At 32.7% G+C, this 72,089-nt stretch overlaps 3 protein-coding genes across 6 annotated transcripts in view; all 3 read left to right on the top strand.

Moving 5' to 3' along the window:
* Positions 1-29,499: 29,499 nt before the first annotated feature.
* Positions 29,500-34,823, top strand: LOC115697885 (vacuolar cation/proton exchanger 3). The gene is made up of 12 exons (XM_030625055.2): positions 29,500-29,906; positions 30,026-30,093; positions 30,235-30,263; positions 31,208-31,404; positions 31,610-31,825; positions 33,043-33,171; positions 33,282-33,398; positions 33,497-33,550; positions 33,668-33,784; positions 33,876-33,969; positions 34,068-34,117; positions 34,247-34,823. Exons 1-11 carry the CDS (start codon positions 29,631-29,633, stop codon positions 34,112-34,114), a joined length of 1,344 nt encoding a protein of 447 aa, XP_030480915.1. The 5' UTR covers positions 29,500-29,630; the 3' UTR covers positions 34,115-34,117; positions 34,247-34,823.
* A 23,440-nt stretch (positions 34,824-58,263) lies between these two features.
* LOC115698160 (probable envelope ADP,ATP carrier protein, chloroplastic) lies at positions 58,264-62,231 on the top strand. Its single transcript, XM_030625338.2, has 10 exons — positions 58,264-58,719; positions 59,887-59,943; positions 60,047-60,109; positions 60,214-60,270; positions 60,356-60,439; positions 60,591-60,659; positions 60,745-60,857; positions 60,954-61,123; positions 61,519-61,597; positions 61,723-62,231. The coding sequence occupies exons 1-10, from the start codon at positions 58,378-58,380 to the stop codon at positions 61,895-61,897; spliced, it is 1,209 nt and encodes a 402-aa protein (XP_030481198.1). The 5' UTR covers positions 58,264-58,377; the 3' UTR covers positions 61,898-62,231.
* A 1,430-nt stretch (positions 62,232-63,661) lies between these two features.
* Positions 63,662-72,089, top strand: part of LOC115698120 (protein root UVB sensitive 5) — a 10,180-nt gene continuing 1,752 nt past the window's right edge. The window contains exons 1-16 of one of the 4 annotated variants that reach the window (XR_004008045.2): positions 63,662-64,002; positions 64,119-64,184; positions 64,327-64,478; positions 64,906-65,006; positions 66,123-66,181; positions 66,346-66,392; positions 66,494-66,572; positions 66,662-66,734; positions 66,865-66,954; positions 67,557-67,616; positions 67,730-67,843; positions 68,093-68,153; positions 68,228-68,346; positions 69,039-69,131; positions 69,220-69,523; positions 69,663-69,771. Coding sequence is in view for 2 of the 4 variants with exons in the window: in XM_030625295.2 (XP_030481155.1) it covers positions 63,776-64,002; positions 64,119-64,184; positions 64,327-64,478; positions 64,906-65,006; positions 66,123-66,181; positions 66,346-66,392; positions 66,494-66,572; positions 66,662-66,734; positions 66,865-66,954; positions 67,557-67,616; positions 67,730-67,843; positions 68,093-68,153; positions 68,228-68,346; positions 69,039-69,131; positions 69,220-69,450 (1,572 nt within the window). In the remaining 2 variants the exon portion in view is untranslated. Of the gene's footprint in view, positions 64,003-64,118; positions 64,185-64,326; positions 64,479-64,905; positions 65,007-66,122; positions 66,182-66,345; positions 66,393-66,493; positions 66,573-66,661; positions 66,735-66,864; positions 66,955-67,556; positions 67,617-67,729; positions 67,844-68,092; positions 68,154-68,227; positions 68,347-68,568; positions 68,621-69,038; positions 69,132-69,219; positions 69,772-72,089 lie in introns of those variants that run through there. The other 3 variants (XR_004008047.2, XM_030625295.2, XM_061101781.1) reach the window with 3 other exon arrangements.

Here is a 72,089-nt window from a genome sequence, read left to right on the forward strand (position 1 = left end):
AAAAAATTTAATTTATTTCATTTTCTTTTTTCAAAATTAGAAAAAAAAATACTTTTTTTTTTTTTTGCTAAATCAGCAGTAAGATTGAATTTCACCAAAACAAACACGTGTACAACCTATCGGCACCAATCGATGGCCTGGAAATGACAAAAAACTATACAAAATATAATATTTTTACAAAAATTTCCACCAAACTATATCATTCCTTTTAATTTTTTTAGGCAAAATCATACATAATCTATTTTTAACATCCTGTTGTATTCTGTATATGGTAGAATTTAAGATGGAAACTTTAGATTCCCAAAAAAACTAAGTTTCGACATCTCCAAACATGATAAACTATAGCTGCCAACACTAAAGCAAATACCTTTTTCTTGAAAGGAGAAAGTCGGTTCTGCTTCAGCCATATATATCAACAACAATTTTAGGTTAGATTCCTGAATATCCCAGCCCACCCAATCTTTGATAACTTAGAAGCATCTCTTGCTATAAAGACGTTCAAAAAATAGATACTCAATTAATTCAGTATAACATCCACAGATTACACAAACCTGATTCGTACAAACTTTGAAACGAAATAGTCTGTCTTTTGTTTACAGACGTTCCAAAACTGCCAACTAGAGGATAATTAAAATGTTCCCAGACTTGACCATACCAACTCACATCTCCTCCCTTGTACTCAACACTTCATAACCAAAACTGATAGAATATTTACATTGCAGTAGTTGGTATTCAGACATATAAAGTTTCATTTTGTTTTTCACATTCACAATTTGACACCAATTCGTGGAGGTCTAATGTAACAATGGAATTATAATATCTTTTGTTTCGATCCAATTCGTTCCAAGGGCATATTTAGGCTTCAATTGTAGGGAATAGTTTCTTACCTTGGAACTTTACAGGTTTCTATAGTCATATTGACCACAATCAGAGAAATGAATCTTGGAGACTTCTGCGCCTCATGAATGACTCTCTTGTTGGGCCTTGGATTTGTATTAGGGATTTCAATGAGATTATTTGCAATAGTGAAAAAAATAGGGAAGAGAAAGAAGTTGGGCTGCTATGAAAAACTTTAGAACTGCAATTGACTATTGCAAACTGGTGGATTTTAGCAATATCAAAGATACCTTCACTTGGAGTAATATACAACAAAATGGAAAAAAAAAAATGAGAGGCTAGACCGTGGCCTGTGCAATTTAGAGTGGCTCCAAAACTTCCCAAATGCGAAGATCTTTATCCTTGACTGTGGAACTCAAATCATAGAGCTTTAGTTGTTGATTGCCTGAGCCTTGGTATTGATACTAAGTGTGGTTTGGTGAAGAGGCAAAGTTGTTTCCACTTTGAGGAAGCCTGGTGCGAGGATTCAAAAAGTGATGTGATTGTTGGTCACTCGTGGGATTCTATTTGTGGTAATGGCACAACTTCTGATATGAAGAGAAAACTGGTTAGGTGCGACTTTAATCTCAATAGTTGGAATAAAAGGAAAAGAAAAAGAGTTAAAAATAAAAATGGAAGACTCAAAGAAGAGGCTCAAAGGCCTTTCTAAATGTTATGATCATGGTATGTGGACTTAGTTGAAGAATGGAGAAAAGAAGCTTAATTGTCTTTTGGAAAAAGATGAGAAGTATTGGAAGCAAAGAAGTTGAACGGAGTAGCTTGTTGGAAATTATTTTACCAGGATCTTAGATCTACTCACAAGTATGTTGATTAATACCCTAAATATGAACTTTCTAAAACGATGAAATAAACACATATAAAGTTTAGGAAACCTTACATTGGGTGCAGCGGAATTAAATGACTCCTTCCGTTCAGATATCTAGCCCTTGATTCCTTTCTGTAGCAGAGCATTATCAATATCTGAACCTGGATCTCTTTCTCTGATTCTTTAGTGCTAAAACTCCTTCTTGCTGAAAGTCTTTCTTCACGATCTTCCTCACTATGATTGAGGTATCACTTGATGTGTGTGGGCACTACTCTCACACTAAGAATTTTGAAATTTAAGGAAGAAGAGAGAGAGAGTGGCTTCGGCCAAAGATAGGGAGAGAGAGAGTCTTAGTTTTTTCTGAATGAAAAGTCAGAAGAAAGTGTGTGTTTCCTGAAGCCTTCACTATCTATTTATAGCATTCCACTAGGGTTAGGTTTGAATTATTTGGCATTAAAATAATAAAAATATCAGTTTAAATTCCCTACAAAAGTGGCCGGCCATGCATAGTGGATTTGGGCCTCACTTTTTGCAATTTTACAGTTTTATCTTTTCTGCATCTGATTTTCTCAAAAACGCCAATTTTCTAATTCAACCATTTAAATGCCAATTCTAACTATTTAATAACTATAAATAATTATTAAATAATATTGTCATTTATCATATTTATTAATTGAACCATACAAAGTATCATAATTAACAAATATGCTCCTAAAACTCTTTCTTTACAATTTCGCCCTTACTTAGTGAAAAATTCACAAATAGACATAGTCTAAATTGAGAATTATAATTGATTAATCAAAACCAATTACATGAGTCTTACAAGCAATATTATCTCAACTAGTGCGGGGACCATGGGTCTATATAACTAAGCTTCCAATAAGTAGATCAAGAATTTATTACTTAAATTCACTGACTTATTAATTCTTCGTTGAATCCACGCATAGAACTTAGAATTGCACTCTCAGTATATAGAATGCTCTATATGTTCCACCATATAGACACATCATTAGTTATCCATTGTTATAATCCTAATTTGATCAATGATCCTCTATATGAATGATCTACACTGTAAAGGGATTAGATTACCGTTACACCCTACAATGTATTTAATCCTTAAAACACTTAACCTCGTATAAATGATATTTCAGCTTATGTAAAATGAGATCTCCACCATTTATTTTCGTTTGGTCAAGCTCGAAGGAGATCATCCTTTACTTACTATTCGCCAAATAGAAGCTATAGATTCCATGTTTATGTTAGCGCTCCCACTCAATTGCACTACCGTGTTCCCAAAATGTACGTATCACCCTGACCTAAAAGTAGGCTTAACTAACAAATCAAAGAACACGAATAGCCTCTTGAGATTGAACCTAATCATAACAAGATTAAGATCATTTGATCTAGGATCAACTAGGCGATATTGACTTGAATAGATATTACGGTAAGTTTAATAAATCTAAGTCAAAGTTCAATATCGGTCCCTTCCGATGCATACTCCATGCATCCAACCTGAGCTTTACTTTAACCAATGCTCTGGAAAGAACATAGCATTTCTCCAAATGCAAGTAAACTCTGTTGTAGATTATCATTTCAGTAAAACCCTATGTCTGATAAATCTAGGAAACTTTATTCACATTGTCATGTTTACTTTCCAATGTGTTGACAGCACAATAAACAGGATCAAGTATGTGAAAAGGGTTTCAGATGAATTCATACATTATGTACATATAATCATGAAATAAATCATGTGAACCATGCAACATTAAATGTTATTTTTGATCTATATTAATAAGTGAATCTGATTATATTGAAATGAGTTTTATTTAGGGCATAAAACCCAACATAGCTAAGGTAAGGGGATCGTAGTTCATGCTATTTTCATCACAAAGCTTTGACTCGAAGGAAGAAAAATGAAATTAGAGGGTTAAGAGATGAGTTCGGGATTTGGCAAGATGAGCAAAATATTATGGAAAAGATCACTATAAACTACTTTTCAAAACTTTTTTCTACCTCCTCCCCTCAAAATGAAGTCATCCAGATACTAACACCATTCCTCATAAGATTACCACTGCCATGAATAATTTTCTGCTTGTAGATTTCTCTCGAGATGATATCATAAAGGCTGTGAATTATATGAATCCTACAAAAGCCCATGGGTGATGGTCTCCTGGCTTTATTCTACCAGAAATATTAGAAGACAGTTGGGAAGGATGTAACAGCTACTTGTCTGAGAATTTTGAACAATAATAGCCCCGTCAATGAGCTCAACGAGACCTTAATTGCTTTAATTCCAAAAGTTGGGAAGCCAAAAAGAATGGAAGAGTTCACACCCATAAGCCTTAGTAATGTTGCTTACAAAATTGTCTCGAAATGTTTGGCAAACAGACTTAGAACAACACTTCGTGAGGATATTTTAGAGCCGCAAAATGCTTTTGTGGAGAAAATTAACCTTTGATAATGCAATATTATTGGGTTTGAAGGCCACCATCATATGAGGAAGAATCAATTCAAAAATAGCTCGAAACTTGACCTCAAACTTGACATAACCAAGGCGTATGATAGAGTTGAATGGAGATTTATTGAAGAAATCATGTTAAAGCTTGGTTATGATGGAAGATGGGTAAGGAGTTGATTATGAAAGGTTATAGATGGAGAATTGGAGATGGTAATTCAGTAAGGGTGCTTGAAGATCCTTAGATTGCAAGACCAAAAATTTCAAGATCTTCGACAAGTTGTGCATTCCAAGACAAATATATGTGATTGATCTTAATTAAGCACGACAATAGAGAATAAGATACCGTCTTTATCAATAAAGTGTTTAACGAAGATGATGCTAATGTAATTCTATCTATTCCCTCTTCCAACGAGCACCTTAGTGATAAAGTGTTGGGGCATTACACAACTAATGGGGAATATAGTGTCAAAAATAGATACAAAGTGGCTTTCGATTCAATTGAGAAGACTAAGGCTTCAAATATGTTGGAAACTGAGTTGCTTTGGAACCAATTATGGAAGTCAAGAATTCCTTAAAATATTAAACACTTTTTATGGAAATTGAGCCACTCTTGGCTCCCTACTAACCATGTTTTGTTTTGTAGAAAATTTCAAATTAACCCCTCTTATCCTAGATGTGGTGGAAGTTCTAATGAAGATAATGTTCATGCAATATGGAGATGTTCAGCCACTATAGCTACTTAGAAGAAAAGCGACTTCTGGGAAAAAAATCAAAGACTATAATACCAATCATCCGTTGGATTTCTTGGAGCATATGAAAGGTACTTTCTCTCAAATGGAGTTTGAACTTATTGCTATCTACTTGGAATTGTAGGAATAAATGGATCCATGGTGAGCCCTCTCCAAGAACAGATGTTGTTGTCGAGTGGTGTGCTAATTTTCTTGTTGAGTTTCAATCCTCATTTGAAAGAGACCACATGTTGAGCAGGGATGATTCAATTTAGAGATGACACCCTCCTGAGTTGAACAACCTTAAAATTAATGTTGATGCAAGAGTGTTCTCCAAGGATAAATGCTACAACACTAAACCACTTGGGGCAAGTGCTCTGGAGTAAAACTGATCTTTGCAGACAAGCCCTTTCATCAATTGTTGCGGAATTCCTTGCCATAAAATCTAGCCTTCATCTGACAGCTGAGTTGAAGCTTCAAAATGTTTTCTTAGCATCTGATTGTCTGGCAGCAATTCAACTCATTAAGTCTAAGCAAATTATAGCGATCTAGACAATATTCTTGTTGACATTGATGCTCTTTGTTGTTTGTTATTTACTATCGATTTTTGTTTCGAGTGTAGAGATGGGAACCTTCTCGCTCATTGTATTGCTAAGTATGCATTAGATTTTAAAGTTTCTGCCATTTGTAATGAGGTTGTGCCTTGTGTTCCTAGTCCTACTATCATGAAGGACCCGCCTTCCTCTTTGTAATTGTTTGTTGCTGAATGAATTCCCTTTAAAAAAACCATCTTGAAAAATAATTTTGGATTACTAAACAAATAATCACAAAATCGTAACCCAAAATCATAAATGGAAGAACAAAACCTATTTTTTTTAGATTTTAGAAAATTCTCAAATTTTTTAAATATAAATCTTAAATTCTCAAAGAATCAATCAAAGATGCATGGCTTTAGTACCACTTGTTAGAATTCTATATCACTCATAAAATATGCAATAACAAGATTCAATTACATAGATAACTAAACATATTACATATTATTATAAGCATATAAACAAAAATCTAAAGAATACCTTTGTTGATTCAAAGAGAATAACTCAAATAGTGGAAGCGTATCTTAATCCATAGGTAATGATGATCTTAATCTATTTTCTATTTTTGAAGTGATTCGGATATGATCTTCTAAGAATACAAGACTTAGGATTCTCTAGTTTGCTCTCTTGATGGGGGAAGATGAAAATAGAGTTGACTCTTGTTTCTTATAGATTATACTACCAATATATTATAACCTCATAATTAGGTTATTAATTTTAAGTATTTCTAATTTAGTCCCTCAATATGTTAGAAATATTTTTTAAGGTATTTACACATTTAATACCTAATAACCCACAATTACTAAAATCATCACATTATATAGGTTAAACTTTAAATAGCAATACACCAATATATATGAGCCCATAAGAATTTTAATCTAACACGAATGTCTATCAAGCCACGGTGAATGCAACCATTTATCAAATTTTGAAATATTGTTCATACTAATGTGGACAGAGTGAAATATATGGTATACCATAGGATTATGAGCATTTTACCTTTAAATGTAAGCTTAAAAGATAAGGATTGGTATATATAGGAATTTGTGTTTGAGTTTTGGGCTGAGTTCTTTGTGGGTGTATTTGTTCATCAATGAAATTACTCATTAACCAAAATAAATAAATAAATAAAAGGTATTGACAATGTTTCAAGTTTTTTTCATTTTTGTGTCTTATTTTCATCATAACATGCTTATTATTCTTGCTTCCTTTGCTGGTTAATTTTCTTAGAACCAAATTGTAATTGATATTTTTATTCACTACCTAGGAAATTAATTGTCAGTATTTCTTGTTAGTGTCTGGTTAATAAATCCCCAATTAATTAGTTGAATTGTATGTAGCTTATTCAGCTAATGCTATCCAAAATTAAAATATATAGAAACCTAATGTCAAAAATGTAAAAAAATACAAACATATATATATATATATATATATCTAGTCCTAATTACACACACATATATATATATATACATATCATATCAAGTTTTAATTAACTAGTTCTGAATCTCTTAAAGTCTTAATTTTGTACTTACCAATAATGGAAAGAATTAAATATATAATATACATGTATATAATAAACATATTCAAATTAAGATTGTAGTGACGTTGGAGATCTCTATATAGCTACAGATGTGATGAGCTATTAAATATAAATATATGTATAGAAGGTATACTTATATATATATATGGATCAAAAAAAGGTTTCAGTTTGGATTGCACATGTGTACGTTTACGTGAGAGCGAGTTTTAACGGCCAAATTTAAGTTGGGTGCACATCATCATCATCACTACACATATATAAATATATATAATTAACCTTGCTTCTATATATATAATTTAATCATTGCCAATCTATTTGGATTAAAAGATTATAATTAATTAAGAACAATGATCATTAATTATATATATATAATTCAGAACTTTCGACGAAGCTTCCCCATCGATCTAATTACGATGCACACTCACTGTACTTGGCCGTACTTATATAAATACACGTATACAATTAAGTTACGTTGTCAAATATCAAACGTACGTAATTATATATTACATTATTATTATTTATTCTTCCCTATATATACCTTACAAGACTAGAAATGATAAACTTAATATTAATTTAATTAACATATATAATTTAATATAATAATTTTTTGAGAGTATCGTTAACTAATTGTAAGACGATACGTCAAAAAGATACTAGACACTACTTCTCCGATAATTATTGAAATTAAAATATATTTCATGCAGAAACCCTTAATATATGAATTCAAAGAGAAAGTGCCTTAAAATGAATCTCTTAGTTCGTATTAATTATTTATCGAATAAAAAGCAATATAAGTCAAACAATACATGTAGAATATGAATTATAGTGATTGATACACGTGATCAATTTTTTGCTCTCTTTTTTTGGTATGTATAATATATAACGAATTGAAAATGACACCCTTCTCCATTAATCCAAAAAAAGAGACACTTCTAATTTTATATGTTTCAATCATATTATGGCCATTCTATTTTCACCACATAATCATATTTAGATCAACACTGTAAAGTCTTTTTTTGGCAAGTTAGGTGACAAAATAATTTTTCCTTTTTATGGTAAGATTACTATGCATTCATTTTCGAAATCTTACCTCTTTTATTCGGTTATAAGTTGCCATTTTCCTTGTTTGGAAAGTTGCACTTTCAGCTGAACTTTCCTTTGTTGAAAACTTCTCAAAAGAGAAGAAATTCTCTTTTGGAAAGTTGTCCTTTTAAGGGAAACTTTGATTATTGCCTTTTCCTTTTTAATTTCGATTGTATCTTGATACAATCAGAATGTATAATCTGTTTTTGGCAGGAATCAAGCTTTGAAAGAAGATCGGACCCGATTTTAGTAAGTTTCCGTTTGGCGGATCCGCTTCGTCGACAACCGAATCTGTTGTAGCAGATCGTGTTTGTTTTTGGAAAGTTTTTGTACAGCTGCTAATTCGAACTTGTGGTTGCCTCTTTGGTTTCTATGATCTATAAATAGAGCCTAGAGAGCAACCATTCGGATTACCTCTTCCATTATTCATTTTTTGCATTTATCTTTTGTGAGAAGAGAGTGTTTCTTTGTTTTGTGAGAGCCTAGTTGTTCACCTAGGTTCTAGTTGTTCTATTTCTGTTCTTACTCTATCCTAGAGTTTGTGAAGAACTACTTGACTGAACAAGAGATTGGTCTTCGGGAGAAGACTTGATTAAGCCTTACTTCGGGAGGAAGTAAGCACTTGGTCTTCGGGAGAAGACTTGCTAAAGCCTTACTTCGGGAGGAAGTAAGCACTCACACTTCAAAGTCGAAGGGAGTTCGGGCTTGAAGGTGTTTCAAGAAGTCAGATTCATAAAGTGGATTACAAAGGATTGCGGCAATACTTTAGAGGGAGTCTAAACTTGTTTAAGTCAATTGTCTTTGTAATTTTGATACTTTATTAATTGATTTCATTCTCTGGGCGTGGCCCCGTGGAGTGTTCGTGAGAACACTGATACCACGTATAAATCTCTTGTGTCAAGTTATTTATTTTTCTGCAAAATATTTTATATTACGCACTGTTCGGTTTTCTTTGTAGAATTACTCTCTCTTTGCAAACGCTTACGCTTTTATATTTTCTTATATACAATCGACATTTGCAAAAACACCGTTTTTCAATTGGTATCAGAGCGGGACACTAAACTCTTAGTGTGGTCCTATAACGTTTTTGTTAGAATGTCATTTTTTGCAGAAGGAAGTTCTATTTCTAGACCACCATTGCTTAATGACTCTAACTATCCTTACTGGAAAGTTAGAATGAGAGCCTTCATCAAATCTCAAGATGAGAAGGCGTGGAGAATGGTTCTATCGGGTTGGTCTCCTCCAGGTTGAGACGGATTCTTCGGAGTAATACTATTATAAAATCCGAACTGGAATGGTCTATTGAAGATGATAAACTATCTGCCTACAATAGCAAAGCCTTGCATGCTATCTTTAATGGTGTAGGTGAGGGTTACATTAAACTTATATCATCTTGTGTTTCTGCTAAGGAAGCTTGGGAGATTCTTCAAACTCAGTTTGAAGGAACTTCTGATGTGAAAAGATCTAGATTTATCATGCTTCAAACTAAATTTGATGAGCTTAGAATGTCTGATAATGAAACTTTAACTGAATTCTATGAAAAATTATCTGACATTGCTAATGAATATTTTGCTCTTGGAGAAAAGCTTCGATGACTCTGTTCTTGTGAGAAAAATTGTTAGAGTTCTTCCGTAAAGGTTTGATACGAAACTTTTGGCAATGGAGGAAGCTAAAGATTTTAGCACTATGAAAGTGGAAGAATTGATGGGTTCCTTACGTACTTTTGAATTAAATCAACAGATTAAACAAAAGGACAAACCCAAATCCATGGCTGATAAAGGTAAAAGTATTGCTTTGAAAGTTGCGATAATGAAAATTCGATAGTGAATGTGATGATGAGATTGCTTTATTAACTAAGAATTTTCGAAATATATGAAAAAGATGGGAAATAAAAAGAATATTTCGAAAGGTTCAAAAGGTAATACTTTCATTAAACCTTCGTCTCTAACAAAAAGGGAATTCGGTGCGGGGAATGTGAAGGTTTTGGGCATATTCAATCCGAGTGTGCAAACACTTTGAAAAAGAATAAGAAAAGTTTCAATGTCACTTGGAGTGATGATGAAACCGAAAGTGATGAAGATATTATCTTGAAAATGTTGCCCTAACCTCTGTTATGACTAATGTGTTGTGTGATTCACGAATTGAAAGATAGATTGGTATGTACGAATAATACCACCAAACAAGAGGAATCGATTCGAGATGAGTCCGAAATCCGTGAAGAATCTCTTCTTTGAATCATACAAAGTCATGTATGAAAAATGGATTCGAGTTGCTTCGAAAATAGAGAGTTGAATAAATTGAATAAAAAATTGTCTCATCGGATTGAAATGTGTGAGTTGAAAATAAAAGAATATGAGACAAGTGTTTGTGATAAAGATGAAAAAATCTCTCTATTGAAGAAGGAACTTGAAAACTTTAAGAAAAATGTTCAAATGCTTAATCCCGGATCTTCTATTTTTGAAAAAGCTCGAATGCGGAGTCGGAGAGGTTTTGCGAGGCCTTGGTTCTAATGGAATGGAAAGTTGGAGTCACGAAGTTTGTAAAATCTAGTGTTCCAACGAATCACCATGAGGCTACAAACTCTGCCTGTAACGGTTTCACGACTGTGGCGAAGAACGACTTCGATGCCGTAAAATCTCCGGGATTTTCGAAAAGGGTAAGATCTCGGGTAAAAAGATTTGTTCCCATTTGTCATTTTTGTGGTAGAAAAGGACATATCAGACCTAAATGTTTCACATTGAACAACTCCGTTTAAAACAAATTATTTTGATAATTTGAAAAAATCTCAAAAGAAACATAAAGGTTTGAAACAAATATGGGTGAAAAAGAAGTGTCTAGCTGGTTTTTCCGATAAAGCCGCATCTCAAATGTGGTACTTTGACGGTGGTTGCTCTAGACATATGACGGTGACAAGGATTTCTTGACTAACATACGGCCTATGCAATGTGGAGAAGTCACTTTTGGTAATGGCTTATCGGGAAAAGTTGTTGGTATGGGAACTCTAAATTTTGAAGGGTTACCTAGATCGAAAAATGTGATGTTAGTTGAAGGACCGAGGGCTAATTTACTTAGCATCGGTCAAATCTGTGATCAAGGGTTTCTTGTTTCTTTTGATAGTGATCATTGTTATGTTATGAATGATGACAATGAATGTATCTTGCAAGGATTTCGATCCAATGATAAGCGTTACACTCTAACCCCCGTGTTTACTTGTCACTCGGCTATCAACAACACCACGGATACGTGGCATGCCAAGCTTGGGCATATTAATTTTAAAAACACAGAAAAAGCTGTCAAATGCAGTATTGTTCGAGGTCTTCCCAAGCTTGGTAAGGAAAGTGAAGGTAAGTGTGAACCGTGTCAACTTGGGAAGCAATTAAAAATCAACTCACAAGCCTTGTGTACGATATCAATACCTCAAAGGTATTGGAATTGCTTCACATGGATCTTATGGGTCCAATCCAAGTTGAAAGTTTGAATGGTAAACGATATATCTTTGTGTGTGTTGATGATTTCTCTCGTTTTACTTGGGTAGATTTCTTAAGAGAAAAATCGACACTTTTGATGCCTTTAAAACTACGTGTCCGAGATTAAGAGTTGAGAAAGGTTGTAATATTGGGAAAATTGTTCGAATTCGAAGTGATCATGGTAAGGAGTTTGAAAATTCGTGTATGATGATTTTTGCAAGTCTACGGAGTATAACTCATGAATTTTCGGCTCCCAAAACTCCTCAACAAAATGGAGTTGTTGAGAGGAAGAATCGAACTTTGCGGGAAATGGCAAGAGTGATGTTAAATAGCAAGAAGTTGACAAAGCGATTATGGGCTGAAGCTATTAACACGGCTTGCTACATAATAAACGAGTGTTTATTCGTCCGAAGTACCTCAAAAACATCTTATGAAATCTGGAAAGGTAAGCGCCCCAATGTAAGTCATTTTCATGTTTTTGGATGTGTGTGTTATGTCTATAGAGATCGTGAGCATGTTGGTAAATTTGATGCTAAAAGTGATGTTGGTGTGTTTATTGGATATTCCTTAAACAGTAGAGCTTATCGTGTTTATAACATGAGAACTCAAACTGTTTTGGAATCAGCTAATGTGGTTGTTGATGATTTTAGAGATTTTTCAGAGTTTTCCACGAAGCCAAGATAGATAGTCTCATGGATATTCCTCCAAAAGTTGTAACAACGGATCCCGATGCGGCGAGAACCCATTGCCGATGCCGCAAATGACGAATCTCGCTGCAACCGAAACCGGAGAACCGTAACCGTCTATCTTGACTCATCCAAACATCATCACCGACTCTATTCGTAAAGAACCAAGCACCAGAGTCAAACTGAATCATCCAAAAGATCTCATCCTTGGAAATCCTGAAGAAAGCATGGTAACTCGCAGAAGGTACATTAATTTAATCAGCTTTCTTTGCTTTGTTTCTCAATATGAACCGAAAAATGTGAAGGAAGCCATGACCTTTGAGGAATGGCTCAATGCAATGCAAGAGGAACTCAACCAATTTGTTCGCAACAAGGTATGGATTTTGGTCCGAAGACCAAAAGGTATAAATGTTATTGGAACAAAGTGGTTATTTAAAAATAAAAGTGATGAGTTCGGTACAATTGTGAGAAACAAGGCTCGTTTGGTGGCACAAGGGTACACTCAGGTAGAAGGTATTGATTTTGATGAAACTTTTGCTCATGTTGCAAGATTAGAATCAATACGTTTACTTTTATGTATTGCTTGTATTCTCAATATTAAACTGTTTCAAATGGATGTGAAATCTGCCTTCCTAAATGGTATTTTGAATGAGGAAGTTTATGTTGAGCAACCAAAAGGATTCGAAGATCCTCAATTTCCAGACCATGTATACAAACTTGAAAAAGCTTTGTATGGTGAAACAAGCTCCTCGAGCTTGGTATGAAAGGTTGACTCAATTTTTACTTTCTCATGGCTATCACGGAGGTAGTGTGGATAAAACTCTTTTCATCAAACATATAAAATCCTGATTTTATCATTGCTCAAATTTATGTTGATGATATAGTTTTTGGTTCTACATCTAACCATGAAGTGCGGTATTTGTTGATCAAATGAAAAGTGAATTTGAAATGAGCATGGTTGGTGAGCTTAATTTCTTTACGGGTCTTCAAGTGAGACAAATGGAAGGAGGTACATTTGTATCTCAAAGCAAGTATGCTAAGAACCTTGTCAAGAAATTTGGCCTTGAATCGGCTAAGCAGGTAAGTACTCCTATGAGCACCACTCTGAAATTAACAAAAGATGAGAATGGAGTAAAGGTAGACACTACACTCTATCGTAGCATGATTGGAAGTCTCTTGTATTTAACTGCTAGTCGTCCTGATATATGCTACAGTGTGGGAGTGTGTGCTAGATATCAAAGTAATCCTATGGAATCTCATGTATCAGCTGTAAAAAGGATTATTAGATATGTTAATAGCACTCCTGATTATGGAATTTGGTACTCGAAAGATACCAATTCAAATCTTGCTTGTTTTAGTGATGCAGATTGGGCAGGAAATGCTGATGATCGAAAGAGCACAAGTGGAGGGTGCTTCTTTCTTGGGAATAACCTAGTATCTTGGCATAGCAAGAAACAGAATTCCATCTCCTTATCCACTGCCGAAGCTGAGTACATAGCTGCTGGCAGTTGTTGCACTCAACTATTGTGGTTGAAACAAATGTTGATTGATTATGGGTTTGATTTGGGTGTTTTGACTATTTTTTGTGACAATACTAGTGCCATAAATATTTCCAAAAATCATGTTCAACACTCTAGAACAAAGCACATTGATATAAGACACCACTTTATTAGGGAACTTGTTGAAAATAAATCATTGCAATTAGAATATGTTGATACTGAAAAACAATTAGCTGATATTTTCACTAAGGCCCTAGATGCAAGTCGCTTTGACTCCCTCAGAAAGTCTTTGGGAGTTTGCATTGTTTAATTTTATCTGTTCATCAATCATGTACAATAGTGTTGTGTGATTCTTCTCTAGCTCTAAATCTTCTATCATTGTTTTTGACAAATCATGTGTATGCTTTTGGAATATAATTAGTTAGGATCTCTGTCTGATCATACTTTGTGATGTTGTGTTAAAAGATTCATGTTACTCTTTATTTGTGTCTGGGATTAAATAATGTTCTTATACAGAGTTGAGCAATTTTTGTTTCATGCTTGTCAGGCCCCTTCTTTGGAATAGAGCTACCCATGCGAAGTGTGAAAGCCATCGATGAGTAAGCTGGAACATTGTAATTAGCAACTATGATGAGGATGCACTACCATAGAAAAGGGCTACCTTCAGTATGGTGTGAAAGCATCCAGTTGCGGGATCAATTTGAAAAAGGCGAAAATGAAAAATCATGCCAAGGACAATGATCCTAATTTCACTGCACACACTTATGTCTGACAAGTGTGTTCAACTCTGTAAGTCTCCTCTATTAAAATTAAAATTAATAATCCTGGTTCACAATTCTCAGTAACATGCATATCTTTTTCCTCAACATCAATTAAGTATGATCATCTCATGAGATTCTAATTAGTTATTTTCCTTGAAAGCATAACATGTAATCTACTTTGTCAATTGTCAATGATATTTGATTTCTCTGCTTGATTCGAATCACATATACTCACTGTACACATTATTTTTTTAGTTTCGGTTTTATTTTAAAATAAAAAAAAAAAAAAAAAAAAAAAAAAGAGGGAGGCGTGTGACTTGCTTCATGGGTCAAGGAAAATCTTGTGCATAAATGGTAAGTATCAACATTCATTCTTTCTTTGATTTATTATGATATTTTTCCAAGTAAAGATTAATCTTTATATGGTAATGTGTCTTTATTCTTGAAAGATTGCTTTATTTTTGGAAAAATTTGTTGGCATTTCTAGTTTCCTTTTATTTTTTTTTAAAAAAAAAAAAAAGGAAAGGGGAAAGGAGTTGAGAAGTGGGCGGTTTCCTCTTTTGGTTCACGGGCTGGCGGTTTTCATTTGAATTTTCAAAATTGGTTTCCTTTTTCTTGTTTTGATTCCAAGGTTATATAAACCAAATTTTTGTCACTTATTTCACCACCTACCCGAACCTTCTTCTTGTCTCTTTGTCAGACACTATTCTCCTTCTCTTTCAGTTTCAAAATGGTGAGAACCAAGAATCTAGGGCACTCTAAAAAATTAGAAGAAACCGTTCCAACTCCTTCTAGTGCTCCTCCTGCTGCCTCAGTCCCTTCCCCTGCTGTTGCAAAGCCTGGAGATTCATCGCTTCCCCAGCGTGAATCTCAAGCCGTGAAGCCAAAACGTCCACCCAAGCAAGTTGCTCGCAAATCTGTAAGGCCCTATCACACCTGGACTTCATCGTCTGAATCCTCGAAGGAATCTCCTCCTCCATTGGTTGTTCCTCCTCCTGCTGCATCAATGGCTGGCACCACTCCAACAGGCCCTTCCACTTGAACTCGAGCCCAGCAAGCCTCGGCTGAGAAAGAACTTCAAGCCTCTCAATCTCGAGAGAAGTCTGCTCCTCCAGCCAAGAAGAAACTCAAGACCAATCCTCCCTCGGCTTCCTCGAGTTCCAGTTCAGAAGAAGAGGATCCAATGGAAGTCTCTTCAGACAAATCAGTTTCTCTGCATACTGAGAAGGACAGTGAGGACACAGCACTCGAGCCAGAGCCTCCTCGTTCAAAAGCGCTTCGCAAAGAAAGGCCTCTGCTGCTGCCAAAGGCAAGCAGCCCATGGAAGATCCTCCATCTGGTAAAATCCCTTCCTCTATCTCTGGCTGTCCAACTTTTTACTATCGAGACAATGAGCGTGACTGGAATCTTTATGCAACTCGTAAGTTTGAAAGTGAGAGGAATTATGATTTGCTTGCCCATCGTGTATATGGTATTGTAAAGTTCATTCAATTTCATCAATGGGAACACACTCTTACTGGTTTTATTGGATTCATTGCTAACATTATTAAAGAGTTTTATGCTAATCTTACTGATGATTTCCTTGATGAGAACTCTAGACTGTATAGAAGAGTGTTTGTTAGGGGTCACTGGTTCTCATTTTCTGAAAAGGACATTGCTCAGGCTCTGCAATTGCCTGAGAATGTTTCCAATGCTGTGATGTCCATGGATCGTGACTTGATGCACTCTGAACTCACTGGAGCTCGTTCAGAATTGAAACCAGGGGAGAGTCTTCGAATTACTCACCTCACTTTTGCTCATGCTTCCCTTATGCGGTTTGCACTAAGCAATTGGGTTCCAAATTCGAACAAGACCGTGGTGTCTCAAGAAGTGGCTACACTCCTATACCGCATCACCTCTGGAACTTCCATTGATCTAGCCTCTCATATTCTCAACCAGATTGTCTCCTTTCGAAGAGGTAAAAAGCCAACCTTCAAACTTGTGTTTCCAAATCTAATCTATAAGGTTTTATCCTCTCAGAAGAATGTGGCCCAAGCACATGAAACACTTGAGCCTCCCATCACTGGCCCTACATTCCAACCTTCTGAATATTTTGATGGTGTGTTCCAAAAACGGCCAAAGGCTGGTGTCGCTACGCTTCGCCGGTGCAAGTTCGGGCTCGCTGCGCAGCTCCTGGAAGTCAAGTCTGAACTTCAGAATGTGTACACTCGTCTTGAAGCAATGGCTGATGTCCAGCATGACATGTCCAGGCAACTGTCCACCTTGATTCAACTCTACAAACATTAAAGTGTTATAGTTTGTTTCTTTTTACTTAAACTTTGGTTTATTTTTGTTCTTTGTTTACTTTGGCACTCCGATAAACAAAAAGGGGGAGAGATATTTATTTTTTGGTTTGTTGCCCAACTCTGGACCCTTTTTTCAGGGGGAGTTGTGGTTGGTTAGTACTTATGAACTTAATGTTTAAAGTTAGCATGTTCTTTGTGTTTATTGTGATATTCGATTGTGTTACTCAGGGGGAGTAGTATTGTTTGCTCTTGCTAACTTTGCATTGCAGGTACTTTATGGTAAAATTTATTTTGTTCATCTAAAGTGCCAAAGGGGGAGATTGTAAAGTCTTTTTTTGGCAAGTTAGGTGACAAAATAATTTTTCCTTTTTATGGTAAGATTGCTATGCATTCATTTTCGAAATCTTACCTCTTTTATTCGGTTATAAGTTGCCATTTTCCTTGTTTGGAAAGTTGCACTTTCAGCTGAACTTTCCTTTGTTGAAAACTTCTCAAAAGAGAAGAAATTCTCTTTTGGAAAGTTGTCCTTTTAAGGGAAACTTTGATTATTGCCTTTTCCTTTTTAATTTCGATTGTATCTTGATACAATCAGAATGTATAATCTGTTTTTGGCAGGAATCAAGCTTTGAAAGAAGATCAGACCCGATTTTAGTAAGTTTCCCGTTTCTGGGCAGATCTGCTTCGTCAGCAACCGAATCTGTTGTAGCAGATCGTGTTTGTTTTTGGAAAGTTTTTGTACAGCTGCTAATTCGAACTTGTGGTTGCCTCTTTGGTTTCTATGATCTATAAATAGAGCCTAGAGAGCAACCATTCGGATTACCTCTTCCATTATTCATTTTTTGCATTTATCTTTTGTGAGAAGAGAGTGTTTCTTTGTTTTGTGAGAGCCTAGTTGTTCACCTAGGTTCTAGTTGTTCTATTTCTGTTCTTACTCTATCCTAGAGTTTGTGAAGAACTACTTGACTGAACAAGAGATTGGTCTTCGGGAGAAGACTTGATTAAGCCTTACTTCGGGAGGAAGTAAGCACTTGGTCTTCGGGAGAAGACTTGCTAAAGCCTTACTTCAGGAGGAAGTAAGCACTCACACTTCAAAGTCGAAGGGAGTTCGGGCTTGAAGGTGTTTCAAGAAGTCAGATTCATAAAGTGGATTACAAAGGATTGCGGCAATACTTTAGAGGGAGTCTAAACTTGTTTAAGTCAATTGTCTTTGTAATTTTGATACTTTATTAATTGATTTCATTCTCTGGGCGTGGCCCCGTGGACTAGGAGTGTTCGTGAGAACACTGATACCACGTATAAATCTCTTGTGTCAAGTTATTTATTTTTCTGCAAAATATTTTATATTATACTGTTCGGTTCTTTATGTGAGAATTACTCTCTATTTCTTTTAAACGCTTACAGTTTTTATATTTTCTTATATACAACTGACATTTGCAAAAACACCGTTTTTCAAACACCTATCAATCAAGTGGCTGGTGGAGATTCAAAAATTCATCCCTTTTTGAAAATTAAATTAAATTAAATTAAATTAAATTAAAACAGTTTTATTTTTTTGTTTCAATATATAAATATTGTACGGACAACTTGACATTACATAGCTAGCTATATGTATGTATAAGAACAAATTAAAATGCTTGGTGTATATATATACATAATTATCACTTATATTGGCAAAAGTTTAGTATTGTACTGGTAAAATAAAATTTACTTCTGATGTGTTGGCAAAAGGGGTAGGCACATCAAACGTTGGTATTAAAACTTTTACCAGCACAAAATGCGTAAATGCGCTGATAAAAGCTAGAATTTAACCACTGTAAATGTGCGCTGGCATGGTAAAACTTTGACTTTTTTATCAGTGCAGTTCGCGAAATGTGCTGGTAAAAGTTACTTTTCTTGTAGACATATATGGACAGACCCATATATATAGGCGAGAGAGCAGTTGTTCCTAAAAAAAAATCGAGAAAAAAAATGTGTCCTATAGTTTTTTTTAATAAATTATGTAATTTTAATAGCAGTCATCTAAAATAATAGCCTACAATTTAATCCCCTATTAGATATACGATCATTATTATTAGAATTAAAAAAACGAGTCAAATAAGCAGCGCTGAGCATGCAACTATTGTGTAAGGTATGTAACTGCACTACTAACAACCCTATCGGTCGTAGAGAATTTGTTATTTCCAACCACTAATAGTGATTTGATGATGAGTCATCGAATTAACAAAGAAGAACCAACAACAAAACAAAATAAAATTATATCACATAGACAAGACCAAAATACTCAAAACTATGTTACATAGACAAGACTAAAACATGCAAAACCATGTCATAAAGACAAAGCTAATCGCAATAGCGGAAATCGAATCGCAATAGCAAAACACAACTCCGATCAAACCACAACTATGCCCAAGGAAGGCGAGCGGGCCTGAGCGGAGAAAAAAAACAATCTTCTGTAGATATAAATTTAAAAACAAAAAATCCTAATTCTTTTAAATTAGTTCAATGTTGTGAATTTTTTTCTATTTAGGTATTCTCTAAATTTCATATTATAGTTATTTATAACATATACTAGTTGGTTAACACGTGCTTTGCACGTGTGTTAAACCTTTTAAAATTTTATTAAGTTTGTAATGTACAATTAAAATTAAAGGAGAAATTAAAGAAGAATTAATTTGATTAACAATAAAATTGTTAGAGAGAGATGTGGGTAAGATGATTTTTTTTTAATTTAAAAAAAGATTGTTTAATTTTTTAGTTTAATTATTGGGTTTATTTATTTGTTAAGTTTTAACCTTAATAGTCTATTAAGTTAATCGTAAAGATGGTTTAATTTTTTGAGTTAATTATATTGAGTGTATTTTTTGAAATTTGAATGAAGCCTAATCGTGTAAAAAAATTTCAAAAATTGGGGATATACTATTTGTTAGAGAGATATGTGGGTAAGATGATTTTTTTTTTAATTTAAAAAAGATTGTTTAATTTTTTGGGTTTAATTATTGGGTTTATTTATTTGTTAACGTTTAACGTTAACAGTCTGTTAAATTAAATAAAAAAAAAATCGTTAAAAAAAATCGTTAAACCAACAATTGTCGTTAAATAGACACTTTTTATATATAAAGATTTGTAATTAAAAATAATATTTTATTAATTAAGTGCTAGTTTTGTTTTAATGGTTTATTATAACTTAATTTATTAGAGAACAAAGATTCAAATCTTATGCATATTTCTAGGATTTGAATTTTCCTAATAAGACTTATATTTAAGTACTTTAACTATTAAAGTCAAACTTTTTATGTGGTTGTTTTTTATTCACTAATTTAAACTGTATTTAATGCTAAAAATTTAAATTTACATAAAATTTTAACATATATAATTTTAGCATACATTTTATGTAGAAAATAAAGTTCCCCCTTTAACTTAAATCTTGAATTTGTAATATATAATGAAAGGTTGTGAAAACATTGATAATATTACTATACAAGTGGTTTCCAGAATAATATAATATTCTTTTGGATATATATGTTGGTATATTATTACAATTTACAAGTTGATAATAATCCTAATTATGTAACAGCCTCTTAATTTTTTCCTAGGAAATAATAATGTGTAATAATATTAATCAATAATGTGATGTAGCTAGGTCACTTTGTATTTTTATATATCTATACTTGTCTTCATTAACTAATACACAATGAAACAAATTTTATTAATTGTAACATTTTGTAGTGTTTGTAAATAATAATATGGTGTAGTTTTTTTTGGCTAAGGTTTTTATGGTGTAGTTGTTATGTAGTGAAAATAGTCAAATAATTCTCATCGTTTGTACGGATGATATTCACGTGGGCAGTTAAAAGATTTTTTTTTTGTACTGAATGATTTTTTTTTTTTTTGTTCTTTTTAGGTTTTATTTCGAAAAAGAAAAGCACAATTTTTTTTTATGTGAAAAGAAGTTAAATTTTAAGTACAAATGATCGATATTTTCACCAAGTACGATTGAACCTATGAGTGGTGAAAAATAAAGTTTCTTTGATATGATCTCAGTTGAAACTCCATAGAAAAAAAATGATTTTGGAGTATATATATGTCGATTCGATATAACATTAATTCCGTACAATATTATGTAATATAAAAAGAAAAATCTTGACTTTGTTTTATATGGTTATTAAAGAAAGTTCTATATGGTATAAAAATAATAATTAACTAGAGCTTCGTCTGTTTTTTTTTTTTTTTTGAGTTGTAATTCTCTATATATGTATGTGTCCAAAATGAGATCACTTGTAAAGATATTTAAATAAATTTAAAGAAAAGATATTTAAATAATTTTTTCTAAAAAAGATATTTAGATTTTTTTTTTCTCTCTTAAAAAAATATGAAAATATATATATATATTTTTTTAAAAAAAAAACTTAAATAATTAAGGCCACATATAATATTGATTATGTGTTTTAAGGGTAAATGTTAATAGTATCACACTCTAAGGACAAAATCCTAGTTACTATACTTATTTGGTAAAGACACTCTTTTATGATTTCTTAGTACCAATGTTTCAAAGAAAATTATTTAATTTTTCATATAAAAAAAAAAACTTAAAACTATTACTCCCTCAAATGAAGTGTCCACATACAATAAGTGACTTTTGACCTATATCTTATTGCAATATATATGATTTATAAAGTAGCCACTAAAATATTAATTCACTCAAACACAGTAATCATCTAGACTTAATAACACTCAAAACCAAGATGTCTTCGTTCATGAGTGTTGTGGTAAATTTTCCTTCAAATAAAAAGGTCTCTGCAATTATCATTTTTAAAAAGTTGTTTCTCTCGCGGTTACCAATCCCGAAAGGAGTCTTGTGCAATGATAGTCATGTTCGGAAGGGAGTTCCCGATTGACTATCATGTCCACTCTGGGTCCAGTCTCCAAGATAGCGAATCCTTCTCTAGAAAAGAGTTCCAGCTGGCTAGTTATCCTTCTTGAAATGGTGGTGCTGGATAGTCATCTACAACAGGCCTTCATCCTATCTGGAAGCGTGTCTAGCGAAGATCCTGGCCCTTGAGTCCAGAAGCTCGTTCATGTTCGTGGAGGCCCTGGTACTTAAGCTAACGTGGAGACTACATTCAAATGAGGTGTTGGTTAAGTTAGTTGTTTCTAACTAACTTAACAACCTCGTTTCTTGCAGCCACCTGCTTTACGATCTTGATCCTAAGCCTATAAATAACACATTTGACTCAACTTTTGGATACACGATTGAGATACGAGTTAGAGAACCCTGTTCAATTGAAATTGAAAGAGAAAAGATTGAGACATAGAGAGAGGTGCAAAGGAAAGAGATAGATTGGGTTTGGGTTTAGATTTTGTAAGAAGAATCTTCTGTAGATGAAGAAGATTCTTGAGTGTAAATTGTGAGAGTTAAAACACTTTGTGAGAGCTCAATAGAGAATCTCGTCTCGATTGTATTGTACATATTCTTACTCAATCAATAAATGAGGATTACAGTGGTGTTCTAAAACTAGAGAAGAGCCATGGATCATATCTATCTATTGGTCTTAAACCAGTATATATCTTGGTATTGATTTCTTTATTTTCTGCATTTATTGTTTTCGATTTCTTGTATTAGAATATTACATTTATGAAATATTGGTGAGAGATATGAATATTTTATATTGATTGAATTTGGACAAAATTATTTACCTAATATTCTATATATGGTCAGATTTTGATATTTATTAACTGATTTGATTTCCTAATTAATTGTCAAAATATTGTGACAATTAATGTGGTGCAGATACTGATGGAGTATCTCACCTATAAATATAGGGTCTCGGTCCTCGAGCTCTTCACTCATTCTGTGCAAACATCAAAATTCTATCTAAAGAGAGTTGAGAGAGCGAGGAAGCCTAAATTCCCATACTGAAGCTATCGCAGAGATTGAAGCTCAAACATCAATAGCTTGAGGTATTTTGGTCCTTTCATTATACTATTTCAAAATATTTGTAGTTATTCTGCATTGCATATCGTTTATATATGCTTTATTTTCATATTAGATTATAGTCTAACAGTTGGTATCAGAGCAATTTTTATCTCTACCGTGATTTATATTTTCAGTTTTTATATATGTTCATACAATCGGTTTAATTTTAATTTTATGTCCGGTTGTGACTTTCTTTCATTTAATCCTTTAGTTCATGTTGTTGTTAATTGGAGCCTATATTAATATTTTATATGCATCAAATTGATTATTTTTCATATCTATACTCATATTCACGTTCATATATATATATATATTCATTTATACACATGTATATTTTACACATATATGTTTATATATATTTTACATTACTTTTTAAATTTCATTACATATAATTAATTATAATAATCCATTCTATATATATACCATGTTTGTACAGTGTAATGATTATATGAGAGTTTATATACACTGATTTTTTTTCTGGGTTGTGAAGTTCTTGCTCCAATTTTAATTTTTGTTTTTTTGGTGTTTTCAATTCATATATGCATCAATACATTTATATAGTATTAGAGATCATTTTTAAGCATGAAAAACTAATTTGAATAAAAAAATCTCAAATCTTTTGGAAAAATACCGTTCGGACCTGAGATTTTTTATGAATTTAAAGTCTTTATTTTATGTATTTTTTATGCATGAAATATATGTGAATGCCTTAATTTTTGCATTTAGTATCATTTGGAATTAATGTGGGTATTTCGGTCACCGGAATTGAAAATTTCGATCGGGTTTGGGTCGAGTCCATCGGACCCATGTGACTGAAATCGGGTCAAATTTGACCCGGATGGAGGTTGATGAAGACTCAAAATGACGTGTCGTTTCTCCCGTTTGTGGCAGCCTTCCTTGTTTAAAAACGACGTGTCATATTTTGCCTATAGCAAAAAACGACATGACGTTTCTGGCAGGATTTTTCCAAAAAAAAAAGAAGAAAAAAAATTGAATTTTTTTAAAACTTTTTATTTATTTGAAATATTATTTATTTTCCTAATTTGTGTTAATTTAGTCAATAAATTACATTGATTAAATTTTTCTATTTTTTATTTAATACATATATTAAGAATTTTTATGTTATTTAGTATAAAGTAAAAGTGGAAAAAATTTAATTTGGTAATTTATTACATGATTTATTTAGGCATGTAATAATTATGCTAATTTTAATTATGCATTTTAATATGTTACCAAATTTATGTAATTTATTCTCTAAATTAATAAATTTGAGAAATGTGTCATTAATTATATATTTATAAATTGTTAATTATCATACAATAATTGTATTAATTTGTATTTATTTGATAAATTTATTATTAGTACAATTAATAATTTAGATTTGTATGATTTAAATGGTATACATAAATTTTATATATAGTGCTAGATATTTTTAGAAAAATATTCAAACATTAAAATATGCTGAATATTTTATTTAGCACATTAATTTTCATAAAACTTCATAAAATTATTAATAAAATATTCGTAAAATATTTCTAAAATGAATAAAATATGAATAAAAAGTAAGTAATTTTGTGCTTTGACAAAACATGAACCTGGGACAATTGCTCATATCTAGAACGGTTTTTAGTGATTTTCAGACGACCACACTAGGAGCACTAATCTCGTGATTGTCTATTATGTTAATAGAAAAATTACTTTTAGGTAGAGCCCAATACCTAATGTCTAAGTGAAAATATAATTTTAAATAATTAGGGAGTAGTCACAATATCTTTAATTATATATTAATTAAAATTCACCATAATGGACATAACTTGTAATTAATTATATAGGTATAATAATTTTATTTTACCTCACAGGGATTTTATTATATTTATATAATTAATTAGGATAATACATTAAGTTAAATCCTCTTAATTTACCCCACATGGAGTTATGAAAAACTAATTTTATAGTGTTATCACAAACTTTAATTAAGATAGATTTCATTCCTCATTTTTCTAAATTAAATATTTCATTAAATCTATCACAAAGTTTATATAATTTTATTAGATTTAAAATTTAGCCTACAGACAATTTTAGATTTGGTAAAATTTTTATCTTCTTGATCATGTTTCTACATTGGTAAAATATGAATTCATTAAAACATCAATTATTTTTTACATCTAATCTATAATCTTATTCTTGCGGCTATTTCATCCACTTTTAAATACGCTGAAATCACTAGTGAAATCTCTGAGCTTAAGAGTGTCATTTTCAAAATCTGGAAGGAACAAGTTCTTCTCCACCTTGCTTGCATTTACATGGACTATGCAATAAGAAAAGACGAACCAGCTACTGTCACTAGAACTAGCACTACTGCAGTGAAAAGTGGGAGCAATCCAATCGTCTCTGCATCATGTTCATCATGTCCATAATTCCTTTGGGAATGCGTGGATCGGTGGAGCTACCTGTAAAGGTCAAAGATTTTATCAAGGTGATAGATGAGCAGTTTGACACTTTGGATAAATCCTTATTCAACAACCTCATCCAAGAGTTCTCATCCACAAAACTCATTGGTGTTAAAGGAGTTTGAGAACACATTTCAAAGATGAGGGATATCATTGCTCATTTGAAGAAACTCGATGTTATATCATTCTTGATACCTTCCTAGTTCAGTACATCCTTCACAATCTTCCTCCATAATATGGGCCTTTCAAAAATTCCTACAACACACATAAGGATAAATTGAGCATCAATAAATTGATGACCATGTGTGCTCAAGAGGAAGCTAGGCTCCTACAGGAGCAAGGAGAAGGTGTTCACCTAACCATTCAACCCAAGAAATGTAAACCATTCAAAAAGAATAAGGGAAAAAAGCCCATGGCTCCCAAGGCTGTCATGAAGAAAGATTCCATCAAATGTTTCTTTTGTAAACAAAAGAGACATGCGAAAAAAGAGTGCATCCAGTTCAAGAAATGGATGGACGAAAGAGGTAATCCAATTTTCTTAGTATGTTATGAATCTAATATGGCTAATGTTAATCTTAACATGGATTGATTCTGGTTCAACAATTTACATAACAAATTCCTTGTAGGATATTCAAAACCTAATAGGAAGCTAATGGTAAGTGAGCAAAGCATCTTATTTGGAAACAAGGTGGGCTCACAAGTGGAAGCTATTGGAACATGTAATTTAGTTTTAAGTAGTGGTTTCATTTTAAAGTTAGAAAATACTGTCTATGAACCAAGTTTTTCTAAAAACTTGATTTCAGTTTCAAGACTTATACCCTTTAGTTTTTTCTTTATATTTTCAGACAAATATTTTAATTTATATAGTAAATCTGAATGTATTGGAAATGCTATTTTGTCTAATGGTCTGACCTGCATTAATTTACAAAATAATACCGCTAATAATGTTATGCTTACTCACACTGGCACTAAAAGATATGTTATGAAAGAGGATTCCTGTACATTATGGCACTGGAGATTGGGACATGTCTCCATTGATAAAATTAAAAGGTTGGTAAAAGATGGGGTACTCAATACCTTAGATTTTACTGACTTTGATACTTGTGTGGATTGCATTAAGGGAAAGCAAACCTCCAAGTCTGTCAAAACTGGTGTCCATAGGAGTTCTGAAATATTAGAAATCATATATACTGATATATGTAGTCCAGATATGGACTCACATGGTTAGAAATACTCCATCTCATTCATAGATGATTACTCACGCTACATGTATATCTACTTACTTCATAATAAAAGTGAAGCATTAGATGTCTTTAAGATATTTAAAGTTGAAGTAGAGAAACAATGCAACAAGGATATTAAGATATAGTGAGCTCAGATAGAGGAGGTAAGTATTATGGTAGATACACAGAAAATGGACGAGCACATGGTCCAATTGCAAAGTTTCTTGAAGAAAATGAGATTGTTGCCCATTACACCTTGCCCGATACACCTGAACAAAATGGTGTTGCAGAAAGGAGAAACCAAACTTTAATGGACATGGTGCAGAGTATGCTTAACAGTACTTTAATCTTCCTAAATTCTTGTGGACTGAAGCTTTAAAGACATCTGTGTACATATTAAATTGAGTTCCAATAAAGACAGTCTCAAAAACTCCTTTTTGAATTATGAAAAAGTTGAAAACCAAGTTTAAAACATGTACGCATTTGGGGATGTCCATCTGAAGTCAGAATATATAATCCACATAGAAAATTCTTTATAGGGTACGCTGAAAATTCTAAAGGTTATAAGTTCTATTGTCCATCTCATAGCACAAGAATTGTGGAATCAAGGAATGCAAAATTTCTTAAAAATACCTTGATCAGTGGGAGTGGTCAATCAAAGGACTTAGGTCCCGAGAAAGAACCTTCTGAACCTTCCACTTTAAGAGCAAGATTGATAATGGTTAATACCCCTGTATTTCAAACGGATGTTGAACAACCATTACCAGTCATTGAATCCACAAGTTGGTAATGATAATCTAGTAGATCAAGAAGTTCAAGAGTTTCCTGCAACCGTTGAACAACATGCTGAACCAGTTAACTGCTGCTCCCCAAGAGTATATTGCTGAAATCTTAAGAAGATCTACTAGACCTATCAAACTAAAGATTTACAAAGGCTATGTTGTGTATTCATATCTCTATTGGATGGTTTCTGAATTGGATAAAGAAAGTCATTTACTTACGTTTAGGCGTGGTGTGTGCCTAACAATCCTATCAGCAATCATATACTATATTTCGAGAGTGAGAAACCTGGCATATTGGGACCAAGTAAATTAGAGAGTAGGTATATTGTAAATAAAATTTGTTATGAGGCTTTATAATAATATGATTTGGTATACTAGTGTAGAAGAAGGAGCTAGTCAAAATGATGTAATATGGTTTCGAAGCCTCTTTTTAGTGTAATTTGTGGAGTGTTTAGTTCTTTGCAGGTTACTTTGATTGACAATAGTGTTTAGTTTATAAGGTTAGTTTGAGCAATATATCAAATTTTACTTATATATTATAAAAGAAAAAAGCATAGTAGTGCTCTAATAACAATGTCACTGTAAGAAATGTTACTTTTGCCAGCACATTTTTGTATTGCAAAAGTTTGGTATTGCGCTGGTAAATAGAATTTACTTGTGATGTATTGGCAAAAGAGATTGGCAAATCAACGTTGGTATTAGAACTTTTACCAGTACAAAATAAAAAGCGCTGGCAAAAAATACTTTTCCAAGCGTAAATGCGTTGGTAAAAGTTAGATTTTAGCCACTGTAAATATGCACTGGTAAAACTTTGACCTTTTTGCCAGCGCAGTTTGCGAAATGCGGTGGTAGAAGTAACTTTTACCACCATAGTAGCGAACTGTGCTAGTAAAAGTGACATTTCTTGTAATGTGTACAAAGTATATATATTATATTTTTATTAATATAATTTAGTTTTTGATTGAATCTAACATATTTTAATTTAATAAACAACATACTAATTTAATAAATATCATCTCATTTGACACCTTGACACCTTAAGTTAATAACGTATTAAATAATATACTCCCAAACTGTTCGACAATATAAGGAATTGTATTTTATTAAATAAGAAGAATATTACACTTAAATAGAATTTTGTGTTGTATTAATTATTATAATTATAAATTTTAATACAATACGAATCATATTATTTAATACATAAAATATAGTTTCGCATTAGCTTGTATTATAATATTTATAAGTAGTTTTTTCATTTATATTTTTATAATTGATTTTTTATTTATTTATAAAAACGGAAACAACATAACCTCGAAATTTAATAAGCATACACTTAAAATAAAAATAACTTTTATAGAATAGAAACAGCATGACCTTAAAATAGAATCAGCATAACCTTAAAATAACAACTTTTATAAAAATGAACAAAAATCTAAATAAACGTAAAAATGAAAAAAAAAAAAATCAAAAATGCAATATACATGGTAGTTTCCCTATTTAGAAATGGTTCGAGGTAGGGAGTCGTGTCGGAGTGGGGGTCGATGCCCAGTCTAGGTTTGGGTCTAGGTACGGGTACGAATCGAGTTCCAGTTCTGATATATATCCAAGTCCAAGGTTGAGGTTAAGGTCCGAATTGGGTCCGAGACGAGATTAGGGTCCGCGTCTGGGATTGGAATCTGCGTCCGACGCCGGGGTAAAGGGTCCAAGATCAGTGTCTGGGGTCCAGATCCGGGTTTCAAACTGAGGTTGAGGTCCAAGGCTGGGGCTCAGGGTTTCGAGTCTAAAGTCAGTGTCCAGGGTGTAGGGTCGTGGCAGGGTGGGGTCGGCTTTATGGTAAAGATAGTTTAATTTTAGACAACACAAAACAATACAATCTAACACAATACAATACAACTGTATACTAAATAAAATCTCTATTCATATATTACTCAATGATTAATACTAAAGGGCATGTTAAATTGTTCAAACACTTCTACAAAGTCATAACAAACCGCTATTAATTAGTGAATTCCAACAACATTTTCACTGCTATATATCCCTAATCACTAATATGATACACTACCTGGTATACGTTACTATCCAAACCATTAATAAAAATAATAAGTTAATAACTTACCAAACTTATCATGTTATTTTTTTTTACCTTATTATCTCTCTTAATTATTTTCTCCCTTTTAAGTTTACAAACAACGGTTATATATATCTCTTTTTTTTCAATATATTATAATTAAAATAAATAGAGAAACTTCGTGGAAGATCACTCACTTTGCATCTATATAACAGTGTATTCACTCTCTCTAACTTCTCACACACACACATAGACACTACTACTACTCTCAATTATATTATCATCATCATTATTATTATTAATTTTGATTTAATTAATAATAATAATACTAATGGCTTCATCAATTAACCAACAAGAGCCATGGCAAATGGAAAATGGTCAACCAAAGGGACTAAGCAGAGAAGGAAGACATGGGAGAACAGCACACAACATGTCATCTTCTTCTCTTAGAAAGAAATCTGACATTAAACTTGTGTCTAAAGTCCCTTGTGCCCTTCTTAGAACCTTCTTGGCTAATCTTCAAGAGGTCATTTTGGGAACAAAGCTTTCTATTCTCTTTCCTGCCATTCCTTTAGCCATTGCTGCTCACTCTTTTGGATTTGGAAGAGTACGTATATAATATAAATATAAATATAAATATAAATATAAATACGTTACTTTTTCTTATAAGCTCATAAATAAATAAATTGTAACGGTTTTTGGGGTTTGTTTGAATTGAAATTACAGCCATGGGTCTTTGCTTTGAGCTTGCTTGGACTAACTCCATTGGCTGAACGTGTCAGCTTCCTCACAGAGTAAGCTATATATATATATATAAATATATATTCATGAATTTTTTGTATTGATATTTTTTTTAATTTTGCTTAAATTATTATATGATCTGAAATAATAATAAATGAAAAACTCATCTATTGTTTTTTTCTTTTTTTTTTCAGACAAATAGCTTATTACACTGGTCCAACAGGTATGATTTAAGCTCATGATTTTGTTTTTGTTTTTGATTCGAACAAATAGGATCCGAGGAGATATTATTCAGTCTCTACAATAACTAATAAACATAATATTGATCGACTTAATTCCATACTAAAAAATATAATTATGATACAATAAATATTATATATATCAGGTGGAATTAATGTTCAAACTACTTGATTTCAAAACAAAAAATATATTCTACTTTGTAATTCTCTTATCAAGATTGTAATTTAAGAGTAATGATTTTTGTGTTATTATATATATATATTGATACACACTACATCAGTTAATGAGAGGCTCATATTATTTATTTCCTCTAAATCAGCAATTTTGAATTCAAAAAAAAATTCATATTTATGTATATGTGTAAATTATATATGGAAATATTAAGTAATTACACAAATTAAAGAACACATGGCTCACAATTTGGGATTAAATTTTATTCTATTTCAAATTGTAAAACCGAAATAATTATACTAAGACCCACAACCACATGTCAAGTGTATTCTTAAGAGTTTCATGTAATTATTAAGACGTTTTTTCATCAGTAACGTATATATATGTGCTTAGCTAGCTAGGTTGGAAAAGCAATAATTTCTTGAATTAATTAAGTACAACAATGATGTTAAAAATGGAAAAATGAAAAAATATAAAATATTTACCTATGTGGTTATAAACACTGACATAACAATTTTGACCATATTAATATTCATTATTATTTTCTTTGTTTTTAATAAACAAAACAAAACAAAACAAATCTCTTATATCTATATATGTATATATATCCTTGGCCATGGGGGACCATAATTAATTAATAATTTTAAGACAAAAACACGTACATTGATGGTTTTGTTTGAATCAATAAGGTATATATGTGCTACTGTTTTATTGAATATATTAATAATTATAATTGTGAATGTAATAATTTTGCAGTGGGAGGGCTTCTAAATGCAACATGTGGCAATGCAACTGAGATGATAATAGCAATATTTGCATTAGCCCAAGGCAAAATTGAGGTGGTCAAATACTCTCTCTTAGGCTCCATACTCTCAAACCTACTCCTTGTTCTTGGTACCTCTCTTTTATGTGGTGGAATTGCCAACCTTGGTACTCAACAAAAATATGACAGAGTAAGTAATAACCCTAAATACCCATTTCTCTCTATTATCTATATTTCATCATTTTAAAAAAGTATTGGTCTAGACTTTGTACCACATGGAATAAATAATAGAGTATTGAGTCATATATAAGAACATGGACTACTCCAATCATCACCAATTGATTTTTAAGTGAAACCCTTTTCACTAAAAATGTTGAAATTTTATTGTATAACAGAGACAGGCGGATGTGAACTCGGTACTACTCCTGTTGGCGCTGTTGTGCCAGTTGCTGCCGATGTTGTTCAGCTACGCCTCGGCTTCATCGGCTGCAGTCACACTTGAGTCGACGCTGCAGCTTTCGCGAGCCAGCAGCATTGTCATGCTCATGGCTTATGTGGCTTACCTTGTCTTTCAGCTCTGGACTCATCGCCAGTTGTTCGAAGCTGAAGAGGTATATATCTTTATATATTAAAAGTGCCTATCTAACGACATTTCTTGGTTTAACATTCTTGGTTTAACAGAATATACTTAAAAATAAAAGAATATTCTGTTAAATTTAACGATTAGGTTTGATCTCCCGTTAAAAAATAAACCCAATAATTAAACCCAAAAAATTAAACAATCTTTTAAATAAACAATCTTTTAAATATTAATAATTTCTTTTTAAATTGAAAAAATCATCTTAGCCACATATCTCTCTAACAAACCTATCTTGGGAGAATATTAATAATTTTTTTATTTATTTTTTAAAAAAGAAAAATATACATAAAATATCTAGAAAAGATAATATAAAAGAAGATTGATTGTGTTGGCTTAGAGATTTTTGGGCTTGGGCTTAAAAAAATAATAATAAAAAAAAGATGAAATGGGCTGTAATTAGTATTTACCTTATATGTTTGTGTTTATTTTTAGTTTTATTTTTAATTTTACCACCAAGAGGAGAAGGTTGAAAAATATTAGAATATGAAAATATTATTGGTGCTTATTAGTAATTTGCAAAGAATGTGAAAGTCTATAAATATATAGTTGTGTAGCTATTATTAGATATGAAATGAGATAATAGAACTTTTTTCAATTAGAAGATTAATGTACATTTTACTATTAATAACATACATTATTATAACACAACTATGTTTTACTTATTAAATATACTGACACATATTTTATTTTTATAAAACAAATCGTTCAAATAATTATACTATTTTAATTATTAATTAAAATAAAAAATTAAAATATTAAATAAAACTAACACTACGTGGCTTGGCACGTAACAATCACCTAGTATATAATAATATATATCTATATGTATTTACATAATAAAACTAAAAATTTCTCTTTCATCACAGCCAAAATAAATTAAATGCTCTTATTTTTCAACTTTGTAGTACTGCTATTTTTTATGACTATGAATTTTTAACAAAATGTATATATATATAGTCAATTTATAGCTTAACTGCTAGCTAGCTAGCTAGCTAGTACATTTTGTGGTCCACAACAGTAAAAAATGATCAAGAAAATTATTAGGACTTAATTTTCTGTACATCTCATTTTTGTGATGATGATAATGTCAAATAATTATTTGATGTGACAAGTACATGGTGAGGGTATATAATTAATTATTAATTATTAATTAATAATAATGAAAGTACTTATGATGATGATGATCAGGATGAAAGGGAGGGTGAGAATTCATCGGAAGAAGAGGCTGTGATTGGATTTGCAAGTGGATTTGTTTGGTTAGCTGGAATGACTCTAGTCATTGCTTTGTTGTCCGAGTATGTAGTACAAACAATTGAGGTAATTAATTAATTAATTAATAATAAAACTACGTCGTTTTCATCACTACTACTCTTATTCTATTTATGACATCACAATTATTAATTATTAATTAATATTAATTATTTTAGGATGCATCGGACACTTGGGGTTTGTCAGTAAGCTTTCTAAGCATAATTTTGCTACCAATTGTTGGAAACGCAGCTGAACATGCTGGTGCTGTTATCTTTGCTTTCAAAAACAAGTTGGTCAGTATATATATACTTTACTTAATTATTATAATATCAATGTTTATCTATATTAATATACTAATTATTATTATTATTATCACATAAAAAAAATGCAGGATATTACATTGGGTGTTGCATTAGGATCAGCTACTCAAATTGCCCTATTTGTGGTATGAACATATATATCTCATAATTATTATAGTACTATTTGTAGTTTATTAATTAAATAAATTATTTTCATTTTAAATATAAATATATATATATATGTATGAATTACTCTCTTTCAGGTCCCATTGTGTGTTGTTGTTTCTTGGATTATGGGAATTAAGATGGATCTCAACTTTAATCTCCTTGAAACCAGTTCTCTTGCCATAGCTATAATTGTCACAGCTTTTACTCTACAAGTAATTAATTAATTAATTATATTTTTATTTTTTCTCAGTCATGTATATATAATATTAGTGTTATATATTAATATTACTTTTTATATTATAGGATGGAACTTCTCACTACTTGAAGGGCCTTGTTCTTTTGCTATGCTATGTTGTCATTGGAGCCTGCTTTTTTGTATCCGAAACCCCAGCAAGCAGTAAGTACTCCTTTCAAAAAAAAAAAGAAACTTTATTCAAATTAAAAATGTGTATATATAAATAAAAAAAATTTATATTTTTTTTTTGGGATGTATAGACAATGGAGTTAATCACATCAACTTGGAACTCTTCAGATCAGCTTAAAAAGTGAGTCTATCTACTATCTCTATATTATTAATGTATTAAAACAAAAAATCATATTAATATATAATATAACTATATATTATATATATATAACTAATAAAATGTAACTATTGTAATTTGGATTTTGTGTAGGAATAACTTTTGGGAGGAAAAAAAAATGGTGACTAGTGATGAGGAAAAAAATCAAAGCTCAAAGGTTCATGATTGGAATTTGGAATGATGATGAAAACATATGGATTTGGAAAATTGTGTTGATATTCTTTCATTTTGATTAATTCGTCTCTGCATATGTATGGTTCCAATCGATATATATATATCACTTGCCGGAGAGCAACACTTGAAGTTCTGAAAAATCATTTCAAGGGGTGAAGCTTGATGAGGGACTGGTGTGGCTACTTATATATATATATATAAATATATATATATATATCACAATATATCTCATATGTATACAAGAATAATAATCATCTTTTTCATCATTTGTGTTTGAGTGTTTAATAATAATAACTCATACCATGAGTTAAAGTTGTTTCTTTTTTTTGCTAGGTTTCTTCTTGTAGTGTCAGAAGTACTTTTTTGTTTTGTTTTTATATATATAATTTAATATCATATTATTATTCTGTATGGAGAATAAATGTTCTTTATTCGATATCTTGTAGTGCCAAATGTGTTAATAATGGAATATAATATTGGTGTTGTGTTTGGCTTTTGATCAGTCTATTAATTTATGCAAATTAACATAATATGATATATTTTTCTAATTATAATGCCATACACATTTCCTCTCTCACTAAAGAAAGATTAGAAGATTATTCCATTATATAAAGTACTTTGAACATATAAGAATTTTTTATTTATAATTTATATATTATTTTTTGATGAATAAGGAATCTTGTATTGCTCAAACAATCAATTTACATCACATGTTTTGTACAAACACAGCTATCACTGCTACCATCTGCTATAACTCTAAACTGCCTACCAAATTACAAATTCAAGTTACAAACTCAGCACCCAATTCTTGTCCTCATCCTTTGCTTTGCTTGGCCATACCCCAACAATCCTCCTCTTGCTTTCCTGATGTACCCGATTCACTATTACTGTGATTTGCCACTGTTTTTGGTTCCATAGCACATCATTGCGTGCACCCCAGATATGATAAACCAAGGCAGCCAACATAGTTAAGAGCATACTCTTCTTGGTGGCTGACACGCCCTTCTTTTTGTTGATAAGATGCAGCAGCTGCTGCAAATCAGTGGCTTTAGTGCCCCATTGCAGCCGTGTCTTCCATTCTGTAAGACATTTATTACTATACTCACACTGGAAAAAAAGATGTTGAATTGATTCATTATCCTTCCCACATAATAAACAAGTTAAGTCCACATGTGTGTCATATTTACTTATCCTATCTTTTGTTTTCAATCGGTCCCACAAAATTAACCATAGGATAAACTTGTGTTTGGGAATAACAAGCCTATCCCACACTTGTTTGCTCCACTCCTTCTTCTCTGGCCTATTAAACAACACATGATAGATGCTTGAAATGCTAAATTTCTGCATAAGGAAAGTTGCTCGATCCATCTTAGCCTTCACCTGATCTCTAACTCGAATCAATTTTTTTCAAAACTAGCTGCAATCGGTGGGAGCTTCATAATCCCACCAGCACCTATCTTTCAAGTATACAGTATGAACCCATTTGACAAACAGACAGTCTTTCTTGTTAGCTATATCCCATACATACCTTGCCATAGCTGCTGTATTCCATTTCTGAATGTCTCTAAGACCAAGTCCACCAGCACTTTTGGATGTGCATACATGCTCCCATGCCACCAAACCAGCCCCCATCATTGATTGAGTGCCCTTCCATAAGTATGATCTGCAAATGGCCTCAATATCTTTGAGCAATTTCTTAGGTAAAATCATAATCTGAGCCCAATAAGTGTGTATAGCTATGAGTACATCATTTATCAATGTTACTCTTCCCATATATGATAGATTCCGAGAGCTCCATCCTCTAATTTTACTAACCATCTTCTCTAACAAAATCTGACATTCAGCATGAGAAATTCTTTTTGAAGTGATAGGGATTCCGAGATACCTGAATGGCAGAGAACTTCTTTTGAATTGTGAGGCCTCAAGGATTCTTCCAACTTCAGACTCTGACATGCCAGAACAATAAATCGACGTCTTCTGCTCATTTGGCATTAGACCCGAAGTTGAGGAGAAAAGTTTCAGCCCTCGTAGCATCAACATGACCGAAACAAAATCTCCATGACTGAACACCAACAAGTCATCAGCAAAGCACATGTGGTTCAGTTTCAATGATGAGCATCTTTCATGATATTTAAAGCCAGGCAAATCACCAATTTTTTGAAGGATTCGTGATAGGTATTCCATTCCTAATACAAAGAGAAGGGGAGACATAGGATCTCCTTGTCGTAACCCTCTCTTTGCATTAAAAAATCCACACATAGAGCCATTAAAAAGGAGAGAGAATTTTGGGGTCCTGATGCAGCTCATTATGAGGTCAATGAACCGAATCGGAAACCCAAAGCCATCAAGCATTTCCTCTAGAAAGCTCCATTCAATGGTGTCATAGGCCTTCCTCAAATCTATTTTAATCATACATCTTGGTTTACAATTGTTCCTCCCATACAACCTCACCATATCCTGACACACAAGGACATTATGAGCAATATATCGTCCATGAACAAATCCCCCTTGGTTTTCAGCAATAAGATCTGGCAATACCTTCCTCAGTCTATTGTAGAGAACCTTGGTAGCTGTCTTATAAAGCACATTACAACATGGGATTGGTCTGAAATCCGCCACATTTTTAGGACAAGCTATTTTGGGAATGAGAGTAATAGTGGTGTGGTTGATTTCTTTCAGAATTTTCCCAGTAGTGAGAAAGGACAGAATAGCCTCTGTGAAGTCAGATCCCATAATGTCCCAGTTATCCTGATAAAAAGAACTACCATACCCATCTGGACCTGGAGCCTTGATACCAGGAATTGAAAACAAAGCCTCTTTTACTTCTTGTTTCGTGTAATCTGCCAGAAGAATAGTTTTATGCAACTCAGTGATCTTGGGCCCAGATTGACTACAGATCTCAGAACCTTCCTTCTATTATGCATACTAGTTCCCAACAGCTTCTCATAATAGCTTAGAAAAGCATTTTGAACATCATCCGGAGAATCAAACCATGTTCCATGCTCATCTTCAATCGAGAAGATCTTATTTTGAATTCTTCTTGATTTCAGAGAAGCATGGAAGAAAGCCGAGTTCTCATCTCCATAGGAAGCCCAATTTAGCTTAGCTTTCTGTGACATGAACATAGAAAAAGCTTTATGAACTTCATTATACCTTTTGTTGGCTTCTTGCTCAGCTGCCATCAATTGAAATAAAGTGGGTTCTTGGTCATTGTAGCTTGGGCTGCTATTAGATCATTCCTTGCAATCATATCAGCTTTTTGAATATCAAAGAAACCCTCTTGATTTATCAATTTGAGCACCGGTTTCAGCCTTTTGAGCTTAGATACCATTTTGAACATCCTTGTACCAGTAATGTCTCCTTGCCAACTTTGACTAACTTTTGCATTAAAATCTGGGGCGAGTTTCCACATTTTGTAATATCGAAAAGGCTTCTTCCCCGAGTTCCACTCTCGATAAATAGACACAAGTATAGGGCTGTGATCAAACGATAATTCAGGAAGGAACACAGCTTCCGAATCAGGCAAAGCACAACTCCATTTCGAATTAATCATGGCTCTATCTATCTTCGAAAAAACTCTATCTTCGGGCTTTTGTTTATTATTCCAGGTAAAAAAAGATCCAGAATATTTTAAGTCCATCATATCACATGTCTCCATACAATCTCGAAGTCGTGTGGAAGGATTACTCTGGGCTTTCCTACCAACTCTCTCATTAGCAAACAAGATCTCATTAAAGTCTCCTAGCACAATCCAGGGCTCCTGAATACCAGCAGCTAGCTTCTCCAAATCACCCCATAAATCTTCCCTTTTATGCTCATCATTGAAACCATATAGGAAGGTAACCAAAAAATTCCCAACTTGTTGCTGTGATTGCACCTAACAGTGGATCATTTGACTAGAGCAGAATTTAATGTTGACCGTAAAAACAGAAGGATGCCAAGCTACAATTATTCTCCCTTTATCCATCCATGGATTGTTATTAGTGAAACACCACCCTTGAAAAAGACTACAATACAACTTCCCCATATTCTTATTTTGTACCTTAGTTTCTAAGAGACTAACTAACCTAACTTTCTTTGAATAAATCAATTGCTTGATTTCATTGTATTTTTGTTGGTTGTTAATCCCCCTCACGTTCCAACATAGGAGTCTATCCATTAGAAGTGGAGGGATCTCCCCCCCCCCCCTCCTATGTTACACTCTTCACCAACCATCTCACCTGTTACATCTTCCAAAGACCCAAATCTATTATTAATCTCAGTATCCACTTCTACTCTCTCCATTAATACTTTCTTTCCCTTTGTGACCCTTTGAAATCCCTCTGTATCCACTTGGTTTTGCATCATTTCTTTCGATTTTTTAGGAATCCATATATGTTTCACAGATTCCTCCTTACTCTCTTTCTTCCTACACGATTGGGTATCATGACCTATGCCCGAGCAATTGTAACAAACCAAAGGAATCCACTCATATTTAACATCCAGCACTATCTCATGATCAAATTCATCAATAAATGAAATCTGTTTAGGAAATTCTTGAGATAGACTCACCTGAATTAGTACTCTGGGATATTGAAGCCTATCCCTGCTCTTTGTGACTTGATCGACTTGGAGTGGCTCTCCCAGCTGCCCCACTATCTTGAACAATGAAGACTCACCCCAATATTTGATATCCAATCCTTGCAATTGGACCCAAGTTGGTATAGAAGTGACTTCCTCCTTGGTGAAATCATCCACCGAGTTCCATGGTTTCATTACCATTGGCTTCCTATCAAAGAAAACATACCCTTGCTCCAATATTCTATCCTTGGTCTCCAAGTTCTGAAAACGGATAATAAAAATGCCTCTAGCAACCAACTTTCACTACTGCATCCTTCCATATCCTGCGAACAAAACCATCCAGTATGTTGATTGGAGGATTAGCTCCAATCACATAGCACACAATCGACGGCTGCCAGTAATTGACCTCCTCAGCAATATCTGCAAAATCAATCTTCACCTTCACATTCATTTTCGCACCAGCATCTGCAACCCTCAGTTGTGTCTCAGTCTTCTTCCCAGTATTCTTTTCAAAGCAAGATTCTAGGTTACGTGCAACATTAGATCTGAGAATTGGAGGAGAAGGATTCTTCCCCATTCTCACATCCTGAGAAGCACGGTTCGCCCCCGTGAGCCAATCAGAGAAATCGGGATGAACTTCACTTACAGGCGAAGGCGCACCATCCGAGCACTGTTCCATTGCCTCATCACTCTGTTTCATTTCTTCAACCTCGTCTACATCTTCATCAATCTCTAATTCTTGAATTCCAATCAACGCATCCATGGACCTAGTTTTAATAACTCTGTCCGAAGAAGATGGACCAGTTTTCTTCCCCTTGGTTTTGATTTTCCCGGCCATTCATAAATTAGGTTTTCTCTGTTTTTCATTAAAAAGAATATTAAGTGAATATAATTGATAATGGAAAATAGCAAAATTTTGAAAAGTTGTGGTACCTGTAATTATATCTAATTAATTAGTTATTTAATAATAACAACATCCTTCCTAATTAGCATTATGCCATTAACCCCATTGTATATCATACCCGATTAATATTTTTATTATTATTATTATAAATATGTTATAAAATAATATAAAATAGATGAGAAGAAAGAAGATGAAGAGAGAAAGAGAAAGTGGATGAGAATTTCTAAGTTGTTTATTCCAATGGGGTGAACCCCTATTTATACAAATACAAGAGTGAGATATTAAGAAACTAAGAAAAAGGGAAACTAAGGAAAAGACGAATGTTGATTACAATTCATGGTAATAAATAAAAGATTTGGACATCCACATAATTATTAATATTTATAACACTCCCCCTTGGATGTCCATAATAACTGCCTTATTAAAAATCTTGCTGAAAACTTGATCAAAGGAAAAAGAGTATAGTGTAAACTAACTCCCCCTCATTTAGGCATTTGTGGAGATCTTCTAATCGACGAATTTTGATCTTGTCTGCCGTCTTCTCAAATGTTGATGTTGATAATAACTTTGTGAATAAGTTTGTAAGATTGACACTTGATTGAATATGTTGAACACCAATATGCATTTTCTTGAAGCGTATAAAGAAGAATTTCGTGAAATGTGTTCTAACTCTATCTCCTTCAATGTACCTCTTTTTAGTTGAACGATGCAAGCAGTATTATCCATAGAGAATTGCTTGGGTTGATACTTCTTTATTGAGTGCAATCCATATGTTTCCCGAATATGCTATGTCAATGATCTCACTCACACACATTCTCTACTTGCTTCATAAAATGCAAGTATGTTAACATGATTTATAGTTGTCTCGTTAAAAACCTTGCCAGAAAAACCCAGTGGGACAAAATCTGAGCTAGGGAAAAGAGTACAATATATATTTCATATTCATAATTATTTGCAAGTTGCCTCGTTAAAAACCTTGCCAGGAAAACCCATTGGGACAAAACCTGAACTAAGGGAAAAAGAGTGCAACATGAATATGTCTCCCCCTCATGCACATATGATCCATAATTCTTTTGGTGATAATATATCTCATAAGATTATTGTTATCACTTTTAAAATATCACCATATATAATCTTTGATCATATATTTTCTATAACTCTTCCAGAGTATGTATGAACTTCTAAATTATAGATGAGGGGTTCGTGGAACATTAGTCTTTATCCAACTAATTGTATCATTCATGTGTGTACACAACTTTGTTCATACGAAAATTTAAAATTTCAAGTAGATATGAACATAACACATTAATGGTACTATAAATTTTCATTTGTGACAATGATGGTACTCCAAGACCATATATTTATTCCATCTTGTTTTATGATCTTAATTTCCATATCAAATGATCATATATCTATAATTCTTGATACATATGAAGTACTTCAGGACTTCAATACTAATGAACAAACTTTATACATTAATATTTCTCGAAATACAAAAGAAATAAAAGTTTGTTCTTCAATTAATCAAAAACTCTTCAAGAGTCTATCACAACGTATATTTTACGTATTTATATTGCATAGACAATCATAGGTATTTTTCAAATAATAATTTACTTACATGTCTTTATTTCATACAAAGATCTTTGTCATATAGTGCGCGCGACTTTGAATTTATATCACTTAAGACATGTATTAAATTCTTCTAGAATTTTTAGATAAGGCTTATTTCAAATTCTCACTATATTAGGAGCTCCAAATAAATAACCTTTTGTTGCAACATTTATGTGACGCTTATAAATCCTCATAAAATATATTCCAGGCTATAATCAAATCATGATTATATTTTCTCAATATTTAAGCCTTACTTCAATCAATCTCATGTCTATGATTATATTTTCTCAATATTTAAGCCTTACTTCAATCAATCTCATGTCTATGCAACTTTGTACAACGATTCATTATGTACAAATACATATATGCAAATTTCTCATTAAAAATATTTATTTGCACACCCTACAGGTCTTACTTCACTTTATGTGAGTAAATTTGTCTGGATTGCGTCATAATATTTTGGCCAAAAATCAAAATGTAAGTCGATGATTCTCGACAAATCTAATACTATGATCCTTGCTATCTCATGTTAGTTTATTGCATATGCAAACATTCAATATTTATTGTCGACAAAAATTTCAATAAATGATAAATTCCTCCCATATTGACATAACTTATAGAGATCTCTTTAAATTACATATTTTTCAAATATGTTTATCATTTATAGGTACCTATATATAATCACTTCAGGGATTCAATTATGATCAAATGTGTTATGTCTAACTTCTCTTGGGAGTCTTTTCGAGTACCGTTTTCATCACGGTTATCATTTTAATACTTTATAACATTAAGGTATCTCCATGAGTACCTCTAGATTTAACAACTTTAGGGCAAATCAAATGAACATTTATTAATAATTTCTACATTGTTCATTTACGCTTCAGGCGTTTTCAACTCATTCTATCTCAACTTTGAATAATATTGATTTGCAGTTGGTATATATCATTTTGAACTATATTGTTCTTATATACTTTGTGCAAGGATCATTTTTCAAAAATTATCATCATCCCAACTGCTTCTCTCCCTCTGATCGAGAGAATTTTTAAAAATTGTGATATCTAATAATATTAATATACCTGTAGGGATTTCAGTATATCACAATGAATCAATATTTGTTTAAACTCATATATACTATATGACATTAAACTTTAGGTTCAATAAACTTCAGTTTCAAGTTCAATCCTTATGAACTTAATTCATTTCTAAGAATGAGTCATACGTGTATAATTAGAAATACATAAATTTACACATTTTGTAAATGCATGATTATATAATCTTATCACATTGATAAGAAACTATGCAATAAAAATCTAACAATAGCTCAAGATTGTTAAGGAAATATAATTTAAATATTTTCTATGTGCAAATATATGCACATTCTTCTTTTGAGCCTTATAAATTAACAATGAGAAGAATCTTCTGGTGCTTCAACAAAATTTAGTCAAATTCTTTGACAATTTATTGCATATGATTGATCATGTCAAAATAATTCAATTCCTGAACTTCAGGTTCACTATAATTTGTATTTCAATGAAACTTTCAAAATGTAATGTAAATTCATTACAACATAATCATTACAAGTTTCATTTTTATATACACGAATAATATAATTATATTATTCTCCAAAACATATACACTCTTCAGGAATCACTATCATCAATTCAATGATGTGTATAATTTAAAAGATACATGACAACTTCATCATGTTATTGTAATGGTCAAATAGATATAACCATAACATATCATTCATTTTTCCTGATATCTTTTTAACAAGTCGTCTAATTTATTAATAGAATATTCATCAGTCTAATTATCATGACTTGATATATTATATATTTAAATGTACAACAAGTACATATAATAAGTTATTTATTATCACTTTCATAACTAGATAAAAGTTACACATCTAGGTACATACAAAGACATTTTACTGCTCAAAGTAGCAATTGTATGTAAGACTTCTTCAGGAAGCTTTTCAACTAATCATTTTGTGATTCTTTATCACTTTGATTATATTGGATTACTAACAAATATTAGTAAATTATATATCCACTTTTGGGAATATGCAAACTGAATTATATAGTAACTATATATTTACATATCATGTACCAACAATAGTTTGAAACTATTGATTTCAAGAAATAATAAAATATGTATATATTAATTTGCTTCTGGCATTACCAATATATGTGAAATCTATATTCTTTGAAATAGAATTTCATGCCTATTCATTCTCTTTAGGTAATGATATTTAAATATTCTAAATGTACAATAAGTTTGTACAATTCACATTCTATTAAATAATCAAGTATACTTTTATCTTGATTATAAGTGTGTCCGTACTATAGGTACGCGACCACTATTATTCAATTCCACACATGATATATAGATTTCATGCACTTTGATTGTGTGTGGTATCTCATCTTTTGGTTGTTTCCACTTTTTTCTGGAAATATTTGAGTAGTAAATAATGTCATTGATTATTTAAAATCATTACATTCACTTCGGGGAATGACGTTGAACAAGTAGAACATTATTATAAATTTCTTAAAAATTTATTACTTGTTCATCCATAAAAATATAAGAAATTATTCAACAATTTCTTTTACGATATTTCAAAGAATATATGAATGCAATTTTTTGCATAGTCTCCAAGATGTATGCAAAATTTAATCTTTAATATATGTCAGATTCAATAATTTCCAACATTGCAAGTAATAACAATGTATAATAACATGAATAATACGAGGAATCTTTAAAAGTAATTGACTTCAATTCGTATCATTCTCTGCAGGGAATGATGAACAATAAATACATGCCTCATGTATTTAAATAACATTAGTCATGCTCATTGTTATTCTTATACTTTGATGTTTCAATGCAATTTCCTTAACATTCTTTTTGGATATTCAAAACCCACTATAAAATTGCATCAATAATAATCATTTTTAATGATTCTTTAGTTGTATTCACATAAATACAATCATTTTTTTTTTGACAAATATAAAACATTTACTTCAGGAAATGTTTGTCAAAATCTATATCGATATTAGATTACTTTTCATTGTCCTCAAAGAATACAAGAACATATATATAAATATGGATTCATCTCTTTCATTATATATCCATCAACTATATAATGAATATTACGTTTGCATAATCTTCAGGATATATGCAAGATTTTATTGAGGACGCATAATCATCAGGATATATGCAATATTTTATCGAGGATGCATAATCTTCAAGATATATACAATTTTTTATCGATGATGCATAATCTTCAGGATATATGCAATATTTTATCGATGATGCATAATCTGTAGGATATATGCAATATTTTATCGATAATACATAATCTTTTGGATATATGTATAATTTATATAGATTTTCTCTATCATATCATAGGCACACATATATTGTTAATATTATGAATGATAAGAACATAATATATATATATATATATATGAAATTAATAATAAATATATAAAAACATATACATACATATAATATATAGATATATAGATAAAAAGAAAAAGGAAACCAAATGATTCTTGAAATTGTTTCAGTCAGATGAGTATATATATAAATATATATTTAGTGTATCATGACTTTGAAACAATTCAAGAACTTTAACAAAATACTTACATCGGGTCTTAGGCAGAGACTCATGCTTGAAGCTTGGGCAGAGACTCGTGCTGATAACGTGTTATAAAATAATATAAAATAATATAAAATAGATGAGAAGAAAGAAGATGAAGAGAGAAAGAGAAAGTGGATGAGAATTTTAAGTTGTTTATTCCAATGGGGTGAACCCCTATTTATACAAATACAAGAGTGAGATATTAAGAAACTAAGAAAAAGGGAAACTAAGGAAAAGACGAATGTTGATTACAATTCATGGTAATAAATAAAAGATTTGGACATCCACATAATTATTAATATTTATAACAAAATAGTAATTGTTTGAGTTTAAGGTTCCGATCATCAAAAATATTCCTGTAATATACATCTTGGTATTTTCCTTAAATTTATTCAGTACAAAGTAATATAAGTATATATATGAGTATGAAAATTATTTGGCACAAAATAATTGTATGTGGGGACAAAAATTACAAGCTTCTATTCAGCCTATATAGAAAGAACAAAAATATGAATAGAATGTCTGTCGATCTAAGATATTAATTATTTATTCAATGGATATTAATAAATTACATTACTTTACATAAGATAATGCTTAATAATAATATAATATATAAACTGCCCATCCTTACAAAATATAATTTTTATCCTCCGACAAATTTCACACCATTTTAAAGTAATAATATTTTTGTATAGGGAAATTTGCGGCAAAAGTCCCCAAAAAGTTCACGTTGATACAAATTAGTCCCCAAGGTCCAAAAATAGCGGCAATAGTCCTCAAGGTCACACTTTTTATTTGTCCGTTGGTCCTAATTTTAACTGAGCCGTTTTCTTGTCACGTGTCAAAATGTTATTGGTCCAAATTATTATTTTAATTTAAAAAAAATAAAAATAAAAATAAATAAATAATTTAAAATTAATTTCTTTTTTTCTTTTTCTTTTTCTTTTTCTTTTTCTTTCTTTTCTTCTTCTTCGTCTGTCTTCTTCGTCTTTTCTTCTTCTCACTGCCAGAAACCCACCACCAACCCCCAACCCCAAACCAGCACCACCACAACCATAACCACTCTCTCATTCTTCCTCGAATTAACTATGGCAATCCAAGCATCCACAGCGAACACAAAAGCCACAAATGTATCCAAAGGAACCATGTAAAAAAAACCCTAAAATCTCCTTTTCAAAACCACAAATGTATCCACGAATCCACAAATGTCAGGCTTCTCTTGCGGCTCCTCCGCCCCTGCCTTGTGTTCGGATCCTCCACTCCCACCGCCTCTTCTTTCGGATCTTCTCCTCTCTCTTCAGCAAACTGTAGCACCCCCGCTCCGTCTCTGTTTGGCTTCGTATCTTCTTCTCCCTCTTCAGCACCTCTCTTTGGGACCCCTTCCTCCGCGCCTGGGTCTACTCCGTCCCTCTTTGGGTCCTCCTCCACTGCCGGGTCTTTATCGATTTTAAAGAAGACAGACGAAGAAGAAGATGACAAGAGGAAGAAGACAGACGAAGAAGAAGAAAAGAAAAAAAAAGAAAAAAAAAGGAATTTTTTTTTAAAATTATTTATTTTTATTTTTATTTTTTTAAATTAAAATAATAATACCCACCAATAATATTTCGACACGTGGCATTTGAATTGGGTTTAACAGATCTGTTAACTTGGAGACCAACGGACAAATAAAAAGTGCGACCTTGAGGACTATTGCCGCTATTTTTGGACCTTGGGGACTAATCTGTATCAACGTGAACTTTTTGGGGACTTTTGCCGCAAATTTCCCTTTTGTATACTATATCCGAGTTACATTTTCTCTATCCAAATTAATATAAAAGACACTTTCTTTTATTGAAGGGTTACACCTTTAAAATAACATAGAAACACCCTTTTGGTAAATATTTTTCATTCTATATAGATAATTGCAACTAAATTCTCTATATTAAGCTTTTTATTATTATTATTATGGAAATTAGTTTATATATTATTTTTTAATTTCTTTTTAAATTTACGGTTTGGGTTCTCCCGATGGTTTCTATGCAGATTGTTATACAGATTTTAACTGCAATTTAAGTTATTTCGTTAATTATTATAATAGTTTTCAAGTAAAATTAGGTAAAAATACAAAAAAAAATAAAAAAAACTCATTATTATTATTATTATCAAAAAAGGTGCCTCAAAGACACCCCAATTCATCATTTAAAAAAAAAACAATAACCATTGAGATGCAACCAAACTAAGAAAGCAGAATGTGGAAAGATGCTCCTGAATTCAAAGAAAGATTAGTCAAAATTGAGTGTGTCATATTCTCGGTATTGAAATATTTTGCTTGGTGAATAAACAATTAAAAAGTTGAACATTGTTTTGAAAGAAATTAATTAATTAGGAGATATAGTGGTAGTCAAGGTCGAGATCTTCAAATTTATCAAGAAATAATTGATAGCCATAAGGAGCTACATTTAGATTCATTATGTAGTATACTAGTATTCTAATGGAGATCCCATTAAGAAGTACATTGAAATACATAAAGCATTATTGTCTTTTTGGCATCAAAAAGCAAAGGTAGCTTGGCTAAAAGAAGGTTTCGTTAGAGTAACTGAGCTTGGCAAACTATTAGAGCATGTTTGGTATTGTTTTTGTTTTTTGTTTTAAAAAATTGTTTTTAGAAATGAGAACAAAAAATAATTTTTGAAGTTTTTAAAACACAAGTCACGTTTGGTTATTGATTTTTAAAAACAATTGACCAAAAGTGAATTGGTTTTTAAAACAGAAAACAACATTTTGTTGTTTTCAAAATTCTTGTTTTTTGTAACTTTGTTTTCTAAAAATTATTTTTTAAAAAAAAAGGCCAAACAAGCCAAATTGTTTTTAAAAATAATTTTTTGTTTTTAAAAACAAAAAAAAACAGTTTTTTAGTTATGATGTCAAACATGCACTTAGTCACATTTATTTTGAGATTGACATGGGCAGGGAGATGGCATGATCGATTAGCCAAAACATGTGAGTGATGAAAATTCTTCATTATTATCAAAATTTATTGGATACAAAAATGGAGAATATTAGGAAGGTGATATTGGGGTTGATTCATACAGGACTGGTTATTCAACAGAGCATAGACAGTTGTTGTTGAAGGAATTTATAAAAGAGGAAGTGAAACATGCGGTATTTGTAATTCATGGATGTAAAGTCCCAAAATCGTACCTGTTGGTTTTGGGAGCTATTTTTTTTAAGATAATTGGGATTTAGTAGGGAATGAAGTTTGTAAAGTTGTTTTAGATGTCTTGCACACAGTGAATTTATTAAAGAAGTGTAATTCAATTACTCTTATTCAAAAGAGTAAATGTCCAGTGACTATCGGCCAATATCATGTTGCAATGTTCTTTATGAAATAGCGACTAAGCTAATTTGCTCTAAGTTAAGATTGGTGATTCCAGAGTATATATTGAAGCAAATGCATACAATTTGTAGGTCTCATTGGAAAGGGATTGCAAAATTTAGTGGCTCGAGACCCATATTAATTTTATTTGATTATTTTATTGGTTAAAATAATTTAAATTAAATTAATTAAAGATCTTTAAATTAATGAATTATATATATTATTGGATAATTTATTTAATTAAAAAGATAATAATAAAATAAAAGAACTTCACTGATTTCTGTTTATCGATTATTAGATATTTACATTTGAATTTGAACTCTAAATTCAAATCAAATTATATATTTTCTTTTTATTATAATAAAAAATTAAAATGTTTTATTTATAACACTATATATATGATATATAGTATCATAAATAAAAAGAGAAATACAACAACCAGATACAAGAGAAAATAATACGCTAACAAGAGAGAAAATATGAATTGTTTTTTTTCACTCCTCTCTCTCTCTCTTGCACGCCACACACACACTTTCTCTCTCCTCATCTCACATGCCTAACACCATCAAGGGTGGTCTGAGATTGTGATCAATCCTATCTCAATTACAGTATCTCATGAATTAAGAATACACTGTGATACATAAATTTACATGAGCAGAATAACCCCAAATACGGAAATATTTCAATCTAAATTTTATCCCATTCTATAATTATATTGGAGTCGTGGTTATGCTCTTCGAGGGTACTATATTCAAAATGTAGGTAGCCTCTTAAAGTGCGTATCCCTAGAAGCTTAGTGGCAGTAACAAGTAATCATTGATCTGAACATGTCTAACAAGTTCTGGTTTTCTCTCTGCAACACTGTTCTGCTGAGGTGTTTCAAGTGTTGTAAGTTGGGATAAGATCCCCTCTTCCAGCAAGTAGTCTTTGAATTTAGAATCTAAATACTTGTCAGTTTGTCACCACGATATGATCAGTGTCTTTAATGATTTACCTAATTGCTTTTTAGCCATGGCTTCGAAGTCTTTGAACTTTCTAAATATATTGAGTGTAGGGGGTATAACCATATACTGTACTATTGATTATCTAATGAATTCTCAGCTTTTGAAATTTTTGAAGTATTTATATTTTCGCATGTATTGTACTTAGAAAATTTTGACCACACCAAGTTGTGAAAAATAATCGCATGAGAAAAAAATGCACATCAAGTTATACGATAAAAGTTCTTGGTCTTACCAAATAAAGGAGTATCCTCAAAGGGATACATTGTTCATAAACAAAATTATTGTCTTAAAATATTGTCAAGTACAAAATGCGAGTACCCATGCACCGCTTAAAAAAGAAAAGTTCGATAAAATTAGGCAGCAGGAACATTGGGATCATCTACGACTTCAGCAGCAGTTGCATCTCCAGCATCTTTAGGGAAAAGGTTTTCACCCAATCCTTGATTCTCAATAGGTGACATGGTACGAAAAGCATTGGACATCTCAACTGCCTGTGGCCCAAAAACAGTAAAGTTGAATTCTGGTAGTTTGGTCAGGGTGGTGTAGATATAATCAGAGACAGCCTGGTCGGACGCCTTCTTCGCGTTCTCCTTTGAGTCTGAAGATTACGAGTGAGCTCAGCGTTGTCTTCCTCCAGTTTCTTAACTCGCGTTTCTAGAGTCCTGACTTGTTCTTCCACTTGACCCTTGGCTTTACCGAGGTCCTCGACTTCCTTGTCTTTAGCAGCCGCATCTAATTTTGCTTTCTTCAGACCCTCTTGAAGATTCGAATTCTGTTTCTTCAGAAGATTGAGTTCTTTGAATCTTGCAACAAAAGCCCACAAAACATTTTCATAAATTGCGAGGTGAGTTCAAATGAACGAGGTAGGAGATCTGAGGTAGGAATCCCCTCGACTTTGGAGACGAACTCGTCACTCACAAACATATCTTGTAAGACCATGATGTCGCAAGCCTTGACGGCAGGGTTGATCACAACTTTCTTTCCCTCGTCTTGAGCAACATTCTGTTGCTTCTTCGACAAGTCAGCCACCGGGGTAGGAGCGACGTCGCTTTTCCTCTTCAGAGGCGTCGCGGTACCAACCTTAGACTTGCGATTGAAGATTGGGGCATGTTTCAGGAAAGTCATATCTATGAAGAGGAAAATGGAAGGTGAGAATTTGAAAATCAAGACAATATTACCAGTGATATATTAAATTATATTACCTGATGCAGGCCTCAAAGTTTGCTTGGATAAACGCTTGTCTATTCTTTCTTCCTGCTTCTCAGAAGGATATATTTGTACACTGGTTCTTGCTGAAGTTTAGGGTCCTCTGGGATTAGCTTGTGCTCTCACAATTTTGCAGTAGTACACAACAAGCGCCAGTCGCGATCTTGCACAGGGAGGCTGCTTAACACTTCGGTAATTTCTAAACGAATTTGGTCAAGTACAGATCGAGTCGGTCCATCTGCGAACAAGGAAAATAAACTTAGCATCTATGAGGTGATCAAAATAAATACTAAGTGTAAAAGTACACGACATACGAGGTCGGTGATTAAAGTCAATTTTGACTCCTGGCATTTTAAACATGTATAACCATTTTGATTTCTAATCCCCCCATATTGGAAATTGTACCTTCCACCCTGTTTATTTTAGAGCTGACCCATTTACTAAAACAATAGAAACCATTATCATGGCCAACACTTTTTATGTCATAAAAGAAGCTAAAATCTTCGACTGTTGGTTCTCCTCACGTATACTCCATATACATCGCATAGAACCTGAGGATTATGCGATAGCTGTTTGGGGTAAGTTGGAAAGGAGAAACGTCATAGCGAGAAAGAATCTCTTTCACAAAGGGATGAAAAGGAAGCATCACCCCGCATCAAAGAATGGGAATCAAAACCACCACATTCTGTGTCGGGATGATCATAGGATTAGTGAAGGGAAGGTAAGGTCACTGTGTTGGTAAATGCTTGGAGGTAGCCGTGTAAATCAGATTCAACTTTACAAATGTTGACAAATTAGATTTTTTAACTCGCGAGACTAAATCCTCGCAGGAGAAAGGCTCGTTTAATTAGACATTGTCAGCTGAATCTATCTTGCTACCTTCACCTTCTGCCTCGTCTTCCATCTCATAGTCTGATAATTTGAAGTCCTCACCCATTTCCTCGACTTCCATATCTGGGGCAAGTTACGAATGAACAAGATAGCCTTAGGCTGATACTGTAGACTCGTTATCGCACACTTCTAGGGTCACTGGTTCTGCTAATTCCTGAACCATCCTCTCTATCTCATTTGTAGACAACAAGACCTCGTGAGCTCTTGCTACAGGGACCTCATCCTTAGACATCGAGGTTGGAATGAAGCTATCGCTCCTTTTCGATTTATCCGCGAAGGCTCCTTCTCCAGAGTCGTACCTCTGGCTATCCGACAGGTCTCTCATCTGAAAGATAGAAGATCTTTTCAGTGTGGTGCGAGTGCAATTTTAACAAAGTTAAGTGCCCCCACTCGCGTTATAAATATTAAAGAAAAACTTTCATAGAAATAGTCGTGTATCTCTAGAAATGGCTAGGTGTTTCTCAATGTCCTAAGGGTCGTGTTGCTACATGAACATTAAGTCACAGGAAAACACCCACCACTTCAAGAATCCAATCAGTTCCAACAATGAATAAAATGCGAGAAAAATGAAAACTAACTGCATGTCTCAAAAAATGGATGGGCGTGTCACAGTATCCCAAGGGGCATGCGATGATTGCACGAACATTAAGTTAATGTGACACCCCCACCATTTCGAGAACTCAGATAGTTTTCATATTAAAAGTATGTATAATCTAAAAGCTAAAAAAAAGCCTAAGAGTTAAAACTCTAGAAAAAAAGGGTCAAAAAGGTTAACTATGGGTTAGATAAAGTTAGCGTACAAATATTCAAGGTGTTCTTCCAGGAATTAGCGAGTATTCAAGATGTTCTTCTAAAAACTCGTGAATATTCGAGGAGATCTTCCTGAAACTCGCAAGTATTCAAGTTTCAGGCAAATATTTTCCAAAAAAAAATACCACATTTTGCCTAAACTATAGAATTTGGGTTCTATCATTTCATATATTTCCTACTCCTAAAAACAAAAATGCATACAAATACCCAAAGAAAAGACAATGATGATAGGAAAAGTAAATTACTAACCTCAAAGTGCTAATTTCCCTGGGTAGTCTTGCAAATAGTAGAATCTCAGGAAGCAACTTTCGTAGGAAAGAATTTAAAAGGGTGCAGAAGGATTTTTGAAAGATTTGAATTTCTAAAGAAAAATGATGAAGATAGGAGGGAAATGAATGGGAACCATTTTCATATCAAGAGGTTTAAATACTGGTATCCCTCATTTATTGGGATGAGAGACATGTGGCGAAGGAATGCCTAAGGTCTCTCAATCCAATGGTTATCAGTGAACTCGCTTACACATACCCCCAAAGGGTTTTGATGACATGGCACCTCAAAGAAATACAATAATTATTACAACCGTCTTTTCAAAACCCTCAACAAGACAACCAAGAGTCACCATCTCGTGACAACCACTCACCTGCCTCTCTCTGATAATTTCCCTCATGACATGGTTGTTAATCGCGAAACTAGGGGCATGTGTTATAGTGTGAATTTTTTACCTAGAAACTCGAGACCAGGCTCTTGTGAGAATGAGACGTGGACTCACATCCCTTGAGGATTGCTGAGCTATCAGAAAATGACCTCTCGAGATTAAACCTCGCCTGAACCAAACTTAGCGAGATGATGTGACCTTGATAGAGTCTAGTCGCATTATTAAACCTCGCATGATGTAGGACCAAGAAAGAAATGTTCAAGTCTCGCATATACCAAGATATATGTGAGGTCTATAAAGACTTATCTTGCGACTTAGTAAGGATCGTTTCTGTAACACCCTAACTAACATAGGCGTATTACCTGATTTTTAAACATGATGTGCAGCTCATTGCTAATCAACGAGGTTTATGGAAAACGTGATTAATTAAAAAAAATTTCCTTTTTAATTAAACTTATAAAATATTTATACAAAAGACTCGGGATCCCGATTACAAAATCATTTACAAAAGTTTACTGTCTACATAAAATACTTGTCGCCTAGCGACTAATTACAAAAAAAAGGCCTTGCTGTCCCGAGGATCGTACGCTCCAGGCCTAACCGCCCCGACATGTACAATCTTCATAGGCTCGTTCACGGTCCATCAGCTTTAGCCTTGCCTTTACCTACACATAAACATAGCACTGTGAGTCGACAGACTCAGTAAGAAAAGCATAATAATACTCATACATAAATCCCGGTCATGATCAGACGCCCATACCCCTGATCATAACCCTAACTGTCGTGTCCAACACGATGCGAGTCCCCTAACCGCCGTGTCCAACACGGTACTGAGTTCTGAACGTTCATAGGGACGGTACTATTGACAAGTAACAGCCTGATCGGTCAAACCGGTCATACTCATTCTTGGTCATACTCCGGCTGTCTGGACGTGTTACGGTATCGGCTGATCGGTCGAGCCGGTCATACTCGATTTCTTGGTCATACTCCAGCCTGTACCGACGTGATACGTCAAATAGTACGGAACCACCAACCTAAGTATCGGCTGATCGGTCGAGCCGGTCATACTCATTCTTGGTCATACTCCGGCTGTACTGACGTGATACGGTGTCGGCCTAATCGGTCGAGCCGGTCATACTCATTCTTGGTCATACTCCAGCCTGTACCGACGTGACACAGTTGGATGGTTCGAAGCCAACATACATATCTAATGTAATCTAACAGGCTTCCTACATGCACGCTAAACATGTAATCTACATATGCATACTGTTATACTAATCTTACCTGGATTCCGAATTCAGGTGTGCCGGTCAACCTGACTGGAACTATCTGCGCGGCGGATTACAGGCTCCTAAACCATAAAAATCACAACACTATAAGTGATACGCTAAATCACTTCCCGGGGACTTAAACTAGGAACTAAAAGTTTCCCTATCGATAAAAAGCATGGCAATACCCCAAAAACATAAAATCGAGGAAAACTAGGGTTCCTGAATTTTCCCCAACCGGTAGACCGGTTGCCCAACCGGAATTTCGGTTCTGGGAAATTTCAAATGCCCATCCGAAATTCCGGATGTACAACCGGAATTCCGGTTCCTCGCAGGCAGAAATTCAAAATTTCATAACTCAAACAAATCCAACCCAAATCACCTCAAACCTTCCAGACCTATTCCATATAACCCAAATAACATTTCTAAAGCATTAAATTCACCCAGAATGCACAGAAACGAAAAACACCATTAAAGCCCAAGCTTTGAGTTTCAAAACTCAAACTTGGTTAGAATCAACTAACATGCAATCAAACCAGATTAAACCTACTTAATCATGCATAATTAAACCTCTGAAAATGAAAGCAACCAACTACAGCAAGCAATTAACAGATTCAACACATTTCTTTAAAAATTCATATTCTTGAGCTAAAAACTTCAAAGCTTTTTAACAAGAAATCTATCCAACTAGAGCAAGAAATACTAGCATGCAATTCAACCTAATTAAACCTACTTAAATCAACATTTTAATCATGGAAACAACAACAACAATTAACAACAACAACATCATCAAAACTATCATGCATTACTCATCTTTTTCATCAAAAAAATTCAAGAAAACAAAGTAAGAAAACTAGACAAAGAAATACCTCTTCAAGGATCACACAATACTTGCTGAAAATTACTAGATTCACAAGAAAAATCCCCTTTTTCCTTGCTGCACAAAGAGGCCGAAATGGAGAGGAAAAGAGAGAGAGAGAGAGAGAGAGAGAGAGAGAGAGAGAGAGAGAGAGAGAGAGAGAGAGAGAGAGAGAGAGCTTTCCTTTGAATTTTTTTTCTAAATTTGTCTAAGTTTGAAAAATAAGAGAAATGCCACCTACTCACCTATTTCAGCCAATATATTATCAAATACAACACATATTTCTCATTTATTAAGCCACAAAAAGACAAACTAATAATGAGGCAAAATGACCATTTTGCCCCTTCACACTAAAGTCACATAAATAACACTAAAGGGGTATTTTTGGGAAATTCTAAATTCCCGGCCATTTCCGACATTCCCAATGTCTAATAAACCGTCCCAAACAACTAACATACTAAGTTGTGATTTTACTGAGCCAAACACCGAGTTCCATGTTACCGGGCACCGAAAATGCAAAAATATGAAAACTACTGAATGACATAGAAATGCATCTCTGAATTCAATAATAACAGTATAATAATTATTTAAATAGCTATAAATAATTTCATAATTAAACGTGATTAACTGCTAATTTCCAAATTAAACTAAGCGGTCTTTACAGTTTCTTTACGTAGCAAGTTAGTCCAAAAGACTTAATATGCTCGATGATTCGATAAGAACTCGCATGTCTTAGATCATCGATGCTGATAAGGTATCCATATATGCGATTAGAATGCAGATACCTAAGAACAAGAATCGTTAGTCTCGTTTCGCACCCTAAGCCTACGAGCTTGTGCGAGCAGATGGCATTATGAAAGTCGCATATGTTGATGTATTTAGTAAAACAAATTTAAACTGTTCTTCATTTATTTTATTTATGTTTTTCTTAATTTAATGCTAATATTCAATGTAAAACGGTTTGATAATCAATTAAGTTCTGAGTAATCAAAGGACACTTGTTTTTTATATAAAGGAGTGATCCAACATGCATAAGACAAGACAGAAAATTCTTGCAACAGTAGACTAAGCAGACCAAGGTCTGACTAAACCACTATATCTCTTCGTGTTCATTATTTTTACTAGCTTTTCATTTATTTGTGTAGCTTCATTTGAATACTCGACATTCTAAATTGAGTACTCTCTTCTTTTATGTAAAATAATTATAATTTTACATTATCTAATGTTGTCTAAATTCCTCCAACAACACTTAGGTTGGCCCTCCTAAACATATACAAAATTAAGTAGTATGAAAAGATATAAAAATGAGAAACTATTCAAATTCTTTTACTTTGTTATGATAATTTATTTTGGAACTAAATGAATATTATTTTAATCAATTAGTTAATGATATTATTTATGATAGATAATAAGTAATTAACTATTTCTATTAATATTAAATTAGACAAATAATAATATGAAATTATCACATAATAGAAAATATTGATGTACTGTAGATGACATATAATCTCTTTAATGTTTTTTTTATATATTGATATATTAATTATGACCCGTAAATTTTTTAAGCCGTTAAAAATTTATTTATACTATTGAGATTGTGAGATTTAAAAATTTATGTTCAATTCCGTTCAATGTTAGAAAAATATTAATTATTCATGTACTATATATTATGTTCCTGATATTTGATATTTACTAAAATTGTATCTCAAACTTTGATATGTATTAAATTGTTTTTATGAATTTTTATACACATCAAAAATTTATTAATAAAATTAAACAGAATCTTTAAATCTAGGGGTGTGCATAAGTCGATCAAATTTAATGAGAACCGACCGATTCAATTACAGTTGACCGCCAAACATTAAATATCCAATTGTGATCGGATTGAATTGGATGTTAGTTTTAAATATCCAATTAGATCGGATCGAATAATGAATAGGGTGTCCAAAAATCTAATATATCTAACATCCAATCGAACTAATTAGTATTTTTTTTAATTTAGATAAGTAATTAGATTTTATATTATTATACGTAAAATTTATATGTATATATGAAAATTAACATTAAAATTTTACTCTTTTCTTTCTTAGATTAGATGGATCTAATCCAATACATACTAGACTTTAAATATTAAATGGATCTGATCCGATTCGATCCAAAAAAAAAATACTAAATCTAAAACATTAGATAAACTTAAATTAAACTAATAAATATGTATGTCAAATCAAATAATAAAATTTAACATTTGATATATAATTTGATGGGATCTCAACATCCTACTTAAATCTAACAAGCTTTGTAAAACTTTCTAAGTATAATTTAGGCTAATTAGGATTTTTGGCCCCTAAACTTTAACATGTATTAAATCATGCTTTCTAAACTTTTTTGGTTGTTAAAAACCCTGAACTATTGAGATTGTTAGATTTAAGGATTTTTATTTAATTTCATTCAATTTTACTATTTCAGTGATTGTTTATGTACTAAATCATGCTCTCAAACTTTGATATCTACCAAAGCATGCCCCTCAAACTTTGACATATACTAAATTATGTCCCCTGAACTTTCATCCATGTTAGATTTTTTTTACTAAAATTAGACAAAAGTCTTTCAATTCAACAATTTCAATAGTTCAGAAGCATTTTTAATGACCTTAAAGATTCAGGGGGCATGGTTTGATACATGTCAAAGTTCGGGGGAAAAAATCTTAATTAGCCTATGATTTTAATATATTTGCACAAACTCCAATTAAATAAAAGTGAAATAAAAAATAAAGGCTAATTAGGTTTTTTTTTCTCCTGAATTTTGACGTGTACCAAATCATGCCCCTTGAATTTTTTTAGCCTTTAAAAATTCCCCTTGAACTATTGAGATTGTTAGATTTAAAGACTTTTGTCTAATTTCATTCAATTTTACTATTTTAGTGATTGTTTATGTACTAAACCATGCCCCCAGATTTTGATATCTACCAAATCATGTCTCTCGAAGATTGATATGTACTAAATCATACTCCTCAGATTTTCCATTTATGTTAGAATTTTTTTACTAAAATTAAACAAAAATTCTTAAATTCAACAATCTCAATAGTACAAGAATATTTTTAACAACCTTAAATGTTCAAAGACATTATTTGTTACATCTAAGTTTAATGCCAAAAAACCAAAAATAAATATATATGTAGGCATAAGGGCTATTAGTATTACCCGCCTCTGCGCTGTCTCTGGTCTCTGCAACTGCCTTACCTCTTTCTTTCCCTCCTTTCTCCTTATCTTCAAACAGAATTATCAATTATGAGGGAAGAAAAGGCCCTACTTTCATGGCGTCCTATTCCAGACCTAACGGAATACCACAACCACCCTTGCCTCGCCACTCTCACCTTCACTCTCAATGGCGCTACCAATAGGACTGCTCTTGGTCCCAAATTCCGTAATTTCGCCTCTCTTTCGGTTTCTGAGAAGAACGACGGTGAACGGAAGGAGCTCGCACCCACACCGGCTCAGCTCCTTAAACATCCTTTGTCTATTCTCGCTTTGGTCCCCAAAGACGCCGCGCTTTTCGCCGCTGGAGCTGTCGCTGGTGCTGCTGCTAAAACCGTCACTGCTCCGCTTGATCGTATCAAGATTCTAATGCAGGTTTATATTTTATTATTTTCAAATTATTGGTTTGATTATTCTGTGTATAGCCTTAATTTCTTTTGGAATTCTGGTTCTGGTTATTTTCCTTTTGGTTTCTGAGAAAATGTGGATAGAATTTGGTTTCTTATGAGAATTGAAATTGGAAATGAAATGATTGTATGTCTCTTTAGGGAAAAAAACTGCAATTTTATGATTCTGAATTATTTTACCAGATTAGGTTATATCCTGGGTAACCTTTGGTTGTGCTCTGTTTTTAATTTCTCTTGTTCATGTTGTTGAGAAGATCTAATTAGGTATCTTTCTGATGTTGTCCAAGATTACACGAAGACATAATATTTGTTCTTTTGTTCATAAATTTAAATATTATATTCATAAAGGTGGACAAGTGACATTAAAGTTTTTTGCTATTTAATTATTTCCTATTTGAATTATTAAAAGTATTTGGATTAGGTTTGATTCCATATCTCAATTATCTTGTGTTCTGTTTAGTGCCATTTTTCTAGTATAAAGTCAATATATTCCCGAATGCTTTTTCTAATTAAAGAAAATACACATGAAAATGACATTTTTATGTTTATTTTGGATTTTTTTAATAAACTGTTTCTGATATCAAGTTTAAATCTATAAACTTGGGTTTCTACAATCGGAAAGGCTTGTCATATTATTGCTCACTAAAAGGAAAGTGTTAAATTTGTTGAAGCACAGCATGTTAAAAACACTCTTGGCTTGCCATTGTATTTTGTATTATATAAGCATAATAATGGCATAGTACTCCAGAACTGCTTGTAGCATAATATTCTTACACTTACTCTTTTATACCAACCAGATGTTGACTGTTGACTGTTTGTTGGTCATTAATCTTCTTAACGAGTGATCATAATTCATAAGAAGGGCAACTTCCGTTGATAATTTGTTACTATCAAGTCAGTAGTTGCATGTCTGCACGCTCTTTAAAATAAAGATATTCTGCAAAATGCCCTTATAAATCACAATATGGTAATTTCACTAGAAGAAAAAAATGTATCTGCTATTTTGTCAAAGAGATTCATCCATTTTTATCTGTTCTTTTGCCAAGATTGACTTGGTTTTGCCAGTATTATTGAGGATGTTAGTTGATTTTGGGGATAATGCTGATAATTGATAGTAAGTCGCTGTTGTTTGCAGACTCATGGGGTTCGAGTTGGACAAGAAAGTGCTAAGAAGGCAATTGGCTTCATTGAGGTATGTTATGGATTCACCGTTCCTTTAATCTCTTTTGTCTGTTTTTGTGCTTCACTCTATATAATCACTGCTTATTTCTCAAATAACTGTGCATATCGTCCAGGCCATAACAATGATCGGGAAGGAAGAGGGACTAAAGGGGTACTGGAAAGGCAATCTCCCTCAGGTTAGTGAAACATGAATTCTGTTGACATTTCGAAAATTATTTTCCTTAATATTGATAAGAGTTTTTTGTGCTACATCCACTTTCTTATATATTGAATTGTTTAGGTCATAAGGGTCATACCTTATAGCGCCGTGCAACTCTTTGCCTATGAAACCTACAAGGTAACTATCAATCACATTCAGAAAAATCTTGTTTTAACACTTGCATGCATTTGGAACTAAATGACCTAAACTTTTGAGACTGCAGAAATTGTTTAGGGGAAAGGATGGAGAGCTTTCTCTCATTGGAAGACTTGCTGCAGGTGCTTGTGCGGGCATGACATCAACTTTTGTGAGTAGTATAATTAGGATTCATACTGTTTTATGCACTGGCTATAGGCTTCTTTTGTTTGTGTGTCTATAAATATATGTATATTTATATATATATATCTTTGGATACTTCTCACTTTGTATCCATTTTATCTTTGAATCCATTTCTGCAGATGACATATCCGCTAGATGTCCTGAGGTTACGCTTAGCAGTTGAACCAGGTTATCGAACAATGTCTGAGGTATGATTTTTGCATACTTATATTTATGATAAGATGGTCTCTTCATATAAGCCTACAAAGATAAATTTCAATGTGTTGTTTTCAGATTGCATTGAACATGCTAAAGGAGGAAGGAGTAGCAGCATTTTACTACGGTTTAGGGCCATCTCTAATAGGAATAGCTCCATATATTGCTGTCAACTTTTGTGTTTTTGACTTGTGAGTTCACTTATACTTTCATCTGTTATATACTAAAATAGAGTTAAGAAACTATGCATTTTTCATTAAATGCTGTTCTATTATATGGGGTGACAGGGTTAAGAAGTCTTTGCCAGAGAATTTTCAAAAGAAAGCTGAAGCATCGATGCTAACAGCTCTGGTGTCAGCTTCGCTCGCCACACTCACATGTTATCCTTTGGATACTGTGAGAAGACAGATGCAAATGAGGGGCACACCCTACAAGACTGTATTGGATGCCATTCCAGGTTAGTCTGAGGCTCTAGTTTGTTAAATTTACCGCCTGCAAATTGGTAAATATTTGATAATCTGGAACCACTCCATTTCGCTCTTCAACTTTTTAGCAAAGCCTTTTTGTCTAATTAAATATATGTAAAACACTAACATCTTTATCTTAGAAGTTTAATTTCCTCCCCTCCCACGCAAACTCCCCCTTGAATCCTAATTGATTCAGCTAGTCTCGATTGACCAAACCACCATTTTTGTTACGATGTATGCATCAAAACACACTCATGTTTTATCTCTATCCTCCTAAACAGAGCCGAGGAGAATCAAGGTTGACGATGAAAAAGTGTTTTAAGTATTACCACCATTTGTTAGTGGGAACTTTGGATTTATTGTTGTATTTGCTCTTCTTTTGCAGGAATTGTGGCTCGAGATGGATTTGTAGGATTATATCGAGGTTTCTTGCCAAACGCTTTGAAAACTCTACCAAACAGCAGGTGTTTCATCTTTCTTGCCTTACAATTCATGATTTAACATCCCACATGGAAACACTTAATTTATTATTGTGGGACTAGTACAAACTTAACTCTAACTTGCTCTTCTTTCCTTTTTCTAATTGCAGCATTAGGCTTACCACATACGATTTTGTCAAACGTCTAATAGCAAGGAGTGAAAAAGAATTGCAGAAAATCACTGAGGAAAATCGCCACAAGCAAAATCAAAGCGAAAAAGATTTGCAGAAAATTGTGGACGAAGATCGCCACAAAAACAACACGAAAGCACCGGTGGTGGAGTAATCTAAATTCGTCTTGTTTTCTTTACCAATTTTAGTTACTCGATTTTTCTAGTAGAGATCAATAGATCATGTCCTAGTGAATAGAGCGTCCATTATTTCTGGTTTGGTATAAAATTCTTTTGGGGGCCTGTAGGGTCTTGTCTAGGGGCTATCTTATGTATGTTAGTCTGGTTAGGTTTTTCAGTTATTAGTGGATTTTTTTTTCTATTATTATCAAGTTTTGTTTCTGAGAAAATTATTATTTATAATAGTTAATCTTTGTTTCCTTTTACTATCAACTTTGATTAACTAAGTGTTTGAATTATTGTTTATGGAAAGTTTATGATTTTAATTTAGTTTGTAAATGTTATGTAATATTATAAAGTGTATGGCCTAATTACTAATTTAGTTAAAGTTCAGTAGTCTAGTAAGTATATTTTAAAATCAAGTTACAAAGTTAGCATATAGTACTAAAAAGTGCTCAAAAGTTTAACTTTGTAATACATTACTAAAAGTTTTAACTTTTTTCAGTGATTTTTATCCAAAGTGGTACATTTTTTATTTTTTCACTTACAAAGGATTTTTTAAAATTTTTATTGGACTATCTATGATTAATTTTTCTTTTTTGTAAGGCAAAAACTAATACCATGTAATTTGTGGCAGTAGGGTAACAGTGACACTTATCAAATTATGCTCTCCTCTCTTACATTATCTTTAACAAAGGTAGATTGTCATTGAAGAACAAACACTTGCAAATTAATATACAAATTGAAATGAGCTATTTAGAAATCATTTGAGACACAAGGAAAATCCCTATATATCCTAAATAGTTGAGGCTTTGTTACATAAAGCCACTTGAGGTAGACAATGGGCTAAAATATTAGCAGTTCTAAGAAGATAACAAATATCAATCAGATCAGAATCCTTACATAAATTTTTCATATGTTTCACTAATGACTTATTTTGATATGTTCTCCTACATTATCATAATAAAGTAATTTTTTTTTTTTTTTTAAAAAAAAAAAAGAACCCAAATGTAGAATCGAAATAGAATATAACCACTATTATCATTAAATTTTTTTTTTTTTTAATTTTTTGCTAGGAAACTATTATCTTTATTTGAGTCTCTTATTTTAAAATCATTATTCTCCCGCCATTCAAACCAGTAAAAAATTACTCATTGGTTTTAGTCCTATTGTCTGAGCTTAATTTTTCTGGTTTATTTACTGTGAATTAAACTCTATTTTCATCATTATTTTGGATAATTATGTTTTAAGAAATTGATGAAATTTTATCAATTAATTATACGTTAGATTATAATTTCAATTTATTATAGTAACAACTAACATATTGTATTCTCATAAACTTATTAAATATCTATTTATTTAAAAAAAATAATTAGTATTTTTATCTGTTAATTTTTGGACATTATCAAGTTATGGCTCATATAGTATAATACTTTAACATGGTCATTCTTATCATATTTAATTTAATTTTATAGTGAAACCAATAAAGTTATGGATACTAGTTGATAAATAGATACAAATAAATATTTTTTACATGATTAAAAACAATAAAAAAAATATATAAATTATTATAAAACAAAAAAAAAAATTATTCTATTATTCTTAAGTTAAAATTTGTGAAAAATATTTAATTTGTATATATTTATCAACTTTAGGATGAAATTAAAAAAAATGAAATGAAATGATTAAGTTAAGATTATGTTAAATTTGCATAATATACTATTATTACAAAAAAAAAAAAAAAATAATAAAGAAATAAAAAAAATAAAAAAAGGCGCAGATATATACATTTGAGCGGTGGCAGCTGAACCACGAGCGATTCCATACTCCACTCCAGAGTCGAAGCTCAGACCCACGGCCATGGTCTCATCACCATGATCATGATCATCACCTACAGCTACCTACCTATATACTCTTCATCTTCTTCTTCCGAAATGGCTTCCTGTTCTCTGCACCTACCTACTTCTGCTTTTGAATATTCTACGACAACTACAAGGACATGGAGGAGGAGTAAGACACCTCGTCCATTTCAAATCGTCTGCTCTTCTCTTCAAAACGGAGGAGAAAACCAGAACTTTCTTCCTCCTCCTGATCGCGCCAAGTAAGTAAAAATCAAAATACAATCTGAGTCCTTCTTCAATTGTTATAATTTGAATGAACTCTTTCCGTACAGCATCATGTCGTTTGATCAATTGTTGTGTGGTTTTTTTGCTGCAGATGTGGAGGAGGAGGAGTCGAAGAAGTGATTTTGGTTGAAAGATATGGCAATGGTACTGCTAAGAGGTCCTTACTTTGTTACTCATTTTTTTCATTTTGATTAATGAATAACAAACAAAACAACTAATTACTAAAATTTACATTGTCCTGGTTTGAAAAATCTTAGATTCATGTTATGTTGAGATTTCTTGTGTTTAATTTTGGGCAGGTTTGTTGTAGATGATGACTTACAGTTTCGAACTTTACTTGAGGAACATAAACCCATTTCTAAAAAGTCTCAGGATTCACAGTTCTCCAACTCAGTTTTATTTTGGGTTCCAGATGTGGTTAAAGATTTTATCTTGCCTGCAGGCTTCCCAGGTGTGACAAATTCATCTCTCTTTCTTTCTTTCCTTCCCTTTTGTCATTTTCATTCCTGTTATGTTATTTTCTTTCAATTACTTATATGATATTTTTTACCTTTGAAAATACAAAGTTGAAGATATTTTATTTATATCTGGTTAGTTAGAGATCAACATTTTATTCCTATTAGGTTTCGTTTGGTTTTTTTGGAGGAGTGAAAACATAAGAATTGGAATTGGAATTAGAATGGGAGTAAGTATAAGAATAGAGTGGAATAAAATTTAAAATGTATTAAAAAAAATTGAAAAAAATTATTAAAGAGAATAGTCATTCTACCGTAGAAAGTCATTGCAACCAAACAATGGAATGTAATGAAAATTAATTCATTTCCATTCTACTTTATTACCCCAATCTGATTTTTTGCTTTTCTTCATATATGATGCAGGGTCAGTGTCAAATGATTATTTGCAGTACATGTTGTTACAGTTTCCTACCAATGTTACTGGATGGATTTGTCATGCATTAGTCACATCAAGTCTCCTAAAGGTTGGCTATTGTCTCAGGTCATTTCCTTTGAATGGTCTCAATTGACACCCTATTTTGATTGCTTGTTTTTCTTAAAACGGAAGAGTTAATATTTCTTTCTACTATCAACACTTTGGATCTTTGGAATTCCCTCTCACATTGGATATTTTTACTGTTAAGCTTGATTCTTTTGTTCTTGCTATGTTAACAAGAAAGATGTTTTTAGGCAATAGTCAGGAAATAACATGGCTATAAATTCAGGCATTGCTAGTTTTAGCATAGTGTGACAATTTTATTCAAAAAGTTTATCCAATCCATTGTGGTATTTCTTTATAGCCATGTCTAATAAATTCTTCATGTTGAAGCAGAATACCATTATAAGGACATATCTAGACAAGCAACTAGAATCTAGGAAATCTGCTACAGAAATTCAACAACGTTAATTCCTAATCCTATGGTTAGAAATCTGCGAGAAAACACCACTACGTATAAGAAGAACCAAACCAATAACAAATACCAGTTGCATGCTGGAAGTGCAATTACACATAAAAATTGTTTTGGCATGAAGTATCTTTGTTGACTAAATAAATAAGGCAATTTGATGAGACTTAGAAGGTAAACTCCAAATAATCATTGTTTTGGTGTGGTTTCAGTGAGAAATGAAGGCTATTTGTAACCAAGTGAGCTTTGTTTGTATGGTTGGCGTGCCGCCAACTTGGCCTTCATATCTCTAGATATGACCTACTTTAGCCCTATAATGTGTGAGTTTCTGTCTGCCACATACATAGCTATTTTTGCCTTTTTGGTCATACACATTGATTTTTCAACTTGGCTAAATAGCGCTCATGGCTAGTTTTTTAAAAGCTTTCTGTAGAAAGGGTATTCAGTGGTTTTTGGTAGTGGCTATTTTATTGCTACCTCTCTACTTTGTGGATATATTTTATTGCTCTTTATCAGTTGATGTTGGTTTATAGCCAAACTATGTTTTTCTTTCTTTGCCTTATTTGTTTACTTTTCCTTCTTTCTTTTTTTTTTTTTTTGTCGATTTAGTTCCTTTGTAATTATATTCCACTTTGACACTGGTTATCGCCATTGGCTGGTTTATTCAATCAACTACTTGTTTAAATCTACTTGCAGGCTGTAGGAGTTGGCTCATTCTCAGGAAGTGCTGCTGCAGCTTCTGCAGCTGCCATCAGGTAAACCTTTATCTTTTTCTTCCATAATAATTGAAAGTTCTACTTGTTTAAATCATGATTTTTTTCCTTTTTTCCAAAAAAGACATGCATGTAAACGATGGTTTCATTATATACACCAAACCTTTCAATGGACTGAGTTGTAGATTGTAAGATTGTTTCTGCAGATGGGTATCAAAAGATGGCATTGGAGCTGTGGGGCGCCTATTAATAGGTCAGGCAATGTGAACTAAAGGATCATAAATTTGTTTTTTGCTCGAAGGATCATAAGGTTAAGTGCTAGAATTTACCAGTAACTGTTGCCTTGTTTTGTAGGTGGGCGGTTTGGAAATATTTTTGATGATGATCCAAAACAATGGCGTTTATATGCTGACTTTATTGGCAGTGCAGGAAGGTTGTGTATCAAACCTTCTATTTGTTGTTAGATAAATTATAACTGAAGTCACAAAACATCGAAGTCAAACTTAACAATTTCTTGTGCAGCATTTTCGATCTTATGACGCCATTGTATCCTGCCTATTTTTTGCCACTGGCATCTCTTGGGAATCTAACAAAGGTATTCTACTACTCTGCTTTTTCTCTATTGATGAATAATGTGATAACATGCACTGACATTTGCATAACTAACTAATTTAAATTCCTATATATGCCCCATTTTTCTGGTAATGAGCTTGCTACCTATACAGGCTGTTGCAAGAGGACTTCGAGATCCTTCATTCCGTGTGATACAAAATCATTTTGCAATCTCAGGAAATCTGGGAGAGGTAGCAGCAAAGGTATAGGATGTGGTAATCTTCGATCAATTTTGGCTCTGTGGACGTGATTTAAGATGACGTCTTATCATCTTTTATGTTAAATATGCAACTATTTTTCCTTGTAGACATAAAACTTTATGCCCTTTGCCATGTCATCTCAACAAAGCATTAAGTTTAAGTACTACAGGGCTTTATAGTGTTAATAGTTAAAGCTAATTGTTCTTGCTGTATAAGAGATCTAGATACTATTAGTAAGCAATTTTTTAATTAGTGCACCATAATTTTTCTTATGTTTCATTAGAGGATGAACGGTTCATTTGAGATGCTTTAGATTAGTGAACTTACCGCCGCTGCTCATTTAACGTTACCATACATGCACCTCAACTCCATTATGCTTTTATTGTTGTCAAGGTCTTTTTGTATCTTAATATTATTCTGTCATAAGTTAATTTGAGGAAGTCTTACATGGTTCAGCAATAATGAAAGGGTTTTTTTTTTCTTGGAAATACTTTTAGTCTAATTGCCTTGTCAATTGATGACTACCTTTTTAAATTATATGTAACCTTTTCTTAAGGAGAATGGTTTCCTCATAAATTCTCAATTTAACTGATAAAAGATTTCAGGAGGAAGTTTGGGAAGTAGCTGCGCAGCTGATTGGTCTTGGTTTGGGCATACTATTCCTGGTATTCTGTTGTACCATTTCTAATTCTTCATATTCTTTTCTGAATAACATCCACTTACTAAGAACTAACATATTATTGTTTAATCTAAACTTGTTTTAGAATAATGAATGCAGGATACACCTGGCCTTGTAAAAGCATACCCTGTTTTGGCACTTACATGGTTTGGTGTGAGGCTTCTTCACCTTTGGCTACGTTACCTATCACTTTCAGTTCTGCAATTCGACTCTGTAAGAATATCATATGCTTTGTCAAATACGAGAGCAAACAAAATGTGGGAATAGGTTTTGAGTAGATTACTCAATGCTATTTTTTTTGTTGACAATTAAGTGTGTTTTCCCTGTTGTTTCAATTTTCAAAGTAATGACTTCTCATACTCTTGTATTCATTTTTTTTATGTATAGGATATGAGATAACGGTTGATGTGAGTGTGTTGGGGTACTCATTGAACTCTTTTTTCTTTATTTCTTTTCTAACAGATAAATCTCAAGCGTGCTCGCATACTAGTAAAATCACATGTATTACACTCTACTGTTCCAGGTAGCATTCTAAAGTTCTGTTCTTAAAATATTTTTTGGTTTTATTAACAGACCATAATTATGACTACATTTCAGGATATGTTGATTGCAATAGTGAAGAAAACATATTATTGTGGCAAAGATTCATGAAGCCGCAAATTGTTTTTGGTGTGCCTTTGGAGGAGCTTATGGGTGGCGAGAGATCTCTTACCATGGTTATCTTTCAAACTTCTTTTAATTTTATGAATAAAAGAGGGAAGAAAAGTGAAGTTGGGATAACAATAAAAAATCCATAAAAACATATAGACTAAATTATTTTAATGAGCTTTTTGCTACAGAGCTTAAATTTATTAGTTATGTTTGCAAAACATTAAAAATTGAGTTGTTGATGCATATGACCACTTTCTTCATTCTAAGATATTAAGTTGATTTGACAGGCATGTGATTTGCTCCACAAAGCCTGAGGTTCAAATCTTTCTTTTACAATTGGTAATAGTTTCTTGGTCCTTAAATATTGCAGGATCAAGGGGAGCTTAGTTTCCTCGATTATTTAGATGACTTCTTTGTTGAGTTCATTGTTACTCAGTCAGTCTCATTGGCTTCATTCACCATACTACAAATTAAATAGATGATATGTGCACCCAATTATGCACCAAACATTACTCATAGTGACATTTTTTTAGCAAGTCCCATATGGAATAAATGTGATCGGTTGAAAGAAACTGCCACTGCCACGTCATTGAGTGTAATGTTCTAGTGTATAATTTGGGTGCACATATGTATCATTACTCAATTAAATATGACATGTTAGCTACAGTGTAGAGATAGAGGAAAGCATTTGAACCATTATATGATTTGACCTTCAAGCCTTCGTTCTAACTAATTATTCATTCTTTTGAATTATTAGTTAAAGTCACTTCTGAAGCTATATGAGAATGAGAAATACATTCTTGTGGTGAACAAACAAGAAAGTGACTTTGAGGTCTTTGTTACATTCAAGGTACGAAACAAGTTACTAGTTACAACCATCATGTAACCCAAAACTATCCTTGACTATATCAATCATTAAATCCTAAATGCCAATGCAGGTTGGAGCAACCAATATCTCAGTCTTACGAAGCGTTTGGCAGGCTTATTGGCTGCATGAGAACTGGAACAGCCTAGATAACACCTTGGAGCAGCTTGAGCGAAGCCTATCGATGTTGGAAAAGAGCTTCGGCGACTTCATCCAACAACTGAATCAGACTGGATGGGATACGAATGAAATGAATCTTAAGGTTCCCAAGGAAATCGCTGTCGATGAATTGGGTTCTGTATGATTGCTCATGAAATGGTGGTTGCTTGATGATACTGATGTTATATTGGCATTGGCAGTGTGATTATAGAGAAAGGGTAAGTGTAGTAGTTGAGCTTTAATTGGTTTTTGGCATTGCATTTTTTGGGCCTTTTTGGTTGTCATTTTCTAACAATTTTTTTTTGAATCATTTTTTAACATTTGATTAGGGATTTTTGTGTTGTATCTTCTTTTTAGGCCATGTAACAGTGGAGGGGGATTTCTTTCAAAACTGTATCCAAAAATGTATTCAAAATCATTTTTTAAAAAAAAATTAAGAGTAATTTTTAAATTTGTTTTAAGTTTATATATTTTTTTTAATAATTGGATGTATTTATAATTTTATGGGGTGCAAATAAAACTTCTCAAATTTTAATCGTGTATAGGATGCCCAGTGAGTACCTGTTATTTATAGGGTTGGAAATCCGACCTAAACATGAAATAAGGAGGCAACATAAATAAATTTTTATCCCCAAATATTAAATGAGACATAGTATTCTCGCTACGACATGCCCCAATTTTGATTTCTTTGTAATATTAATTGGGAATTTTGATTTTATATACTTAAAAAATTAAAATATTTTATTATTAAACCAAAACTCTAAACCCTAAAAAAACTATGACATTACTTTTCAAAACCCCAAAAATACCCCCCTCACAACAATCACCCATTCTCTCTCTGCATCATCTCTCTCTCTCTCTCTCTCTCTCTCTCTCTCTCTCTCTCTCTCTCTCTCTCTCTCTCTCTCTCTCTCTCTCTCTCTCTCTCTCTCTCTCTCTCTCTCTCTCTCTCTCTCTCTCTCTCTCGCATCCCAACCGCCCACCCTCACCACCACCTCCGACCTCCATCCTCCGACCTCCGACCCTCACCACCACCTCCGACCACCCGCACCAACACCTCGACCCAGCCCCACTCTCTCGGACCACCCAAAAGTCGCACCCCCTCAGCCCACTCTCTCTTCTTCTCTCTGAAATCGCAGAAAAAAAAAAATTCCCCCCAGGTCCGACCATCGGACCTATATGTTTTATTTTTATTATTTTTTTTTTTGCGTTTTCAGAGAGAGGAAGAGAGACCCAGGTCCAATGGTCGGACCATGGGGGCCGATGGGTCCGATTGGTCGGACCCCACGGTCCGACCATCGGACCTGGGGAGAAATTTTTTTTTTTCTGCGATTTCAGAGAGAAGAAGAGAGAGTGGGCTGAGGGGGTGCGACTTTTGGGTGGTCCGAGAGAGTGGGGTTGGGTCGAGGGTGTTGGTGCGAGTGGTCGGAGGTGGTGGTGAGGGTCGGAGGTCGAAGGATGGAGGTCGGAGGTGGTGGTGAGGGTGGGCGGTTGGGATGTGAGATAGAGAGAGAGATGATGTAGAGAGAGAATGGGTGAATTGTGAGGGGGGTATTTTTGGGGTTTTGAAAAAAAGGCATAGTTTTTTTAAGGTTTAGGTTTTTGGTTGAATAATAAAAATTTTTAATTTTTTAAGTATATAAAATCAAATTTCCCTATTAATTTTAGTTCTGGTACATATATCTTTATATATATATATATTTATAGTTTTACTAGTAATTTTTTTAACTATTTTATTTTATTTAGATAATATTGTATATTTTAAATTATTAACATATAATATTTTATTTTTTATTTAATTTATTTTTTTATTTATAAATTATAATTTTATTTGTTTTAAAATAAAGGAATAATTATATAAGGCAATTTTTTTATAAAAAAATTACATTTTTACGTTTAAAGAATTTTTTTTTTTTTTACATTTTTACAATTTTCCATAAAAACAACACAAAACAATAAGAAAATTACATAAAAGTAACATGAAAATAACATCTAAATAACAATAAAAAATAACATAAAAATAACAAAAAATCAAAAACAAATGAACACGAGTACAACATAAAAAAAATTATATTTTCTATAAATAAAATAAAAAAAAAATCCTAAAAATATTTAAAATTACATAAAACCATATTTTTGTAATATTTTTTTTTGTTGTTTTGTGATTTCGTGAAATAATCCTTAAAATAAATGGGTCCCAGTAAAATTACCCCTCCAATATGGAGGTTGGATATTACTCCACTCATTTCATTATTTACCAAATCCTTTGAAACTCTTGTCCTGTAAAATATAAAAGGAAGATGGAGGTGCCAAATAAAGAATTAAAAAGGGAAATAAATTGAAATACTCAAAAATATATTGCAATTTCTGTAAAACCAGAAAATTACAATTATAGCTGAAATAAAATACTCTCTCTGTTTTTTCATTATCGCCGGCGTCGGAGACTTGTTCGATGCTATTTGTTTCCGACTAGATTCTCCGGTGCACCAAGAATGAGACTTGGTATATGAAAAAACTGATGTTACTGAGATGTTCGGGAGTTTGGGAGACCTTTGGTTCCTGCTATATCGGAATTAGGGTTCTAGTGGAATCTCCATTAACCTCGGTGGTCTTAGGGTTGGAAATTAGGTGTGGCATTAGGGTTTTTTAAATTCCAATTTCCATCAGCAATACGTCCACCTTGTTTTCGTATGCAAGGTGAGGTTTTGATGAGTATTTACCAATTTTTTTTTAACAAAAATTAAACAATTATATCATTGTCAGTTGTGTTTGATGGAGTCTGAT

Source organism: Cannabis sativa, chromosome 7 (genome assembly GCF_029168945.1).
Source record: "Cannabis sativa cultivar Pink pepper isolate KNU-18-1 chromosome 7, ASM2916894v1, whole genome shotgun sequence".
NCBI classification, from domain to species: Eukaryota; Viridiplantae; Streptophyta; class Magnoliopsida; order Rosales; family Cannabaceae; genus Cannabis; species Cannabis sativa.

Excerpts from the sequence above, each read along its gene's own strand:
- LOC115698160 (XM_030625338.2), top strand. The coding sequence starts at position 58,378 with ATGAGGGAAGAAAAGGCCCTACTTTCATGGCGTCCTATTCCAGACCTA. Across the intron at positions 60,440-60,590 it reads CGGGCATGACATCAACTTTT|ATGACATATCCGCTAGATGT; the intron begins GTGAGTAGTATA and ends CCATTTCTGCAG. Across the intron at positions 60,660-60,744 it reads GTTATCGAACAATGTCTGAG|ATTGCATTGAACATGCTAAA; the intron begins GTATGATTTTTG and ends TGTTGTTTTCAG.
- LOC115697885 (XM_030625055.2), top strand. The coding sequence starts at position 29,631 with ATGGCTTCATCAATTAACCAACAAGAGCCATGGCAAATGGAAAATGGT. Across the intron at positions 33,785-33,875 it reads TCACAGCTTTTACTCTACAA|GATGGAACTTCTCACTACTT; the intron begins GTAATTAATTAA and ends TTTATATTATAG. Across the intron at positions 33,970-34,067 it reads ATCCGAAACCCCAGCAAGCA|ACAATGGAGTTAATCACATC; the intron begins GTAAGTACTCCT and ends TGGGATGTATAG.